Source organism: Protomyctophum parallelum, assembly GCF_964188405.1.
Source record: "Protomyctophum parallelum genome assembly, chromosome: 13".
In the NCBI taxonomy this organism is placed as follows: domain Eukaryota; kingdom Metazoa; phylum Chordata; class Actinopteri; order Myctophiformes; family Myctophidae; genus Protomyctophum; species Protomyctophum parallelum.
Window position 1 is genome coordinate 43,087,816 of NC_139708.1, and position 72,089 is coordinate 43,159,904.

General features: G+C 43.4%; 2 protein-coding genes across 2 annotated transcripts in view; one reads left to right on the forward strand and one right to left on the reverse strand.

The window, feature by feature from the left end:
• Window positions 1-6,632: 6,632 nt before the first annotated feature.
• csnk1da (casein kinase 1, delta a) lies at window positions 6,633-43,425 on the reverse strand. The gene is made up of 9 exons (XM_083780825.1): window positions 42,921-43,425; window positions 27,551-27,661; window positions 20,010-20,158; window positions 18,302-18,530; window positions 16,946-17,116; window positions 16,517-16,665; window positions 15,745-15,928; window positions 14,924-15,036; window positions 6,633-8,726 (listed from the first exon to the last, which is right to left on the reverse strand). The coding sequence occupies exons 1-9, from the start codon at window positions 42,994-42,996 to the stop codon at window positions 8,676-8,678; spliced, it is 1,233 nt and encodes a 410-aa protein (XP_083636951.1). The 5' UTR covers window positions 42,997-43,425; the 3' UTR covers window positions 6,633-8,675.
• A 9,693-nt stretch (window positions 43,426-53,118) lies between these two features.
• The window catches only part of engase (endo-beta-N-acetylglucosaminidase), a 23,044-nt gene continuing 4,073 nt past the window's right edge, over window positions 53,119-72,089 (forward strand). Inside the window, exons 1-12 of the mRNA XM_083779153.1 lie at window positions 53,119-53,249; window positions 54,425-54,507; window positions 55,689-55,890; window positions 56,952-57,100; window positions 57,856-58,010; window positions 58,520-58,668; window positions 61,281-61,452; window positions 62,845-62,951; window positions 64,884-64,995; window positions 65,907-66,091; window positions 68,193-68,343; window positions 71,709-71,780. Coding sequence (XP_083635279.1) covers window positions 53,182-53,249; window positions 54,425-54,507; window positions 55,689-55,890; window positions 56,952-57,100; window positions 57,856-58,010; window positions 58,520-58,668; window positions 61,281-61,452; window positions 62,845-62,951; window positions 64,884-64,995; window positions 65,907-66,091; window positions 68,193-68,343; window positions 71,709-71,780 — 1,605 coding nt within the window. The 5' untranslated portion in view covers window positions 53,119-53,181. The remainder of the gene's footprint in view (window positions 53,250-54,424; window positions 54,508-55,688; window positions 55,891-56,951; window positions 57,101-57,855; window positions 58,011-58,519; window positions 58,669-61,280; window positions 61,453-62,844; window positions 62,952-64,883; window positions 64,996-65,906; window positions 66,092-68,192; window positions 68,344-71,708; window positions 71,781-72,089) is intronic.

A 72,089-nucleotide genomic window follows, 5' to 3' on the forward strand; every position in this document is an offset into this window, starting at 1 on the left:
TGCAAATTGTTAAGCGTGAGCTAAAAAATAGGATTGGGTTCATATTGATTTCCGGAAGCCACTGGCCGATTAATGACCAGGATGGTATAATAATGTTACAGAATTATGGCGCCACAGAGACTGAAGGCCACACCAGAAAGAGAGTGAAACGGAATTAATTTTATAAATGGACCTGTATAGTTAGCACTTTGACTGAATTTTATAGCCTAGGATGTGTGTGTGTGTGTGTGTGTGTGTGTGTGTGTGTGTGTGTGTGTGTGTGTGTGTGTGTGTGTGTGTGTGTGTGTGTGTGTGTGCGTGTGTGCGTGTGCGCGTGCGTGCGTGCGTGCCACAGAATGAGATAAAAATGATCAAGTATCCTTACAAATTACACATTATTATTTTGTGTTGCAAGGACAAGGATGATGGAGTGGTTCCCATGACTTTTGGGTCGGGAACCATAATGAAAAGAGCTACAAGCTCACAATACATCGCATCGTGACACGCTGTGAGCTTGTAGATCTGCTATTATATATATTCTTTATTAAGCGTTTTTGTTTTCATGGCATTTCTTAAATTTATTTTATTTTATTCATGAAATTATTTGGAATATTGTTAGATTTCTTTCTTTTCTAATTGATGAAATATAGATTTGTTTTTGTAAGCCTTTTGAAATACAAAAAAATTGATTTACTTGTACATCATTGTACTGTGATTTCACCAACGTAAACATTATTAGCCACAGCAGGTTGCCAGGTTCAACGTTCATCCAGAAGGACAGAAAACCGCAGGTGTTTTAAATTCTGAATCCAGTGTTATTCTGTGTGCTTCTATTATGTTAGTGTGTGTGTGTGTACATTTTGCTGGTAGGACAGTAAATTAAAGCTCATTTGGATGGGGGGGGACTCAGATAAACATTCCATGAATCCTAATGAGTTTAACTATATAGTCCAAACTGTGTACATGATGTGTGACATGTGTAGGACAGAGTTGGTCATGTTCACCAATACATTCCTGGCTGTTATGGGCCACGCCACAACGATATATATACTGTAAACGTTGTTGTCGGGGCGGAAACCTAGCTCCTATCATTATATATCTCAATATTCAAACCTTTTGTGTTTTTATTCGTAAATTGATGTCATCAAAAGTAGCAGAATGATCCACAAGCGCACACACGTTTTTTTGAGCTTGTAGATGACTGCTATACTTTTGATGCTCTTGAATTTGAATCCTGAAATGCAACAGCTTTGTATGAGCCCCGTTTCCACCCGGCAGAGACCATTTCGCAAGTCATTCCGTTTTCGTATAGACATTTTTTAAATACCGGTACGTTTTTTTTAAATTAGAAATGTACAGCAGAGAGATGATGGGAGCTGAGAGGGAAGAGAGAGAGAGGGGATCATTTGTGATAAGCCTGATTCCATGCACGCCATGCAGGAACCTGGGTGCCGTCGTCAGGGACAAGGACAATCCATAATGTAGGCCTATGCTCTTGTTCCTTGCCAATTAAGTGTCAGCCAGCATACAAGGAACATAGCCTGGCTCTGTGCCCAGAATCATTTCAGTAAGAGCAACATTGTTGAACTGAATGCCAGTAGAGAAAGAGAGACAGTATAATTTAAGCGACGCTCCCCAGAACAGCGTTCTGGTCTGAACTATACAGGCCATCCATGCTGCACCTTGAAGACGTTTTGTTGTTGTGTGGTTCAGCGATGCTTTGCTTTGGGTTGCAGGATGAGTGTTACCATATATGAGAGTAAATAAATGGTTATTGTTCACAGGCCGGAGTCTTGCATTTTGTCTACAACTCTACATCATTCAGGAACTGGTGCAAAGTAACTAAGTACATTTAGTTAAGTACTGGTACAGTACTAAAGTACAGTCTTGAGGTATTTGTACTTTACTTGAGTATTTCCAACTTCCAATACTTTCACTTCTACTCCACTACATCTCAGATCCAAAGAAATATTGTACTTTTACTCCACTACAATTATTTGACAACTTTAGTTACTATACTGGTAGTTACTTTGTAGACTTTAATTATTACAAAACATACATGAAACACTTCAGCCCAAACAAATCGAACTACACTATTTGATGTTTCTTAATCATTTCATCCAAAACGTTTAGAACAGTTATGTAACATATTAAGAGGATTAAATTAGTTTCATTTGTGTTTTGACTTAGGCAATTGTAAACCTGACTTCACAGTCTTGACATAGGCCATTGAACAGCATGATATTTTCAATATAAAGGATCTACCAGTAGGATAAGAAGAGATTTTACCAGAGGTGGCCAGTGTCATTAAAGGAATCATTGGTGCGGTTTGGGCCAGATTTAAGATACATAAACACAACATAATTTTCCTCAAAGAATTATATGTGGTAGTGATTTATGATTTTATATATATATATATATATATATATATATATATGTGTGTGTGTGTGTGTGTGTGTGTGTGTGTGTGTGTGTGTGTGTGTGTGTGTGTGTGTGTGTGTGTGTGTGTGTGTGTGTGTGAGAGTGAGTGTGTATACACTGTGTGTGTGTGTGTGTGTGTGTGTGTGTGTGTGTGTGTGTGTGTGTGTGTATCACACCCACACAGTATATATATATTTTTTATTATCATGGACAAAATTGATTAGTCTGATTAAAGTCTATCAAGTCCAATGGATTTTCATAAGTTGTGCGTGTGCGCGTGTGTGGTGTGACTGGTGTCATGTATGTTGTGTCGTGGTTGGTGTGTGTGTGTGTGTGTGTGTGTGTGTGTGTGTGTGTGTGTGTGTGTGTGTGTGTGTGTGAGGTGTTCGAGGTCGGCTGTACCTTTGACTATAATGAAGAAGCCTTTCTAACCAAAGTGCTGAAATATCAGCAGCTAGTGCAGACCATCTCACAGCTAGGCTACAGATGTAGTATTTTTTTAATCTTTGGCAGCCTACAGTAGGTCAGGTTGGTTGTGAGGGGCTTACAAATGGCCGTTAGCGAGGTAGGCCCTACTGCTCAGTTTCAGCCAATTTGGAGGAGGCGTTGTTTCCTTTATCCATGATTTATGATGCCCTCCGACATGTCAGCTGTAGGCCTACTGTATGTAACGATGCTTTGCCGTCCATGCACGTTGTAACTGGCTGCTCTCCTATTGTCAAACTGCACTGGCAGTGTTTATGTCCTTTGTACAGTAACAAGGTATTCCTGTACTTCTCATTATGTGGACATAAATAAACATTTAAAGTGTGTGTGTGTGTGTGTGTGTGTGTGTGTGTGTGCGCGCGCGCTAAATGCAGCCCACTTCCTTGCTATCACTAGATTACCATCTATCACACTCGCAACCGACATTAACAGTACACAGGTGTCATTTCCTGTACGTGTCCTGAACTTGAACTTCACAGAAATTCCATAGCTCTAATATACCACTTAAAAGGGCAAGAACACTTTGGTAGAGGTGTGTGTAGATTTACCTTGCCATGATATGATGATGGTGTAACTCCAAATGTGGGCAAGAAATTAAATTGATCATTTAAAACATGCTCGTCATTGACTAAAATTGCATAATAAGACAAGAGGCTCAAGAGGAGCTCTTTTAGCCCAAAATGTCCAAATGCAAACAAAGCTGATTCTGACACTCACCAAACCCACTCACTGTTTGCAAATACCATGTCTCCCAGCACCACCTAGTGGATAAAACCCGTCATTGCGCTTTTATGCGTTTCTTTGGGACATCTGAGAGAGACCATCGTCTGTCTATAAATCTAAATCTAGAAAAGGACCAAGTCTCCGTACGTAATCCATGTCACTCGAGAACCGTCCGCCCCACCGACTTCAAGTGCAGGAGTGCAGTGCCCAGCCTTGAGTCGGTGGGATATACACCGTTGTCCAGAACCAGCACAAAAGCCCCTGCCCAAACTCTGGACAGGGCCCGATTTAGATCACACCTGATCAAACCTAGATCTCCATACAATATATGGAGCTGGCCTGTTCTGACGTCACAATATGTTCTGACATCTGCATAGACTCCATATTTGGGCAATTGCCTGACAAAGAACTCCATATATGGGCATCAAAGGGACAGAGACATAACTGGGTGGCGCATGCATTTCCAACTTGCATCGTTTCAAGTAGGCCACTGCTCCAGTAAACCCTCCCCGTGCAGCGATTTTCAGCAAGTGCCACTTATATGTAGGCCCTTCTGTAATATCTGATGGAATGGCTTTTTGGTCAACTATTCTTTGAGGGGCTTTTGTCCTTTTGTCCCCATACTTTTTTAGCTAGTCAATTTGCCATTGACAACGAAAGGAGAAATTAGGTAAAATGTCTGCTAAATCTTGTCCCCCCACGTCTCAATTTGCCATTGACAATGAAAGGGGAAATTAGGTAAAATGTCTGCTAAATCTTGTCCCCCCACGTCTCAATTTGCCATTGACAATGAAAGGGGAAATTAGGTAAAATGTCTGCTAAATCTTGTCCCCCCACGTCTCAATTTGCCATTGACAATGAAAGGGTAAATTAGGTAAAATGTCTGCTAAATCTTGTCCCCCCACGTCTCAATTTGCCATTGACAATGAAAGGGGAAATTAGGTCAAATGTCCACCAAATAGGACGTAAATTTAACCAACCAATCACATACAATCTTAAAAGAGTCCCTCACTTTACACAGGTGTGATTTTTATGATGTTATATTCAATAATTCCATGTTTATTCACAGGCACTTCTGGGGCATAAGTATATATTCGGTCACAGACAGAAAGGTTTGGGAGGCCTTGACGATTACGTAACGGACAGCACACAAAACTTTAACAGACAGTGGGTCAATATATATATAGTATTAACATATCAAATGAATATGAAAAGACCCAGCTGTGTTTATTTATAATTTATTTACACAAAATACACAAATACAGTGGCATTACAAATGAAGTCTTACGGTAAAATGTGGAGTGAAGGGAGGGACATGTAATCCGAGAAGAGTCCGCGGTGAAGAAGAGATGCATTGTGGGAGTCGTGACCGTCTCCACTGCACGGATAAAATTCCAGAAAAGAAAAGAAAATTAAAAAAAAAGAAATGAGAGAAATAAGTTAAGCTTTTCTTTTCTGTTTTTTTTTTTTTTTTTACAACAAAAAGAAAAAAGGAAGGAAAAAAAAGGGAAGAACCACAATGAAGTATTTAAGCATTCACGTCGACCTCTACATACATGATGAAATCATCCCACACACACATCAAGAGGATGACGCGATCATTATGAATGGATGGTATTACACACATCCAAGAAGATAAAATGCAACATTTTGGCCAAAAGGAGGCACCTCGTATTTACACAAGAAGAGTAAAAAGTACAAAAAAAGAAAAGAAAAATCACCACTAAAACCCTTTGATTCCCCCCCTCCCCTCCCTACAGCACTGGTTCCCAAACACTGGGTCGGGACCCATTTGTGGGTCGCGGAGACATTTCTATGGGGCCCTTTATTTATTTTTGTTTCCTACATTTTGTTTTTAATTGGTATTATTTCAAAACTCTTTTCTCCCCAGTAATTCCATGAAGAATTCAATCAAAGAAAAACCTATGAAATTCCATAAATTAGAAGACAAATTAGAAGCCAATCTACATTTTGTGAGATCCCGGGCCAAAAAAAACCACAAAAAAAACACGTCCAATTTCTTTTTGGCTCTTGGGCTGTTTGGGAACCAGTACTCTACAGAACCAGGCCTATACAATACATGTACAGTAAACAAAAAAAACATTCTACCACACTGAGTGACACGCCTAGCAAATATATGTCCTGAAATCTCCACTCGGGAGGAAGCGCGAAGCCTCTGTAAGTCTTTTTTTTCCCCCTCCTTTTTGGTGACAGACAGGTACAGTGGTGTCCCAGTTTTAAGGACTGACGTCCGGACAAGTGTTTGGTGGTGGTGGCGATATAAAAAGGAGGACAGGACAGGGAGGGGAAGGGGCTGTGCTGTGTCCTGTGCATTGCCCGTAGCACCAGTTATTAAGTCCGTAGGGTTTAGTGAGAGCTACCCAACCCCACCTGTTCCCATCAAGGACTTCCTTTTCAATGTTTTAAAGTTAAAACACCTAGGTTATGCGTCATTGCATAAAATAAAAAATAAAAAACGCGGACAAAAAGACAATCCAAAATGCATCCGAGACTGCAAACAGGCTTCATGATGGCCTTAGTGGTTAGGATGGTACGGGGTGGGGACAGTCCTGTATCCGGGGAGGGAGGCCGGCCGCAGGTTCAAACCTTTGAAAGAGAGGTTCCTGTCGAAGTTATCCCGGAGACAGTTGATCCGCTCGCTACCTGCTCATTCACCGTTGGCTAGCGATGTTAAGCCGGATGCGAAGAATGACTCTCTGAACAGGCGTGCAGAGAGCGTCCGATGAGTTGAAGTGTAGTTAGGGAGACGGGAGGGAGAGAGGGAGTTTCTCAACAACTGAAGTGTAGTTAGGGAGGTGGGAGGGAGAGAGGGAGTTCCTCAACAACTGATAATACAAAAATTAAAAAGTCCTCTGCTTCAGTTCACGAGCTCCATCTTTGTTTGTTTTTCCTTCTTCTATACACTAAGGCAGACCTACAATGCCATTTTACACACAACACACACGCACACAAAAATAATACTAAAAAACAGGCTAAACCCCCCCCCCCCCCCCCGCCCCCAAGTCCTATAATTCGTACAAAGTCTACGTTCCAGGCTTTTAATTCACAGATCCCCCCCCCCCCCCTCCCATCGGCACATGACCTGAAGAGAGAGACGACGCGACTACTGCTACTGTGTTTCCATTCGGATGTCAAACACTAAAATGAGCAAGGAGTTTTGCGCGCAAGACAGACATTTAAAACAAGATGCCACCAAGGTGTGTTCCACCAATATGTCGACGACACACACTACTGAGGCATCGAATATGTAGGCTATCAAGAGATCGCCAGAGCCACTGAAATTAGATCTCAAGTAACACACAGCACATTGGGAAGTGTCATGCCAGATCCTCATATCACCATAAAACACGATTCAGAGTTTTTTTTTTTTTATAAAATAATAATAATCTGCAAAATAGCCTTTTAACTTTGAGTGGGTGGACAAAAGTGGTGGCACTTAGGGTTTGTCGCCATCTTGAATGCCAATCGGAATAGCGCCAATGCTAGCGAGCTAATCCTTGCTCCAGAAAACAATATTCCAATTGAGATCACTGCAAAAATCAGAAATGACCTCCGAACATCGCCGATCTGATCAACATCACGGACAGCGCCGTATTTTCAGAGAAAACAGCGTGGAGACCGTGGCTAATACAGAAGCTTATGTGGTTGCGTGCGCAACAACAATACTGGAGGCCCTAGACACCGTGCATAGCAACCGGAGCTTTTCAATAAATGGAGAAAAAAAAGCTAGGCATTCTTATATCGATATAAAGCGCATTAAGACGAGCGTACTCGTCAAGAGCACCTCGCGTATTTATTTGATAGGACGAGTATACTCGTCTAAAGCATCAAATGTGTTAATTATAAAAAAGGAAAGCTAAATTAAAATTAAAACGAAACGCAAAACATTTAGCCGTTTTCATCCCGTTCCTCTTTTTCCGAGTCAATACTTTACAAATTCACATAAAACATGGGAAACACAGTTAAGTAATGCAGTGGGGAAAGCACAGTCCAGCCGTCCTCGCTCGCCAGAAACAGGAGGCAAAAGCCCTACCTGACTAAATGTTTTAGAAACACACGACATCCCACTTAAAAACACCAGGAACCGTCCTCCTTGTAAACACAAAGCATAAACCGCACCTTTCCAAACAAAGCCCATTTTATAAAATTTAAAATTTAAAACAGCCAACTGGGGAATTCATGGAGTGAGTACTGTAGGTCTTGGCTCTGCGCATCGCCCCATAGCTCTCTTTAAAAACAATGATGACAAAAGTAAATCATGCTCACATCGTACTAGCTTTCAAGACAATAGAAGTGACATTCTCCAATAAAAAAATAATAAGTCCAACACAGACATCAAGTAAGTCAAGAGAATGCGGGTAGGTACAGACAGGGTGTTAAGTTGTTGAAATCACAAAAATAAAACAAGAACGAAACAACCCCCCGGCCGCCACCCCGGAAAAAAAGAAGGTAAGACATGAGAGAGAGAGAGAAGGAGAACAGGAATTAATGGCTCTTTGCTGGCTGGTGCCGTTCAACGTTTATTCTTTCTGGTTTATGGTCGGTCAGGTGTGTGTGTGTGTGTGTGTGTGTGTGTGGGTGTGTGTGTGTGTGTGTGTGTGGGGGGGGGGGGTTGAGGAGGAATAGGGGATGGGGGGGCAGTGTGTGCTGGTGGTGGTGGTTGAGTGAGTCAACCCCCCTTCCACCCCCTTCCTTCCCCATCATCGCGAGACCCGCTCTTCCTCTATCAAAGGGAACGAGGGCGTGGACAAAAACTCTTGTGCAGGAGTGAGTGTGTGTGTGTGTGTGTGCGCGCGCCTTTGTTGTTGGCGTAGCCCACCGTTACGACGATGTTGAGCCTTGGCTCAGCCGACGGCAGCAGGTTGCTTTTCCAATTAAAATGATTAGCCGGCACCAGTGTGGATGCTTGTGCAGTTGGTGGTTTCAGACCCGAGTCCTCTCTGTGTGTGTGTGTGTGTGTGTGTGTGTGTGTGTGTGTGTGTGTGTGTGTTATGTGGTGCAGGCTGCGGTGTGTGGAGCCCCTCGGTTGATAATGGACAGGAGGCTCATCGCGGAGCTGCAGACTGGAGGCCGCTGGGCGTGACGCGAGACAAACCCTGAAGGACAGAGACAGACGGATGACACAAATTAAATTGAATGATTCTTAAAAAAAAAAAGAAGAAGCCATACTACATAATCTCTAGGAGTTGTCGCTAATATAATAGAACGGCCAACAAATAGTGAAGAGCTCAAACTAGCAGTGTTGTTTATGGCAGCGAAATGTTGATTTTAGTTTTAGACATATAGGCCCTCATTTATCAACGCGGTGTACACCCACATTTGGGTGTACACCTTGTGTACACCTGGTGTACACCTTGTGTACACCAGGTGTACACCCATAACCCCGTTGATAAATGAGGGCCATAGTCTCTTGAATAGCTTTCATTTAGTTTTAGTTACATTTTAGTCACATGGAATGTTTTAGTGTTAGTCTAGTTTTAGTCGACTAAATCTACAGTTGATTTAGTTGACTAAAATGTATTTTGGCGGGCCTTGATGCCGTCGTAATGGCCGATTTTACACTTGCTGAAAATAGATCTACAAGCTCGCAACGCGTCACAGTGTGACGCGTTGTGAGCTTGTAGATCTGCTATTTTCAGCATGCAACCAAGTGTAAAATGACTCGTACTGGATCTCTTGTCCACTAGTCCCTTCCTAACATTTTAGTCTAGTTTTAATTTGTTGACAACATTGTCAATACATTTTAAAGATATTTTTTTTTGCGGCTTACGCCTTTTATTGTTTGTTTTTTTTGAAGGGACAGACAGTAGGCTGACAGGAAACGGGAGAGAGATGGGGGGATGACATGCAGTAAAGGCCGTGTCGGGTCCGGGAGTCGAACCCGCGGCACACTGCGACTGTCAATACATTTTGCTTAGTTTTAGTCACCGTAGCTTAGTTTTCATTTAGTTTTCGTCAGTGAAAAAAAGGAAGTCGACGAACATCTTTCGTCTTAAGTTTTAGTCGACGAAAACAACAGTGCATACTAGTGCCACCACAGGGTGAGAGTGGTTAAGGACGCTGTGCCAAAATGCAAGAGGAATGTGGTTCAGGTTCAAACGACACTCGACAATCTACTGAATCAACTCCGTCCTGGAATCCGTTTACGGTTTAGCCTTAGACAGCTACAACGCACGGACAGATGGAGACCCGCCCCCGTCATAATAACAGTCACCACAGGGGGGGGGGGGGGGGGGGGGTACTCAGCTCATTGTACCCCTGGCCTGCAGTGGCATGGCTGGGTATGCAAAACAGGCCTCAATTATTCAAACGTTATTCATGAGCCGAGCCCTCGTCGGGCCGGGGCGTCGCCGCAGACAAAAGAGCGATGGTTTGTTTGTGTGCGGCGGAGTTCCGAGCCCCGGCTAGCAGGACGACAGCGACTCGTATGAGGATGGAGGCAAACGGCAACGCAGCAAAGATAACATTACCCCCTTTCAGATTCTACAAAATGACAGTTTTCTGAAAAAGCTACAGTATGCTTCTATAGCAGTGGTGCTCAAACTATTTCATGTCAAGGACCCCCAGAATGATATATGCATTCGGAAAATATTTAGAAGCAAAGATTTTAGTTCAAAACGTTTGCTGTGAATGAATCAATATATATATATATATATATATATATATATATTCAAAGATTTGCGGCACATTTTCACGATTGTTCAAAAATAGCAGACCTACAAGCTCGTAGTGGAGGCACTCGGTGCTGCGCTATGAGCTTGTAGATCTGCTATTTCTGAATACCTAAAGTTTGGAATAATGGTTAAAGTGGTCAAAAGCTAAGGTGACAAGGAAACGTTCCATGTCTTAATGGGTTAAGCACAAGAACCACACCATTTACTATTCTGGGCATGTCGTCATCCGCCAAGACATGTGGTGTAGCGGGAAAAAGAAGGGGATTGCAGTCAGTGTTGATTTCGTCGACTAAAACCAAGACAAAAAATGTTCCGTCGACTACCTTTTTTCACTGACGAAAACTCAAACGGAAACTAAATTAAATCTAAGCTATGATGACTAAAACCAAGATACTGTATACTAGGGATGCACCGAAAGGGAAATTCTTGGCCGAAACCGAATACCGAATATAGGAAACAGTTGGCCGAAAACCGAATACCGAATAGCCGAATACAGCTTTGTTGTAAAGCTACCTGATTATGGCAAAAGACATGATTATGGATTTTCATAATCGATTCATCGGGCGATTATTTAAACGATTAATCGGATTATGGCACCTTTTTTGCAATTACCTTAAAAAAAAATGCTTCAAGTTATTGTAGGCATGTTGTAACTAACAATAAAGACAATAAAAATGAATACTAATATTTTACCCCCTTTTTAATACAATTTGATTTCATTGCCATTCCTTGTACTTGTAATGATACTGTAATCTGTAATGTTGACTGTGTATAGCTGACTGTCTTTCTTCCCATTTCTATCTCTGGGACCCCAATTTATTTTTATTTCTATTGTAAAAATCAAACAGCACTGAACAACTGATCATTGTTAAGCAAAACGTTCACGGACGTTCTGCTTCTGCTTTTGCCCTGCCTGTGCCCACTTCAATGCGCTGCTGAGATTACACACAGGTGGAACAAATTTGAGGAGCTAACGAGCAAGCTACTGCTAGTGTTCGTCGTAGCCTGCCTGCAAACTCACAGATTCAGACATTGGGGAGCATTTTTTGTCATACGACAAAAGAATAGACAGTGGCGGTGCTCACAAATACCATGTTTTGGGACCTGTTGATGAGCTCGCAGAGCGCATCGCAGCCACAGCACAGAGCAACTTGACGCTGTGTGTGTGTGTGTGTGTGTGGGGGAGACTGAAGTTGGGAGAGAGAGAGAGGTAGATGCGGAGCGCTCTGGTTACGTTCAAGACAATCGCGTGTTGTGTTTATACCGACCCGGTGTTTTGACTATTCAGTGATATATTTTCGGCCTATTTGAGCCGAAACCGAATAGGCCGAAAATACATTTTTAGCCATTTTCGGCCGAATATTTTCGAGGGCCGAATTTTCGGTGCATCCCTACTGTATACTGACAATTTCGTCAACAAATAAAAACTGGACTAGAATGTTGGGAAGGGACTAGCGGACAAGAGATCCAGTAGGAGTCATTTTACACTTGGTGGCATGCTGAAAATAGATCTGCGATTTTCAGCAAGTGTAAAATTAGGCCTTTCGACGGCATCAAGGCCCGCCAAAATACATTTTAGTCGACTGTAGATTTAGTCGACTACAATCTTATGATATTTAGTCGACTAAAACTAGACTAACACGAAAACATTCCGGGTGACTAAAATTGAATTAAAACCATTCAAGAGACCGACTAAAACTAAAATCTAAATGTGCTGTCAAAAAAATTGCAGTGCGGGGACCCCACGTGTTCATATAGATTATGTACACACAAAATGTACATATTTCTACCACTTATTTTTTTTAATGTTTCATTCTTGTTCCTTCCTTCTGTTCAGATCATTGTTTAGGTGTACATTCGTCACTTCCGGCATAACGAATCTGTACTATACTGTGTATCTGCTTTTGAATAGTCGTCGCAGTCAGGCAGAAACCCTCGTATCTCCAAACTCTAAAGAAATGTCTTCTAAACGGAAAAACCCATGTTTCTGTGTCAGTGGTGCTCAACCTTTTTATGTCAAGGACCCCCAGAATTATATGTATGTGGCCGCCGACCCCCATCTGAAAATATGTAGTTCCAGGGACCCCACACCCAGAAGCAAAGATTTGAGTTAAAATCGTTAAAGAATGTATACATATATATTCAAAGATTTGTGCCACATTTTGCGTAACAAAATAGTCTACGTTTTGGTTCTGAGAGGCTACTGTAAATGGTGGTCCGTGGCTCAAATACCCAATAAATAATGGGCCTTGATATGAAAAGGGTTGAAAACCACTTTGCAATTTGATCTGGCTTTGTCTGAGATGGGGGGGAAAGGGGCAGATACAACTTAGTCCACATGGTGGCACTGTTTCCATATTGTAAATGTAAGCTACCTTCCCTTGGCACAATGGCCATATCTTGACACAATGACAAAGAAGATCATGTCTGTCAAAGTTCTGTCAGACACCTTACTTAACCACTTCAGCCACTAAGATATTTACTAACAATAAAAAAACAAAATAAACTAAAACTACAATTTCTAAAATACCGTCTCACTTTTCAGGAATTCAAATTAAAAAACAGAAAAAGTAGCAATAGTCTGGCAGCCAACAGGCTTCTTTTTTTATTGAGAAATATTTTTTTTAGTAAACAATTATTATATTATAAAATATTGTCATGATTTCTTTTAATAATGTGTCAAACTAGGGGGTTTTCATGATCCTGAATCCATTCCAAGCATTAGTCTTTGTGCAAAACTAATGCTTGCAGTGGATTCAGAATCACGAATAAGCATGTGGATTCGTGAATGTATATAGAAAATATTTTAGGACCAAAAAAAAAACGATATACCAAATCTCCCATTCCATGCCCCCCCCCCCCCCCGGCTGCTGGACTACAGACGTACAAGCTCAAAACGCATATCCAGAGTGTGCTGTAGTATGATCGAGTAGGGTGTAAAAAAAAAAGAAAAGAAAAAAAAAATGCATTTAAGAGGTTTCTGCCCCGACAGCAACGCCACTGTATGCTATTTTAGTAAACAGCCAGATTCACCTCCTGCTACTGGGGGCATACTAGCGGTATTCTACCCTCCTCTCTCCACAGCCTGGAATAGACCCGGCTCTAAGAATAGACGTAACGTGAATGAGAAATCATATATGGGCCGTTCTCATAGCTCTGAGTGGGCAGCTTCCAGAACATTACACATGACACAGGCTGGATAGAGCTCATGGGGCGGGAACCCTTTTTGGTGTTTTAACTAAGCATTATGTTATGCTTTAGCTGTTGGAAAAATAGCAGATCTACAAGCTCATAGCGCGCCACCGAGTGGCACGCTACGATCTTATAGGTCTGCTATCTTTGAAAAATCGTAAAAATGCGGCACAAATCTTTGAATATATATTCTTTCAGAGCGAACGTTTTCTTCTTTTTTTTTTCGACGTCAGGCCTAAATGGGTTAACTCAAATCTTTGCTTCTGGGGGGGTCCCTGGAACAACATATTTTAATTAAGTATATTCTTGGGGGGTCCTTGACGTGAAAATGTTTGAGAACGACTGACATAGAAACATGCGTTCTTCAGAAAACTGGAAAGAAACTAGAAAACTAGAATCGTCCTCGGGTCTAAATGGGTTAATAAAGCGTCAATATATACATTGGCTATTAGAATAATACATGAAGATGGTCGTACGGAGGGGACTCCCTAGCACAAGATACATGAAGATGGTCGTACGGACTGGGGACTCCCTAGCACAAGATACATGAAGATGGTCGTACGGACTGGGGACTCCCTAGCACAAGATATTTTCAGAGGGGCATCCACGGTCAAATACATATGATTCGAGTTTGAGAACCACTGCGCAATGCCACAGCACGTCAGGAAGTATCCAAGACAAAAACATTACGAGAATAATCTCACTTCCCGTTTAGTGGAACAATGGGGAGAAGTGAGACTGAACGAGCACACAGGAGCCACTGTTTACAACCTCTGTCGATTTTAACGAGATAGAAATGATAAATTAAATAAACTATACTAAGTATTAGGCTTTTGGTGTAAGGTAGGTACTACCCCCAAATTGATATGTATTTGGCTCAAAATAGCTTAAATAGTATAGATCTACAAGCTTACAACATCAAGCTTACATGAAGTGACGTGTTGTAAGCCTGTAGATCTGCTATTTCCGCTATTTTTGAAAAAATGGTTTAACCAAATTCATACATACTTTAGCTATTTTTGAAAAACCCGTGAAAATGTGGCGGAAATCATTGAATATATATCCTTTCAACATTTTTAACTCAAATCTTTGCTTCTGGGGAGGTCCCTGGAACAACATATTTTGAGACTGGGGTTCGCGGCCAATTACATAGAATTCTGGGGCTCCTTGACATGAAAGAGTCTGAGAACCACTGACATAGAAAACAGAAGTTTATTCAGTAAACCGTCATGATTTAGAAGACATTTGAGCTTGTAGATCTGCTATTTTTCAATAGCTAAAGCATGACATGATGCTGACACCAAAATGGGTGCCCGGTCAGAATGGGTTAAAGTTCCGAGCATCGTGACTACGACGTGCTGTGCGGCCTCCTTTTCTTTTCAAAGGCCTACAGGCGTCACCTGGGTGACACAGGTGTGTTTAATTACCTGAGACGCGGAGATGCGCGAGTCCTGTCTCCCCGTCAGGTCAGACGAGGAGATGTTGACGGGAGCCCCGCGATGCAGACGCATGGCCACCTTCCTCTGCTCCCTCTCCAGGCCTGCATGGGGGGGAAACAAAGAGACACGCAGGCCGTGCACATTAAGGAAGAGAGAAGAGAAAGCGTGTTTTAAGCATTCCGTTCTGCTTTAGCTATTGAATAAATAGCAGATCTACAAGCTCATAGCACATGCGTGTAGGTCTGCTATTTCTTTTTTTTCTTTTTTTTATCGCGGAAATGTTGCGCAAATCTTTGAATATAAATTCTATCAGAGCGAACGTTTTCAACTCAAATCTTTGCTTCTGGTGGGGTCCATCCCTGGAACAACATATTTTCAGACGGGGGTCGGCGGCCAATTACAGATCATTTTTGGGGTCCTTGACATGAAATATTGAGAACCGCTGACATAGAAACATGACGTTTTTCAGAAAATTGTCATGATATAGAAAACTTTTTTTTTTATTTCGACGTCGGGCCTAAATGGGTTAACAAAATATACATTTATGTTGGGTGGACATGGACATTAACGGCCACTTCACAGTGAACATTTATTTCATCTACAAATTTGGTCTGACGGACAGCATAAGAGCGGATTTCTTTTTACTGTTTTACCATCAAGACACAGTACATTAAATAACAGAATGGTACCCTGGAATCATGACTCCGCTGGTAAACACAACGTTGGCATGCATTATGTTATCAATGTCACGTTTTTCGTGATACGTTTGCGTGCGCATGCGCGTGTGTGTGCGTGCGTGTGCTCCGTACCCGTGTGTGAGGAGGGGTTGAGCGGCGACGGGGCGGCTGCGTCCTGCGCCGCTCTGGGCCGCCCCGAGGCGGAGGGCCCGAGGCCCCGGCTGGCCCCCGCCGGGTTCCTACCGCCGTGTCTCAGACGCTCCTCTCTCTCCCTCCTCTCCGCGTCCTCCACCGCCCGGGTGGCGCCCTGGGCACCCTGCGCACAAACATTTAACATCTTTATTTGCATTCACATTTAACCCATTCTGACCTGAGATCAGATTCATACGAGGTTTCAACTGGTCTGATTAACCCATTCTGACCTGAGATCAGATTCTAAAAATGTCAGTCGTTCGATTTTTCAAAAATAGCAGACCTACAAGCTCGTAGCGTGCCGCTCGGTGGCGCGCTATGAGCTTATAGATCTGCTATTTTTCAATAGCTAAAGCATAACATGATGCTGACACCAAAATGGGTTCCCGTTCAGAACGGGTTAACATCTTTATTTGCATTCACATTTAAATGTGAAACTTGGAAAACTTAAAAAAGAAAAGTGCTTCGGGATACAGATAGCATCGCCTTCTCCATATATGGCGACTGCCAATTATTGCAGACACTGAACAGAAGTTTGCCGATGCCTTATAGCTCTCGGCTTGGGCATAACTGCAATCTGCAGGCCCCACAACACACACACAGACACACACACACACACACACACGCTTTTTTTTTTAGAAGATCCCCAAGATAGCATTCCGAAAAATAAATAAAAATAAAGTCCCTTTTGTTGGGACCGTCGTGGACTCACAAACTTGAGCATGTTCCAGTCGAAGACGTAGTCGTACGAGAAGCCTTGTCTGTGGAACAGGTTCCTGAACAGCTGCCGCAGGTACGAGTAGTCGGGCTTGTCGTCGAACCGCAGCGAGCGGCAGAAGTTCAGGTACGTGGCGAACTCCGCTGTGGTGGCGAGAGAGAGGGAGAGGTTGCTGAGTCATGTGTGTGTGTGTGTGTGTGTTGTATTGTGGTGACTCTGCTATAATTGGCAGCCGTCATATATGGCGGAGACACTGTTAACTTATACCCATAAGTGACATGCCTGTTGTATCATGAAAACACATTCAACACATTTAATGCACCTATAATGCATATCCTTTGTGTGGACATAAATACATGGTTAAAATGTGTGTGTGTGTGTGTGTGTGTGTGTGTGTGTGTGTGTGTGCGTGCGCACACATACATGGGTATCCCTTGCAGAGCACTTCGATGGGCGTGGACATCTTCTTCTCGCTGATGCGTTCGTACTTCTGCCTCTTGGTGGCGGCCTTGAGGCCCTGCCAGGGCAGGGAGCCCAGGTTGAAGTACATGAGCACGTAGCCCAGGGACTCCAGGTCATCTCGCCTGGACTGCTCTGTGGACGGCAAGACATGGAAAAGTCAAGATTTAACTTGTGTGGGGGAATGATGAGAGAGGGTCAACTCCTAACCGGGTGTCACCAGGCTTTCCACCACGGAGGAAAGCCTGGTATTCATACTAACCGTGTGATCCGGTTAAGAAAAGAAAAAGAGAGAAAAAAAAAAAGAATGTGTTCCGGTGGTTGTTTTTGTTCCCCCACATAAAGCAAATCAATTAGTTTAGTTTCACTAGTTGAGATTAGCTCAGAGTCTGAAGAGAAAATGGCCGGATGCCGGTATATCTTTTACACCAGAACATGTTACAAAACACATTGCTGTGTGCTTGGGTTGCGCACGCTTTTCCGACACACCAAAGGTCCGAAGCGCGGGGACATGCGATGGTCCGACATGCGCGTGTGTTTTCTCACCACTTGACAAGAAGCCAGGGCATGGCGGCAGGATAGTTTTATCTCCTTATTGGGCTAGCTAGCTGGCTACATAACGTAAACAGGTGCGCGTCACTTCCAGCCAGCCTAAAGGACAATGTGGCCAATGAATATGAAAAGCTACGCTATTTTAAGGTTTGTGAAATCTACTGGCGCGAGTGAACGGCATAGTTACACGGACGGCACCTCTGGCCAGCTGGATAGTACCTCCATAAACAGACCGTCTGTAATTGCATTCATAATCACACAGTTGTATGAGGAATGGAAAAATAACTGTATTTACACTTCATCCGAATGTGAGGCCCAAAGAAAAACATACAAAAAGAAAAAAAGAAAGAAAACGGCTTGTGCGAAACTCTACTTTAACACCAGGTAGAAAAGGGGGTCATGGCCATAGAGTATTAAAAGGATAGAGACTGATCTGGCGCGAAGCTCCGCCCCCTCCGCTATTCATGTCAGTGGAAGGTTGCTCAGTGGCGTTTTGAAGCACCCGGAAGGACCGTCTACTTCCGCCTTTTTTCCGCCGATTCAGCATTTGGGCACCAAATTTTGGTGCCCAAATGCGGAAGTGCAACCGAGCGCTCAATGTTAAAGCCCAGCTGCACGGGGTTTCCTCGTCATGAATCCACGGGTCCGCCTGCAGTCCTTCCTCTTACCACTAGGGCCCAGTGCTTCAACGTTGGGAGTGCCTCACTGGCCCCTTGGTCATGGCGCGCGTGCGTGCGTGCTTGTGTGTGTTTTTTTTTTGTGTGTTACCTATGCCCAGGTGTGTGTTGATGGAGGCGTAGCGGGCCGTTCCCGTGAGGTTCTTGTTCTCGCGGTAGGGGATGTGCTGGTGCGTGCGGGCGTCCCGGTACTTCTTGGCCAGGCCAAAGTCGATGATGTAGACGAGGTTGCCCTTCTTGCCCAGACCCATCAGGAAGTTGTCCGGCTTCACGTCTCTGTGGATGAAGTTCTTGGAGTGGATGTACTCGATGCGGCTGATCTGGACGGCCCCCGGGAACAAAACAGCGTTGCTATTAGCCAGTGGATCTTTCAACCTTTTTCATATCAAGGTGGCATTATATGCATATATATTCAGCATTTGAGCCACGGACCACCATTTGATGAGATTAGCCTCTCAGACCAAAAACTCAAGAATATTTTGTTGTCGTTTGGATTTAGTATTTTGTCCACAATTCCATGCTGTATTGATGTGGCGCCATAGGAGAGATAAGGTAAACGTTGATCAAAATGACTGAATTATTTTACATGCTCCAATTGTGTATAACGATAATTTAACTTGAGAGCGTATAATGAAACCAAATGGACCCGTCAGGGTCCATTTGGTTTCATTTTACACTCTCAAGAAAGAGTCAAGAGTTAAAGATCTAAGGGTCCATTATGTTAACAACTTTCCATAATTTAGCTGGGGACCACCTGGAACCGCCTCAAGGACCACTTGTGGTCCCCAGACCACTGTTTGAAAACCACTGCCATTAGCATTTGTTCAGCAGTTACTTTAAGCAACTATCGATCATTTCCTTAGCGATTATTCCATTATGAATGTATTGCTGTTCAAATCTATTCAATGTTTCATAACTCTAAGAATATGACCTCCACAGGGCAACAACAAAAAAAAAGCATCTAAAGAATCAGAGACGCATTTAAACTCAGACGACAGAATTTGAACACGTGAATTCTGAAGAAAAGAACATTGAAAACTAAACGGGTGCCGGTGGGATGGAAAACAAAAGAAAAACATGTTCTAGTCCACTGTGTGATGAAAGAGGCGATAGTTTAGACCAGCACAAAGCCCTGGAGTTAGGAAGCCACCCACCCTAGAACCCTGTTCGCTGCCACCGTGGGCAAGAATGCTCGCTCGGGGTGACGGGACAATGTTGGCTCTGTGTTCCGTTATGTAAAGTGTGTCGAGACAACGTGGGTTGTGATTTGGCACAACAATAACATTGAATGGGCTCTATGCACACACGCCATTTTGGAATAGAAGGGTGTTGAGAGAGGCGTTACCGCCGATACCAATTAAGGCTCGGCTCCACTCTGATCAAACGAGAGTCAAGGTGCTGCATGTTGGATCACTGGAAACACTCCAGTGACAAACCAGTGGGTCTCAAAGTGTCCTTGAGTGGGTTCTCAAGAGTGTACAAATGGAACCAAAATGCTTCCATTTCTACACTCTCAGAGGCATGGGGCTTGAAATTAAAAGGTTTGAGAACCACTGCACACTAAATGAAAGAGAGCCTAGATTGACCTATAGCTAAGCCCTTCCCCAAACTGCTCCCCGGACATCTACAAGCTCGTAGCGCGCCACCGAGTGGCGCGCTACGAGCTTGTAGGTCTGCTATTTTTGAAAAATCGAAGAACGACTGACGCAGAAACGTAGCTTTTTCAGAAAACTGTCGGGATGCGGAAGACATTTTTTTAATCTGATCTCAGGTCAGAATGGCCCTAAACAGGGTCGTACCATCTGGTCGGCCAACAGCAGCACCGTCTTGAGGCTGAACTTGCGGGAGCAGAAGTTGAACAGGTCCTCCAGGCTGGGCCCCAGCAGCTCCATCACCATCACGTTGTAGTCGCCCTCGGCGCCACACCACTTGATGGTCGGGATGCCCACTGGAAGGAAGGAAAGGTTCAGGTTCATTTATTAGTTTGTTTCCACCGAGGGGCGATTTGTTGTACAGCAAAGCATCATAACTGGCAGACAACATAAATCATGTGAAATACAGTAAAGGCATGAAAACAATGAAACAGAAGTTATCAGTGTAGCACTGGAATTCATCATCACTTGCAAGAACAGTTGTATATTAAAAATCACACATCCAGTACAAGTCATTTTACACGTGGTTGCATGCTGAAAATAGCAGATCTACAAGCTCACAACGTGTCGCAGCGTTAATGGAATCAAACCCACAAGCTCCGCCGCGAGCTCCGCGCAGTGGTGGGCAGGCACTTCAACCACTGCACCACCCGAGCACCATCATCATGAGACAAACCACTGCACCATCATGAGACAACCACTGCACCACCCGAGCACCATCATCATGAGACAAACGTGAATGAAAACGTTTGATCATTACAGATGGTGGACGGACGCCCCCCCCACACACACACAGGAAAATAATATAAAAAAAGGCCGGCAGCCACAACAAGACAGTTGTTTCAGTAGTAGCAGCACCTGTGGTAGCTGTGCTGCTGATTTACACGAACGGAGGAGGCCATCTGGCATTTCCTGTGCTCTACAGGCGCTGCATGTACTACACTACACACATCATTGTGCTGTCTGACTGTCTGTCTGTCTGTCTGTCTGTCTGTCTGTCTGTCTGTGCACTGCTGTGTGAACCTAAGGAAAACGCACAGCCAAATATATCTCCCCTAGCCTGGTTCAGTCTGCACACTCTGGCTATTCCTGCCCCGTTACACACACACACACACACACACACACACACACACACACACAGTTAATTATGCCCACACATGCACATGCAATCATGCATGCATTCACACACACACACACACACACACACACACACACACACACACACACACAGAGCACTGGCGCTGCTGGCACTTGCACAAATATACTCTGGAACAGACAAATTGTCCGCTCAGTCGGTGTATCGAGAAGAGAAATGGTTATTTATTTTTAGAGTCTGTGGGTCCGCGTAGAGACTGTGGGCCAAATACGGCTGCATGCGCAACCAAATGTGATCACAAGCGGCAACAAGGTGGCAGCTGTTCGATGCTATTTAACCCATTCTGACCTGAGATCAGATTCATACGAGGTTTCCACTAGACACACACTGGTCTGATTAACCCATTCTGACCTGAGATCAGAAAAATGTCAGTCGTTCTTCGATTTTTCAAAAAATAGCAGACCTACAAGCTCGTATCGCGCCACTCGGTGGCGCGATATGAGCTTGTAGATCTGCTATTTTTCAATAGATAAAGAATAACATGATGCTAACACCAAAATGGGTGCCCGGTCAGAATGGGTTAAAGGCGGCATTTGTTTTAAATTTGTATTATATTTCTTTGCATAATCATTCTCTGTTGTGCATGCCCAGTTTTCCATCATTGACCTCATATTACTGTATTTAACCCATCGAGACCTGAGACCAGGTTCTGCTAAATGTCTTCTACTGTACATCATGACAGTTTTCTGAAAAACCCATGTTTCTATAATATCAGTGGTACTCAAACTATTTCATGTCAAGGACCCCAAAGATTATATGTAATTGGCCGCCGATCCTTATCTGAACATATGTTGTTCCAGGGACCCCCCCCCCCCCCCAGAATAAAATAAGTTAAAAACGTTTGCTCTGAAACGAAGAATTATTATATATTCAAAGATGTGCGCACGTTTTCACGATTTTTCAAAAAATAGCAGATCTACAAGCTCATAGCTCGGCACAGGTAAAGTTTAAAATAATGGTTAAAGTGGGTAAATGCTATAACTAAGGTGACACAGATGCTAACCAGGGAAAAATACCTATTTTATACTTCAGCTGATAGAAGACCAGCCAAATTAATCTGCCATTTTCGAAACAGTTCGAAAATTCTAAAAGAAAAAAACATTTGAGGAAATCATCATACAATATTTTTTTTCCAATATTGCTCAAAACATGGATGCCAGGGGGTAGCCTTACATCAAGAAGGAATTCCAAGTGGACATGGGAGCCGACGGGCGGGATAACGCTGAAGACCTCACCACAGGGAATGGACAGAATTTGTGTTCTCACAGTTTTTATGGACCACAAATTAACAGTAAATGACTCCATGTCGCCTCGTTTTCGCTCAACTTCCATAGCTGCAGCCCCTGCGACTGCAATGCCATGATATCAAGCTACACCGCGTGTGTGCACACTGCACACGCACACAGTGTGTGTGTGTGCCACACACACACACAATCACACACACACACGCGCGCGCACACACAGTACACACGTCTAATCTATGAATAAACACTGAAAAGAGAGAGATATCACAATCGTGATATTTTTGTTTTAGTGACATAGGACGAATTGTGTTTTTTTTACCAGCGGCTTAGTTGTAAAGCTGCTGGTCAATGAAAGCCCATGCAAACTAGACGACAGATAAACAATGCTAGTCTGTCTAAACAGTCATGCGAGTGGCGCCACCAGCCATGATGCCTCTGAATTATTTAGGCTAACTAATTTCAGCGTAACAGCGCAGCGCAGCAAAACAGTGCGGAGACCTGCATGAGAGCAGAGAAGCACACGCGCTGATTTAATGGGTAACAGTAACACATTTGAGTCTCAGTCGAGTCAGTGTAACCGCGGACCCCCACGCAGACTACCGCGAGCATACCATGAAGCATACGGCATACAGCAAAGTGGAAAAATACACAAAAACAATTTTACGTTGTCTTGAATCACTGCAAGTAAGTTTAGGTATAACTGGGAGGCAGCATAGGCTATACAATGATGCAATCGCAACTCAGCGCTGCTAGTGCAGTGAGTGGGGCACACACACACACACACACACACACCAGGAAGTGGGAACAATTACAAACAACACAGGTCAACGTGATTATTAGCTGCCGTCAACTAGCGTTAAGTGGACGTACAGGACGAGGGCTGAATGATTGACGAGGCTGATTGGAAGGCTGTGATACAATGCAATAGTACTACTACAAATAATAATGACCTTTGTTTGTTTTTAAAATCGGGGGGGCCCTGGAGGCTTGAGGCCCGTTTTAAATGAAACATAATGATATTATATAAGGCCGCCACTGGGCTCCAGGCTGTTTTCTGGCCCCTCAATGTCGCAACTCTGTCTATACTGTATGTATGTATGGCTCTGGTTCAAACCATGTGACCTACAGTTAAAAAAGGTGGAATGAATTACCGAGTGCCTTGTGGTGACCCCGCCCCCTTGACACACTTTATTTTATGCGTGTGTGTGCTTTATTGATCCACTCACCCAGCATAGAGGCAATTCTTTAATTAGCGGAGTAATAGGACACACACACACACACACACACACACACACACACACACAGTCACACTCACAGTCACACACACACACACACAGTCACAGTCACACACACACACACGGCGGCTAATTTTATAAATGGCATTTTTACCGTGACATTTTTAACGCCCGAGTTATACGTAGGTGTAGTTATTCCTAAAATAGCCAATCTACAAGCTCTCAAGGCGTCAAGGGAAGGCAACTCACGCTGCACACCTGGAAATCTGCTATTTTCTGTGCATAATAATTAATAATGAGGCATAATGACTCATAAAGGCATAATAATATAGGCATTCCTATAGCACACACCCCTACCTCAATCCATCCTAGCCTACACCCCTACCTCAATCCATCCTAGCCTACACCCCTACCTCAATCCATCCTAGCCTACACCCCTACCTCAATCCATCCTAGCCTACACCCCTACCTCAATCCATCCTAGCCTACACCCCTACCTCAATCCATCCTAGCCTACACCCCTACCTCAATCCTTTCTTTACGAGTGTCGCTTCCCCTGAACATTTTCACCTGCACCGTCTAAAGCAGTGGAAATGTGTTTAGAGTTGCAGTTGCATTGGTCATTGCACGCAGTACCCCCCCCCCCCCCCCCCCCCCAGCCTGAATATAATAAGCCCATTGTGTGACCTGCTATCTCCTATAGTGTAGGTGTTAAGCAACGTGCGCTTGACGTCATTAACATAGCGTCCCCCCCACCCCCCCCAAAAAAGATAAAATCACCAATGCAACACTGGTTTAGTGTTCCGGAATCAAAACGCATTACTGTACATCACATACATTGTGGCACACTTGAATCTGCAGTGGAAAACGAGGCAAAAGGTATGAGTGAGCAAGCGTGTGCAATGTGTCTAATAATAATAATTGATTCTAAAGTGTTACAACCAGTCTCTTTAATCCTGTATAAAACATTCTAAAACAAATCACGGTGCGTGCGTTTGTGCCAAATCAAATGTTAATCTTTCGGGCCTGGGCCGTGGCTCAGCGGTCCAGGCACTGTGGCTGGTAATCCAGTCTGGCAGCGTGCCGCGGGTTCGACTCCCGATCCCGACGGCCTTTACTGCATGTCTTCCCCCCACCCCCCCATCTCTCTCCCCATTTCCTGTCAGCCTACTGTCTGTCCCTCCATAAAAAATATAAAATAAAGGCGAAAGCCAACAAAAAAAAAATCCAAAGAATCGTTGCCCTGCGTGAAGAAAGATGTTTCCATTCCAGTGCACGATATTGAGTGTTCCACTTTTGATACATACTGTATACCGCCGACCGGTATGTATTTCTATCAGCCAGTGAGGCTGTGCAGTGCACTTATAGTACCACGCGACTAACACAGGCAACTAACGCTAACTAGAAAAGCACTCCCATAGATGCACGTTCTCCGTAGGGGCTTGAAATATGACCCACATATAAGTGCTTAAAATAATGTTGACCTTGCACCGACTGTGACCTTGACCGCTCCATCGATTTGAAAACGACCGCTGCGACACAAAATGTGCTGCCCCGTCAGTAAAAAAAAAAAAGGGAAGTAAATGTCGGAACGGCTATACCGCCATGCAATAAAGGGAGAGAGTGACCTACATATCACTCTTTTTCCATACCCATCTCAAACAAGGGCTTAAGACAAAGCGGAACTCGGGTCATTTATTACCAGACATGTTGTACAATGCATTATTTTTTTTCTTCCTTTCTTCCCATTTCTTTTTTTTTTATATTGCATATATAGCGGCTGTGTCACCTGACCTCAGAAATCACATTTAATTTTCTGTCTGAAAAAAAAAAAAAAAAAGGCAGATCCTATTTGATTACCATTATATTTTTTGCACAGAGATCTCTCTCTCTCTCTCTCTCTCTCTCTCCCCCCCTCTCTCCCTCCCTCCCTCCCTCTCTCCCTCTCCCCCTCTCCCTCTCTCCCCCCCCCCTCCATGTGTGGGGGGGGGGGAAAGATGCTGCGTGTCGTTGCGATCACGTCAACGTCGTGGGTTTACTATTCACCGACTCTGGAATCTGTGTTTAATCCTGCTAGTGTTTCAGTAGTGCAGCGTTAACCCATTTTGGTCATCATGTCATGCTTTAGCTATTGAAAAATAGCAGATCTATAAGCGAGCTTGTAGGTCTGCTATTTTTGAAAAATCGAAGAACGACTGACATTTTTTTTAATCTGATCTCAGGTCAGAATGGGTTAATCAGACCAGTGTGTGTCTAGTGGAAACCTCGTATGAATCTGATCTCAGGTCAGAATGGGTTAATAATACAGCGTGTGGTGCGACAGCGCGCTCGAGCAAAAGGATCTGGGGCTATAGAATAAAGACACGAGGATTTGTCAGTGATGTCACGTCGCTGGAAATGCAACGAGGAGTCAAATGGAAGAAGAAGGCACTACTGGAGGCACTACTTATATGCGTAAGCTAAGAAAGTAACAGTGGAATATCTATATAATGAAACTATACATATATACTACTATGCTATACATATGTACTATGGCGTGCTATGACTATATACAATGCAATTATAGTGCTGTCTACATAACATGCTATAAGTCTGTATCAAATGCTATCCAAGTCTACGGAAGTGCTATCTAAGGGGGTAGGGTAAGTGCTATGGGCCATGATGGAGTCTGAAAAGGTGGGTTTTCAGACTACGGCGGAAGATTGGGAGTGATGCTGCAGTTCTGACTGCAATGGGAAGTGCATTCCACAGTTTTGGAGCCAGAAGGGAGAAGAGTCTGGGACGTGTGGAGCGTTGTCCCGGCGTTTTTAGTGAGGGTACTTCCAGCTTCCCTGCGTTGGCTGATCTGAGTGCGCGGGAGGGTTTGTAGGGTTCAATCATACTTGCAAGATATGGGGGAGCCAAACCTTTGGTTGCTTTGAATGCCAGCATCAGAGTTTTATATTCTGTGTGGGCAGCGACCGGGAGCCAGTGGAGGGAGCGGAGCAGGGGGGAGACATGTGAGAATTTTGGCTGGTTGAAGACCAAGCGAGCTGCGGCATTTTGGATCAGCTGGAGAGGCTTAAGGGCGCATGCTGGTAGGCCAGTAAGGAGGGAGTTACAATAGTCGAGTTTTGACAAGACTGTTGTCTGGATTAGGAGCTGGGCTGATTCCTGGGTGAGGAACGGTCTAATTCGTCGTATGTTATAGAGTGTGAACCTACAGGATCGAGTGACAGCTGTGATGCGAGTTTTGAACGAGAGCTGACTTATGACGCAGATATCAACTCTGAGGTGCTCCGGTGCTTCATTCCGTTCCATTCTGTAGCCGAGGCAGCCCGATCTCACCCAGTGAAATAGCACGGATTGGCAATTCCGTACATACAAGAAAAAACCCCAAAAATCCATACATATTGCACGACTGCCGTTTTGAGGCGTGGCTTCCACTAGTATTTGTATGTACGGAATTGACAAGCCGTGCTATTTCACAGTGTTCTGTGTGAGTTCGGGCTTGACATTATTTACGATTCCGTGCCATCGGGTTTACAACTCGGACGGAGCCGAGTGGGCTCTGCTGAACTTGGCAACGTTCGACATGGGTGGCGTTTCTCGTGGCACCAGTTCGGTAGAGACAGCGCCCCTCCGACACGCTCTATGGGGAGGATTTCAGTGTAATATATGGAGGGTTATGTACTGTACGGAATTTGCCAATCCGTGTTTGGGTGAGACCAGGTTGGCAGAGGTGTCTCACTCCTGTGATGCATCGGAGCTGCCTGCTAACTGATTGGTCGACTATAGTGGTACTCCCTTTCTTAACTCATTTTGACCTGAGATCAGGTTCTAAAAATGTCTTCTACATCCTGACAGTTTTCTGAAAAAGCTACAAGCTTGTAGGTCTGCTATTTTTGAAAAATCGTGAAAATATTGATTTCAGAAAACTGAATTTCGAGGTCAGGCCTAAATGGGTTAAATGACATGTCAATGCAAAAAATAGAAGAGAGGGGGGGGGGGGGGGGGGGGGGGGGAAATAAGAAAAGGAAATCATGCCGGGGCCTTATTATTATATCCTCATACCTCCGCCTTGCATCATCTTGTAGATTTTGCTCTCGATGTGGAGCTGCGGGTGCTTCGTCTTCACACATTCCAACTTGATGGCCACCTCCTCTCCCACCGAGATATCGGTACCTAAGACATGAAAACATTAGACATCAATACATTACACATCACACACGACACACACCGACGCCCGCAGTCAACCTGCAGAGTACGGTCGGCGAAGGCAGAGGAAACACGAGCTCGGGACACTTTCGCAGCGAACCTGGAATGTGAACACGAGAACACGTTTTATTTATAACTTCATTTAAAAACGAGTCTCAAATTAACAGCACACCCCCGCCGCCTTTGGCAGGATCATCCACAGATGTTCAGGAGGGTTGGCGTGCTCACACACACACACACACACACACACACACACACACACACAGGTTTGCTTCATCAAACTGTACAGTGGCAAATCCACAATTAGCAGGGCCTTCATGAATAGGGAGGGGAGGGGAGGGGAGGGGAGGGACACCCCCGTCCAGGGACGTCACGAGTGTGTGAGAGAGGCAGGGGCAGAAATTTCCTTAAAGGGCACTTTTGGCCCAATATAACAAAAATGGCAGATCTACAAGCTCATAGCGTGACGCGTTGAGAGCTTGTAGATCAGCTATTTTCGGGGCATGAGTCGCGCGACCCCGCACTGTTTATGTACTGAAGATGCGGTGTACGACATAGATTTCAAATCACAATTCTTTCAACGCAAAAATGCTGCGTTCAAGTTCAGGAGAGTTTGGAAAATAATGCAATTCTCTTGAATGCTGCCTTCGGGCATTTGGATTTCTTTCACCATAGTAAATGCTGCATTCAATGGTCAGGAGAGGGCAGTTGTTTTACAGAGGAGAAAAAGACACGTGCCTGACCCCGTCAGTCAGTGGGTTGCGCCTATAGGACCGTCACAAATCTCACAATCATGACATTGTGTAGTCGATTACTTGCCATAGAATAATTAGGTTCAACGACGATTTCATGATTTGAGATTCTGGCATTGAAACAATGAAACGTATACTGTAAATAAAAAATAAATAAAAAAATCTGTTCTGCCAACATTTCAGAGGGCATTTGACAACAATGTAAAACATGCATACCGTCTCTATCGCGTGGGGGTCTGGAAGAAAATTATATATATATAAATTCCCAGCTTGTGGATCTGCTATAGTTTTGTGTGACACGGTAGTATGATCAATTAGGTAGGGCATTCATTTACGGAGAAAGAAAACCCAGAAAATGTAAAAAAAAAAAAAAAAAATGGAAATGCTGCTGTTTCTATACAGATGAAAGCAAGCGATTCTATCGATTGTGCAAAAATAATTGTGAATGATCATTATCTCAAATAAGCGTGATCCGTCCGATTAGGTAATAATTGTGACGGGCCTATAGTTCCGTGCCGACAAAGGAAAAGGGTCACCGCGGGAACAACAGGCCAGGCAGCTGTGTTGCTGGTGATAACAGCATGGACGGTAACAGCATGGCTGGTGATAACAGCATGGACGGCCTACTGCCAGTCCACCTCTCTCTGGATGCTGAGGTGATCTTTGTCATCCTCCTCTTTCCTCAATACAATACTAATCTCCCATTCCCAAATCCGGTTTTCATCAGAACAGAAACCGACCCTGCCAATTCTCTCCCCATCCCTGGCCATCGCTACAGAGAAATCCGTGTTCCTCCCCCTGCTCGTCTTCCCGATTGCCATAGAAAATAGAAATAATAATTTCTGAAATAAATATTTTCACGAATCTTCTAAAATAGCTCGTAGCGTGCCACTCGGTGAGCTTGTAGATCTGCCATTTTTCAATAACTAAATTATAACATAATGTTTAAAACACCAAAAGGGGTTCCCGCCCATTTTTTCACAATGACATTATTTTTTCAGAAAGGAAGCCATTGAGGGTTAAAATGGGTCTTAATGCTTCCGACTCGAGTAGAATTATTAATGTTCTGTTCTGGATATAGCAGCCAAAGTGTCACAGCCAGATTTTGGGAGACCAGTAGCTTTGTTGTTGCGAGGAAAGCGGTAAAATTAGACTTTCGTGGTCGTTTTTGTCTCAGATTTAGTCCAACGGAGGGACACAGTATAACTCTATGGGGACACAAAACCGACACAAAAGTAGGACCCGGAAGTATCTCTGGAGGGTGCGCTTACTTACGTCACGGCTAAAATACTGAATAGACTACATAACATACACACACAAAGGAATTGTAGGGGAGACAGACACTACTGCACAACACACTAATTATGGCCATCAGACAAGTATGATTATGGTCGCTCGCTGTCAGGCAGAAATGCATATTTTTCTTTCATAAATCAATGCCCTAATTTATACTTGGTGTGGTATGACAGTCAGTGTCACCACGCAACACTAGGCACAAATAGCCAATCTTGTACATCAGCTATTTTGGCTATTTCTTTTAACTTGATAGTTTTGTTTGCCTGATAATCAGAGTCGTCTTATATTCGGGACAATACGGTAATAAGAGCTTAAGTTGTGACTAATAATAAACACAGTCAGAGTCACAGAGACTATATGTAGATTATGTACTGCAATCAAATCAACAACACGAGCTAATAAAACATACTGTTAACAGAAAACCAATTGTAATCTCGCAAAGCCTGCCATTGTCCTGGTGTTTAACACATGTAGGCCTGACGTCGAAATTAAAAACAGTCTTCTAAATCCTGACAGTTTTCTGAAATACCTATGTTTCTATGCCAGTGATTCAAGGACCACAAAATAATACATGCATTTTGCCACCGTCCCCGATCTGAAAATATGTTGTTCCAGGGACCCCCCAGAAGCAAAGTTTAGAGTAAAAAAAACGTTCGCTCTGAAAGAAAATATAAATCAAAGATTTGCACCACATTCAAGATTTTTCAAAAACTAGCACACCTACAAGCTCATAGCGCGCTCTTAGATCTGCTATTTTTCCAATAGCTAAATTATAACAATGTTTAAAACACCAAAAGGGGTTCCATCTGGCCTCTCTCTGGTTGCTGGGCTCAAACTAAAACTGGACGCGTCGGTTGCCCAGGTCTACTCTCCTGGTCAAATTTACAACAACCTCAGCACTCTAGTCTTGGACCCATAGCAGCCCTGCAGCAGCCTGCTAGTCCACTAGAGTTCTGCTATGAATGTACAATGTGGTCGATTGTTACATTTTCACCACAAAATTCATTCCCCCCCCCCCCCCCCCCGGTAATACCACCACCACGTCTGCCTAGTTCACATTCTTGTTTGACTTCATTTCCTGATTTCAAGTAATTCCCTCATACCTCTCACCGTCAAATACCGAGCCGTGCCAAAAGATGTCTTCTCGTTGTGGATGGAGGCGTTTATTTTCGGCAAAAACTAATATTCAAATTGGAAAGCTACATAAAAGGGGAATAAATACAGCTCTATAGGACAGACCTTTAACCCATTCTGACCTGAGATCAGATTCTAAAAATGTCTATTACATCCTGACAGTTTCATTATTAAACAGCTGTGGAGCCTAGAATTTCATTGGGGGGGTTATAAAGGGTTAAAAGCTATAGGCTAAAAGCACGTCATTGATTTCTCCATGTGTAACCTTTAACTCACAACCCTGGCTCACTACAGATCATTGATTCTTGCGTGTCCAACTAATAAATGCCCCCCGCCCCCCACGAATGTCATTATCTAACCATCATTCACAGCCAAGGGAGGGAGGGAGGGAGGGAGGGGGGGGCGGGCCCTCGAGCATAGAAAACACTATTTCCGCGCTTCCATTTGTAAGCTGTCATCATACTAACTATACAGTGGCTAGGCTGGCTGGCTACCCAGGTATGTAGGCCACTGTATTGTATCTCAAGTTAAATGATGCGAGGTCTTCTCCACACACACACACACACACACACACACACACACACACACACACACACACACACACACACACACACACACACACACACACACACACACACACACACACACACACACACACACACACACACACACACACACACACACACACACACACACACACAGAGTAAGACTTAAGTGCCGTGGGTCTAAGCCCAAACCACACCAACGGGTCGGGACAAAAAGGTGTTTAAGGTCAACCAATGCAACTCAATGAGTTGCATTGGTGTGGTTTACCTATTTGACCCGAGGACGATTCTACAAAGGTCTTCTAAATCATGACAGTTTTCTGAAAAAACCCATGTTTCTGTGTCAGTGGTTCTCGAACTATTTCATGTCAAGGACCCCCAGATTTTGGCCGCGGACCCCCCCCCCCCCCATCTGAAAAGCTGACACCCCCAGAAGAAAAATACCAGATCTACAAGCTCGCAGCGCAGGATCTGCTATTTTCCAATAGCTAAAGTATAAAATAATGCTTAAATCCCGCCCCAAAACAGGTTAAGAACCATTTTGTCCCAACCCGACCCTTTGGTGTGGTTTAGGCTCGTTTGTACACAGGCCAGAGATGGACAAAGTTTCAATACAATTAAATTAAAAAACAAGCTAGTCAATTATTAAATTCATTTTTAAAAAGAGTAATCAATTGGATAATTGCTAAGAGCATTATCAAATAAACTCTGTTCTCTTCAACAGTCTAGGGCGGGGCTGCATAATGAAGAGGATATGCGCATGCATAACTTTAGTGGCAAAACAAGTGGCAAGGTGTTGTATTAAACAGCATCGCTTAACGCCGTTTAACTACAATCAGATAGGACTTTTCTGTTTTGTTCGGGCTGTCGAGGCCAGAAAGTAGCTTTTTGCCACTCAGTAGGCGTTCCTGCATAACTTCTGGGTATGATAATGTTGTCACGCGCATATCCTCTCTATTGAGAATTGTGTGATTGTTTTTTACCCAATTAGGTAACGGTGAAACCTAATTGTTTTGACATTTTTAATGTGTCAGCTGCTGCACTTCGCCGGCTCCTCGTCTCCTCACCTGCTCCCAAGTCCCCGACTCGATAATCGCATTGCTATAAAGCATGTTTTTGTGAGAAAGCAAAACTGCCGGTTTGTATCCAACGTGGAAAGGCCATAGTAATACGATGTTGAAAGATCAGTTCAACCATGTCTTTTTTTTTTACAGCCAAACTAAAAAGGACATGTTTTAAACTTTTCAGGGGAAGCATGACGACTGTGTTAAGACTGTTGGTGTTAAGTCTCTGTTCGTTTTTGGCCTCGGATCAGGACCGTGTGTTGTGTTGTAGTTTGAAAGCAGAGTGTACGCATACTTCTTACGGGAATGTGTTGGTTTTGTGTGTGTGTGCGTGTGTGTGTGTGTGTGTGTGTGTGTGTGTGTGTGTTCTCTCGTTGTGGCAGGGCTGGCTAGACATGCTCAGGCAGATAGTCCTCTCTCACATATAAGTCGAACCAGGAAGCTGTTAAACCGCAGTTTAGTACGTATGCAAATATTTTGCATCACTGCATGCACGCACACACAAACACGGAACAGTCCAAGAGTCTGAATCAATCCACTGATGACAATTAGGACCCACCAATAAGACTTAATGGGGATATAGCGGCCATCTTTTTGATGACATTAGTAGAGAAAATTAATTATGCAGTCTTTATATATGTATGTGTTTTCATATATGACCTTTTTGAGTGGCTGGGTCTGAGCAGGAAAACAGTATGGCTGTTTTTCACCATCTGTGCGCAACCTAACACGCACACAAACGCACATATTAACTGTATATATTAGGGCCGGGACTTTAACGCGTTAATCGAGATGAATTAACTACAGAAAAGTTTATCGCGATTAACTACAGATAAATTAATCGCACCTTTTTGTTTCCCCCATAATAAAGTTGTTTTTATTTGTTTTCTCATGCCCAGCCATGTAAAGCACATTTGAGTATTCATATACACACTGAAGACACTTTATATAGGCACTTGCTGCCTATATATATCACCTGCCTATATATCACCTTTGGGATAAAACACATTTTTCTATGGAGTTGTGTGCACTGGAAATAATAAAAAGTCCCCCCATTCTGTGTTGCCTAGAACTGGAGGTCTGGAAAAAAAAACAGTAACATTATGAAGTACATTTTTGTGATGTCACTGAGATGTACCGGTACTTCATAATGTTACTGATTTTTTTTCAGACCTCCAGTTCTAGGCAACACAGAATGGGGGGGGGGGGACTTTCTTATTATAGCCACACAACAACTCTAAGGTATATTAATGAGAGTAAAATGTTGAAAATTAGTGGAATCCCGTAGTCACTATTCACTGGGATACCAAAAACATTTGAAAAAAAAGGTTTTAACTGTTCTCGGGTTAAATATTGATATGCGATTAAAATGCGATTAATCAAGATTAATTAACTACAAAGCCTCTGATTAATTAGATTTTTTTTTTAATCGAGTCCCAGCTCTAGTATATATATATGATGATTTTGGGTGTGCACACCCACTGTCACAGTACAGTGACAGTACAGTACAGGGACCCCCACACGGTAACTCTTGTCATTTCTCAACCGTTTCGGACGCGGGGTGGCTCGGCACCCTGGGTGCGTTCCCGTGGGTCTGGAACTTCCGGTTTCTTCATTCATTAAATGACATAAATGTTTATTTCACAGTACAGAAAGTCAGGAAAATAGGAGATAGTACTAGTAGAGATTCAACCCAGCAGGATATCATGATTCACACGAAGTCCCTTTGAGCTATGAAGAGTGCAAGTTCTGTCCATCAACTTCCACAAAGCTGAACCAACAACAAGGCCTTAAAGTAAGCTCCTACGCATTGTCGTGTGACATGCGTGTTCACTTTGTTTTCAGTCTCCCTCTCGTAATGCTACAGATCCAAGTAGGGACCTGTTGGGGAGTTACGCAACATCAGAGACAACTGCTAAAAAACAAAACGGCTCCCTTAAGCCGTCCGCAAAAAACAAAACAGTTCACTGGGTTCCCTTTTTTTTGGAAACGATCTGGTGTAAGGCTGTTCCTCTTCTGCCTTTAAGCTAAGGTTCTTAAGAACAAAGAAGCAGATCCAGCCAGTGGAACTATACTTTTTATATCTATACAAAAGACAATGTTTTGATCCCCTCCGGATCTTCCGTCACATAAGTGCACAGTGCAGATGAATTACTCTTGCCACCGTTCTACTATAGGCTATCATGGTTCGATGGGTGTCCTTCTCCTCCCCCACCCCCCGTTAAGGGCCCTCCTCGCTGGAGGATTGTTTGGACGACTGAAGTCAGTGTAATCATCTCCTCCAGAGTCGAAGGAACATGGATCTGCTCACAGAGAGTGCATAGCTAGCTAGCACGCCACGTTATGTAACCAGGAGGAGGGGAGACTGAGTGAGAGGCAGAGGTTTCTCCAACTAAACCACTTAAGCCCCTATAGTGTATACTTCATTGACTGGTGTCCTGTCCCTCACACTGCTCTAGAAAGCTAGTCCACCCTACTTTTGCTCCTCCACAGCAAATCTCTTCGCAGACAATAGACAACATGCAAGATCATAATGTGTCCCCGTGAGCTTGTATATCTGTGATTATTTCAGAATGTTTTCTGCCACATGATGACAAGGAAATCTATGCACATAAAACGACATTTGAAGAATTTAGTCTATTAGTTGTAAGCTAACTATAGGCAATGTTTTGCTAATTATACACCAAGGCAGCTAAGTTATTAGGTCATTTTACTTTGAATGGAATACTCGATTGCCATGAACGCAAATCAGACCAGTTGTTAAAATCCTCCAGTTGGATGTCGAAACAAAAGCATGATTGATTACCGTCTTTAGTTCTCTAGATCGTGTTAATATGTTGCTGATCTTACAGGGAACAGGCGGCTCATCACAGACTGTGATGCTTCACGACTGCGGCCATATGCAAAATAGACACAACGGTGATTAATAAACATTCAATGTGGATTGAATAATTGGAAAGGTTTTGTAATTATGGAAGGCATCAGGGTGCTGCATTGCATCACATGGGATGGGAGACTGACTCAGCAGGCTGGAACAAGACCATGTGCTGGCCCTGGTTGAAATGTGCCTCCCAGTTTGGGCCTGCACTTCTCACATCTCTCCTCCCTTCTCCACTTATAGGCTCCAATAAAGCAGCCATGTCTTCGACCACATGTGCCCTAGCGTCCCTATTCTGGGTGTGAACAATAGACAAATAATATAGACATTAACCCATTCTGACCTGAGATCAGATTCTAAAAATGTCTTCTACATCCTGACAGTTTTCCATTCTGACCTGAGATCAGATTCTAAAAATGTCTTCTACGTCAGTCGTTCTTCGATTTTTCAAAAATAGCAGACCTACAAGCTCGTAGCGCGCCACTCGGCTTGTATGTTCAATAGCTAAAGTATAACATAATGCTTTAAAACACCAAAAAGGCCCAAAACGGGTTAAGTGGTTATTATAAGTGGTTAACGAGCGAAGTGAGAACAGAAGCCGAGGAGCATGAGCGCAAACCAAAAAGAAATGCTAGCGAGCGATATCCCCTGCTGCGACGCCAACACTGAAGAAGGTGGTGGGGCTGCAACAAGCAGGTCTGCGAGCAGACGCATTCCATTCCAGAGAGGCGCTACTCGTCAGAGCTCTGGTGTGGTACTAATGCCTCTCTCAGCGAGGCAGCCCTTAGCGAGGCAGCCCTCTCAGCGAGGCAGCCCTGTGGTGCAGGCCAGCTGGTCACCTTTTATTGGCACACTGCGCCAACAGCCAGGCCAGGCCGAGCCGTTCGTTCCAGCCATGGGATGCCAAGTCAAATAGAACGTGGTGTGGTGTGAGGGCCATCCCATCACCAGGATCTCGTCTGTGTGCTTCTCTGTTCTCATACCGTATGGTGGGAAGAAGACCACAGAATGTGCACTTCCTTCCTTCCCGACTGGTAAAATACCGTTTCATCACGTCAGATAGATAGCACGTCGTAAAACCACAACTCGCGACAGCTAGCAGCGCACATGGGTCACGCATGCAATGGATCTGGATTCCTCGCTCACAGAGTCCCAATGTGCCGTCGTCAAAGTATAAGCTGGACAAACGTTTCAATATATTAAAAAGTCAATTCTAATAATCACAATTTTATGTATTGATAGATAGCCTGTTGTGAAGCCTTCGCTGGGGGGGGGGGGGGGGGGGGGACCCCCGAAAAAACAAACATCATTCTATCTGGACAAACAAAGAGATTGTACTAGGTTGTGCTGCTGCCAGTGCTACACCATGCAAACCCCCTAGTAAGCAAGTCTTATACAGCAGCGAACCAAATTCACTATTGGCATTTGGTACCGCTTTTGGCCCCAAAAACACAGGGCATAAATCACTCAGCGGCCGGCGTCCCAATTCAAATGATTAGTATTATTTTAGTAAATGGTCATTTGAACAACAGCCCCAATTTACAAAACAGGATTCAATCCACCCATCCCACCGCCAGAATCAGAATAGGGCCGACATGGTGTCTGGTTGCTAGGGCCGAGCTTAATACCAGCACTCCAGTCCCAGATTACTCTGCAAAGGTTTTCTAGGCTCATTATCCCACCCTCAATGTCTTCGTATATATTGTACAGTTTAATATAAAACGCATTATCCAGGCACATCTCAGACACCTCTTCTGTCCATTAGGACCACTCTACGCAACGCCATCAAACTACTACATCATTCTACAGGGCACAGGTTTCCGTTTTACAGCCCGCGGCCGCCGTGAGCTTCAAGTCTCCAAAATGCAATAGAGAAAGAGCCGGGGTATACCTGCCCAGCCTTGGATATGGATGGATACATAGTCATAACTTACATATTGCATAATATCAGAACTCACAGACATGGAGAAAGTATAGCCAAAGTATATTGAAGAAATTGCAGTTGCAGGACTGCTTAAAAATACAACTTTACTCGGTGTTCTTCTAAAAGCACCGGTTCCCAAATACTGGGTCAGAAGTAAGGGCCGATTCATACTCCTATTTTACCGCTGTTTCGGCGCTGTAGATTTCGGCTCGTCAGAAGTTTTCAGTAGCACCGAAGAGCCGACTTTAGGACGGTACCACCCCCCCCCTCCCCTCAAATGACGTCACATTGTAGGCTCTACAGAGCCGACCCGACTTTTATTCGGCTCTAAAATAGGAGTATGAATCGGCCCTAAGGAGGGCCCATTTTGTCTAGAGGCTAGAAGTTTTTTTCATGAATTAAAAACAAATTATTAAATGATTTTCAGTACATGCATTAAGAAATAAAAGAAACCCCAAAGAAATTCACATGAATTAGAAAACAATTGTCTAAGAGAAATAGTGAAAATAGCCAATCTACAGGCTCGCAACGCCGCACCTGTAGATCAGCTATTTTCACACCTTACATATTGACACCTCTTGGGTGTCAAGCTTGGGTCCTGTGCAAACATCTAATCTCTCTTTTGGGTCCCGACTCTCGACCTGAAACGTTTGGGGACCACCGGTCTAAAGCATTACACATGTTTAGCTCCAAGAATACCTAAGCCTTAGCTAGCTTAAAACCTATTTCGGGCGGGAACCCCTTTTGGTGTTTTAACTAAGCATTATGTTATACTTAGCTATTGAAAAATAGCAGACCTACAAGCTCATAGCGCGCCACCGAGTGGCGCGCTACGAGCTTGTAGGTCTGCTATTTTTGAAAATTCGTAAAAATGTGGCACAAATCTTTGAATATATATTCTTTCAGAGCGAACGTTTTTTCAGGCCTAAATGGCTTAATCACATCTCTAACTAAGGTGCAGAGCTTCTTCAGCACTCTCTGTGCGGTCTCAGTAACATAGTAGTATCCAATAAACTACTAAAGCATCAACGGTTTCTCTTTAGACACTAGTTACACTGGTTTCAACAACTTCAGATTTGTTTTTGCCTGACCTCAAATCGTAAGAATGTTATTTAGATAGCATGTTGTTTGGACAAGAGACTAGGTTTGATGTTTAACCGGTGGTATCACAGTTCCATTCAAGTGCTGCATTGTTTTCTTTGCACTCCACTACTGTTGTTTACTCTGTCGTCTGTTGACTGGGGTTCACTTCATTTATACCATTTACGCATTCTAAGATGTTGCTCTCTGGATAAGGTTGTCAGCTAAATGCCTAAATTGTAATTGTATTGGTAAATTGTAACTTTCCTGACCTACACTAATACAAGCGTAGTTCAATCCCAACACATTATTGAAAATGTAACCAGACAGTATACCACATTCAAATCTCAGCATATGCAGTGATTTAAACCCTATGTTACTTTAGTTCTCATGACAACACCACCAGTATGCAAGAGGGGGGGGGGGGGAGGAGAGACATAGTATCCAAGTCCAGGATAATAGTCCAGCAAGTCCAGGCAAATAAGGCCTAAATACTGGGACAAGCGTAGGAAAGACGCATTGCTGCTAGTCACACTAAAATTGAGGAACTTGGTCCAATCAGTGAGCGAGGCCAGTCCAAGCAATGACCTCAGCACCTTCTGTTACCAGTAACCACACACACACACACACACACATCCTAGATGCTCACAATCATTATCGTTTAACGGATTGGGTAATTAATTATAACACACAGTGGGTTGTGCTAGTGTTACCGTCCCCTTCACAGATCACTCAAGGCAGTGGGATGGGGGGAGGGGGAGGGGAGGCAGCAATAAGACAGTGTTGAGAATAATGTGACCATTGATCATATTGATCATACAATTTTGAGAGTGGGAAACCCCATCCAGTCATTGTGTATACTATTGATTTAATCACTTGAAACCCAAGTGTCCTTCTGGCCATGTAGGCGAAAACAAGAAGATCTACAATCTCACAACAGTGGAGAGTGAGCTTGCCGATCCGCTTGTTGCTACACGTGGTGAGCTTGTAGGTCTGCTGCTCTCCTCTGCAAAGAGATTTACAGTGGAAAGGGAAAGTTTACGAAGGGCTCAGGACAGACCCTTGGGGGGGGGGGGGGGGGGGGGGGACCCCGTTCCGCTTGTTGCTACATGTGGTGAGCTTGTATATCGGCTATTTTCCGCAACGAGATTTACGGTAGAGGGAAAGTTTGAAAAGGGCCCATCGTAGACCCCGTTACGCTTGTTGCTACATGTGGTGAGCTTGTAGATCGGCAATTCTCTGCCAAGAGATCTGAGGAGTCGAGGGGAAAGTTAAAGAGGGGTCAAGGAGGATAGATATGGGGGGGGCGTTCGGCAAAGCATATAGGGCTTAAGTGGTTAAGAACAAAATGGCCACGGCGTGATTAATATGGTCAACTGCTTATGGAGCAGGGTGTTCTGGAAGAAAGGGTAACAAAAACCCCGTGCCCCGGAGTCGCCGAGCAACAGCCAATAGTGACATCACATCAATCCCACTCAGACAAAGGGGGGGAGGGGGGGAGGTGCAAGAACACACACAATAAAATGCTTACATAAGCAAATCTCAACTCATACCAAGGGGACGGTTGTAAAAAAGCTCCTCGTGGGTTTGAAAAACTCGGGCACGAGGCCAAGGACTGTAGTAACTGTACTGTACTGTACACACACATGGAAAGAGAGAACACGTGAATGTCAGCCCTCCAGATGCAGCATATGGGACCAGTGTGTCTACTCTCCTCTGAACAGAACAGAACACAGTCACACACTGCTGTTGCAAAGCCCATAAAGAGACAGTCGGTTTGTAGGTTTGCTTCAAAAGTTAAACTAGAGTTACTTACTAGTGTGTTAGTGAGTGAGTGAGTGAGTGAGTGTGTGTGTGTGTGTGTGTCACAGTGTGTGTGTGTGTGTGTGTGTCCGGCAGTTAGTGTAGGCCGCCTAACAGATTCTGAAACGTTACCGTGGTCTTCCAAAATTACACGTTTTAGCTCGTCAAGTAAAGTTTCTGTATTCATTGGGATATTACAAGAAAGTGAAATGCTTACTACCGTAAGTAAAAGTGAAATGCTTACCAGCACCTAATAAAAATGTGTTGCTGCGTGACGTTCATTGTTTGATAGCCTTGGTCAAAAGCAGGGTGGTTGGGGCGAGGTTACAGCACCGGTGAGGTGAGGGAAAACATCTTCGAATCGACACCGCATACAGACGATTACATTACTCTCATGTATAAATCGTCTAGCCTCTAGCCCAATGACAGAAATAATTCCACTGACTGTGTGATGCTTTGCTTCATCTGAAAGCATGCTGGAGGGCACAAAACTAATGTTTTTCACACACACACACCACAATCTCAAAAGAAAAGTATAGACCCAACTTCCATCCGTTACTGTGTACTTTAAGACAAATGCAAAATGAACAATATTGAATGGCACTTTTAATAGCTATATATCCATGTCATCCCACGAATAGGTGTTCAAAGTAGGACGACAAATGTGATATGTGACACATATTGTCCTACTTGGTAACAATACCAGTGTGTCATGCATAGAGGAGTCTACTGCCCTACAAGGCTATAAGCTATCTGCCAGCTCCGTTTATCAGATGCCAACCTGCCAAGTTAGTACCCGGTGATTCAATAATGCGTAGTAGAGTATATCCAATGGCTTAAAGTACCTTATTATGACGATACTTGATACACTTTGCACAACTGCTTGAAGGCAAAAGGTGTTTGGGAGACTTTTAAAAGCAGTTACAGTAAGGAATAGAGGTAGCTGCCATTACCCTCCCAAGAAGAGAAAGGCCCATCCACAATCAGACCTGCGACAAAGGTTTCAAGATATTATCATATTACTGTGCCGGTTATAATTTATTCTTATTGTTACATCTTGTGTACAGTCAGGTAGAGCAAAACTTATTTTGGTTTGGCTTCCTTCAGACAATGGAGCAGCAACATAGAATGGATGGGTATAATGTCCTAGAAAGCCCTATATCGGGAAGATTAACGCTTCTATATGGAACAAGTTACTACGTTATACATTTATAACGTCAAGGCATGACGTGGGCATTTCCTGCTCATGCTGAGACAGAGAAAAGAAATGAAGAGGTGGCTGACCGGCAGCATTGGGGATGTTCCAGTTCTATAATGGGCGGATGTAGAATACACACATGGACATGCTGGGTGCTGGGCTAAAGAAACTCCAGTAGATATTGGATGGAGCCCGCACACCACAGGTACAAGAAAGACGTTCTTTATTGAAACATCTGACAACGTTTCGATCCATTTGATCTTCATCAGGTCATCCAGTCCTATAATGGCTCATGGGGAGTCTTGGGGACACAGCCATGGAGCCTCAGAACTATCCTTTTAAGGCCTAATTCATACTCCTGTTTTAGGTGACAAAAGGTGACCAGTCTGACCACCGAAAACTACAAGAAGTTGACAACAACACACCGCGGTGGCTCACACAAACACATCTGTATGAATAGACCTTCAGCAGATGTGTTCATAATATATCGTCAACTATAGGATTATACTACAAAACGTGGTACCAACTAACTACATCACAGGCCACACATGAATTCTGGAGATATTAAGTCCCATCCAATGTCAACTACCAGTATGGTTACAGAGTTATGCTGCTGCAGCTGGGACAGAGATCCATTTTAGCCGATTCCAGACATAGAGGACGCAATCAGGACATCAATGACTAGATGCCCAATGGAAAATGACAAATATCATGCCTCGTCTTAGATTGACAATGGTAGCATTTCTTCAATTGCCATCAAACCTCAAGTCTGTTCCTCAACTATCCATGTCCACTGTTCACCCATCACCACCAATGCATAGAAAAGGGACAAACAAAGCACTAATGTTTCTGATATTATGTGAACGTGTCTCCCAAATCAGGAGGAAAGAAAACTGCACCCTTCATTCAAACAAGTAGCTGCAGATTACTGTACTACTGCATATTAATTTATTCAGCACTTAAGTTCTGAGGGTACTCCTGGTCAGAAAATAAATAAACCGAATAGTCATTTCTACATAATGACCCACATTATTGTCTCAATTTTACCAAACAGCAAACTATGTGAGACAGAAGTGTTGTCCATGTCCTAGTAACGTTAATTAGACAGACTAGTTATTGTTAAACCACCCACACTGAGACATGTTGTGACATGTTGTGTTTTTTCAGCATGACAATGGAATGGATCATCATTCTCACATAAAGCACTTAGTAAAGCTCCATGCAAATGAACAGCACATCTATCTGAAAATTGGTATTCATACAGCATCTGCTATTTATTTATTTTTAAATGGCAGAGTGCATACACACAGACTCATTGTCAGCAGCACACACACACAGTACACAGGTTAATAAGACTGCTATTAAAAGGTAAAGGCACAAAACGTGCTAGCTAACAGCAGCCAGTGATTCAGTGAACAGCTGACTGACTGTCAGCTTGTCCTGTGGACCAACAGACACACAGCAAATGCAGCTAAGGTAGTTAGCATGCTAGCATTGGAGACCTTTTGCACTCTTTGTGCCGTTGTGATGTTGGCTTTAAAAAAATACTCACCAAGGTAAATATCTCCAAACGATCCACTTCCAATCTTCCTGCCCAGTCTATATCGGTTTCCCACTCGCAATTCCATGGTTAGACAATTTATGTGGTTATTTTAGCTAGCAATAAATGTCGCTAGCTCCAATAAATGCACAAAACTGTTCAGGTGGAAAAATAAAAGATAAAACTAATTGCTCGAAATGTGTGAATAAGTCACACCAAAGGTCTCTGAGAACGCAGTATTCTTCCCTTTATGTCGGTCTTGGGTGCGATCATCAGCACCCCCACCGGCGCCAGTCCAAAAAAATCCAGTAAATTTGAAATCTTTCACCACTCGTTTTAAAACGTTCCGAGGGTCGTAGTAACACAATACCAAGCTTGTCGTAAAGGTGAAAGTGTCTATTTTATGCTCTTGGCATTTGCAATAACATCGCTGTTAGATTTCCGACGGATGAAGGTGGATTTCAGAGGTTAACTCTTGTTATGTTTCGCAGATCATCAGAACAGCCTTCCTTGTTGTTTCTCTCTACTGTAATGAAGAAAGTGCCTGACTGTGTGTTTCGCGTCGCCAACGTCACACCTTAGAGCTGACCAATGGTAGACTCAGTAGGAGGAGAGTGGGCGGGGCTATAGCCGTGAAGAGCTTGTAGATTTATTAGAAAGCGTGTATGCATTTTGGTTTGTCCGTTGTTCTCCTCAAAGACCATTATTAAAGTTGATATTGTATGGTCTAAATAAACGAAATGTTTTTTGTTAAAAGGTTAAGGCGCTATATTCTGACTGACAGACAGTAATATGGACTGTGTTTGTTCAGTAACAGCAGGGGTCTCTTCCTACTTCCTGTTTATCCGCAGCGGCAGCTTTTTATTTAAACAGAAAGATATATATTTAGGTCAGGATACCAATTTGACCCAATCAGAATAGAGATCTTACACAGGATACAGATTGAGGCTGATGAATGGGTACTCTCTAGTCTCTCCTGATTGGCTGAAATTGGCAACCCACCTGAAAATGAGAGAGTTGGAGTCTGAATGGAGTCCTGTTACTGAACAAACAGTATAGCAATAGCAATATCGAACACAACAAATAGGCCTACCCTAATTTTTTTGTAACTTAAATTAATTAATTAATTAATCAATTAAAGTTACTTGACTTTTTTTCTTCTCAAATCTCTCTTTCTGTCACCATTTCTATTATATGAATGCATTTCCCCCCCTAAAACATCATGACTATGTTGTTACTTAAGGCAGGGGTTCTTAATCTTTTCAGCCCCCCCCCCCCCCCCCCAAAAAAAAAGATAATAATATTTGAACTGGCGACACGCCAAAATAATCATATTTGAACTGGCGACCCCCACATTGAACTGGGGACCCCCACCCTGATAAGCACTTGTAGTTGTAGGAGTTGAAGCATTACATTTGGTTTGACTCAGTTCCACAGATTAAATTGAAAATAGCTGAGCGGCTATTTTCACAATTTTGTCCTCTTTCTTATATCATTTTACATTTTTGGCCAATGTTTGACAAGTTTGTGTGTAGTCAAGTTTGTTGATTACTTTTGATGCAGTAACAGTCTTTTTTCTTTCTTTCTTTTTTGTAGGTATTAATACATGTATGTATTGTCACTTCACTGTCATCTGGGGACCCCCCCACTGTTGAGAACCCCTGATTTAAGGGCCTAATCCTCTTTGTCCCTTATACTCCCAAGTGGGACATATAGCCTAAAGGCTTCCGGGATCTACTGCATGCTGTGCCTCTCCTAATGTAAGGTTCCTCTCCTTTAAAGCTCAGCTGTCACGGTTCGTCGGCAGGCTGTTGTGGGCCGATTGATGAGCGCAGTGGTTCTCAAAGTCCCAGGGGTCCTTTATGGGGGTCCCCAGCAAAATAAGGAACAGTTTAACCATGCATAAATGTTTTTTAGCCTATTTCACAAATGGCAAAAAATAGCAGATCACGAATTGCGGCGTGTTATGTGAGTTTGTAGAACCAAAATAGGGACGCCAGGTTGGAAGGGTCACAGGTCAAGTGGACACCATGGGCCTCTGCGCTTGTAGATCTGCTATTTTCACTAGTCTGGCTCCCGGCCGGCCCGGGTAAACGTCTAATTTGTCGTTTGGGTCTCGACCCCAAAAGTTTGGGAACCACTCCGTATAGTATACTAGGATCTTCAAATCTATTCATCCATATGGGGGGGTCCTTGACATGAAAACGTTTGGGAATCTGAACTAGCCTATGTGGTCTGTGGGCCTATTTACAGGGCTTAGAAACCCTGTGTGTCAGGCATGCTTTTCATGACATGTTTACCAGTTTCCAGTTACCGAACGTTGCTGTGGTGCCTCCTCTTCAATAGAGCACCCAAACCAACACCCACCCAACCACTGATCCATCGACACCTCACCCCATACTCTTGACAACCCATCAATACCTCCCCGAGTCCCTGGGGTGTCTGTCTGTCTGTCTGTCAGCTCTGTCTGTCTGTCTGTCTGTCTGTCTGTCTGTCTGTCTGTCTGTCTGTCTGTCTGTCTGTCTGTCTGTCTGTCTGTCTGTCTGTCTGTCTGTCTGTCTGTCTGTCTGTCTGTCTGTCTGTCTGTCTGTCTGTCTGTCTGTCTGTCTGTCTGTCTGTCTAATATCTGTCTGTCTGGTGGGGGAAAGTGGGTGTCAGAAACCGAGGTGTCGGTTGGGATGGCAGGTGACTGAGAAAGGGGACCCTGCAGGAAACTCTCCTTTCAGCTGTCAGGGGTGGGGTCTGAAAACCTCCATATCTATAATCAAATTACACATTTTATGAATGTAATTTGTAATCTACCCATCCCTGGTGGTGGTGGCGGTGGTAGTAGTAGTAGTAGTAGTAGTAGGCTAGTAGTTGTTGTAGTAGGGGTTTCACAGAATAATTTAACATTTGATTATTCAAATATCAAAACCCCTATTCGACACTGTACAACTACAATGTACATCAAAGTCGAAAATTTGCTGATATATTGCTGATATTTTTTGTTTTATTTATAAAGCAGTGGCCGTATTTATTTATTATTATTTATATAGCACATTTTACAACGCAAGATTAAAAAATGCTGTACAGAAAAGAAGGGAAGAAAATACACTAGCATGTCAGAAAAACACATCAAAACGGAGAGACATCACTGAAAAATACAAGACGCAATTTCACTGTCAGCAGACAGTGAAACAAAAACACAGACCATAGAAAGTTTCTATGGTCTGTGTTTTGGCATTTAACTCTGGCTGAGGGTTTCTATTAGAAACCCTCAGCCAGAGTTAAATGCCAAGGTGTAAAGGTGGGTTACTTTTAAGGCGAGATTTATAAGACCTCGGTGGACGGGGCCAGTTTGACGTGGGAGAGCGCATTCAATAACGTGGGGGCTACGACAGAAAAGAGAGCAGCTGTGGGGGGGCACTAAAGCACTCATGCCAGAAATATAAAAGGGCACAAAGAAAACATGACTCAACGCTTGTAGGCAACCTTCCCCGTATTTCTTCACTAAGTCCAATCCAGAAGAACACAGTTTGCCGGCCACTGCTACAGAGCTGACAATGAGGTTATATCTTCCCTCCTTCTCTGGAGTCCTGCCTCAAAGCAGACCAGAGGTAGAAAACTGTCGTTTCCTGATGTCATCGCTAGGGACACAGGCATCAGTAAGCAGGAACTGGTGCCGGCAATGACCGGAAAGTCTGGCGTGGCATTGTGAAATCCATGATCTCGACCGCGGTCGAAAAATGATGATGAGGCCAATTGCATTTTAATGAGAAATGCAGAGATTTGCTCTTTTTTATTGGATGAAAAGAATATGATAGGCCTATATTACCCACAAATTCACAAAGTCCTATTCGAATACTTTCGAAGTAAAAGTCTTTCAAATTCGAATACTATAAAAAAAATCACACCCGAGTGAACTGAGTGGTGCAACTCCCTTCTCTCTCACCCCCCCCCCCCCCCCCCCCCCCCCCCTCCTCTCTCTCTCTCTCTCTCTCTCATTAGCAGGCAACAGTACAGCACTATCTCTCTCTCTGTTTCTGGCACAACAGCGCCCCTACTGGTACTAATAGTCATACTCGGACACATAGGTGAACAACACGGACATTGCTGTTCCTTGGAGTGGTTGCACCACTCAAAAATAAATATTTGATTCACTGTGTAGTAGTAGTAGTAGTAGCGATGGATCATGGTGGTGGTGGTGCAGAAATAGTACGTCTCTTCTTTCTCACGAGTAAAAACGTAGTGTTAAGTCCTTCTCATCCTCACACACTGCTGATGCATGAGTGTTCTATCTATGGGGTCCATGAGAGGACCGCTTGGGATTGTCACACCTGGGGCAAACCTTTGAACACAAAGTGCATGCGACTGTCCAAATGACCATCAGTTAGTTACGCAAGGGCTCCGGTTACTCACTAATCAGTTATCATGATACCTTTAGGTCCACTCACTGACTATATCAGCTGTTTGCTATACAACAAAGCCAGCCTTTGCTGATGTCAGCCTCTGAATATAATCCTAGTATACCGTTGGAGTTAGGTGAGGTTACATAACCTAATACACGTCGAGGTACAGAACAAAAGCCTTCTTGCTATGCATGACTACTCTGCATTTGTAAGCACCCTAGTTACAAGACAAGGTCACAGGAAACACACTTAGGTGGTGACCAAACAAACAGGAGGCGTGCCAAAAGCAAGCTGGTCACTTGGTTTAAGCAGCCTAAATGCTTGCATTTGTATGAGAATAAAATATCATTTGGAGTAAATGTTTCATGCTTCTCTAAACTGATAAAGCAAAAAGGAGCTGTACAATGCTATAGTATAGCAATGTGGCTCTTTCACAGAGGAATTCCACCAATAATGGAAGCAGAGACAGAACCCAGAACCCAGAATTTATATGGGGAAACCATGGCCGGTGGGGAGAGTTACAGTAGGAACATTTTTGGTACATTCCTGTGGGTAACTTTGCGACTGATGACAACAATGTTAGTATTTGAATGGATTCTGGATGGTGTTGCAGTGCAAATAGCAGCTTGCCATCCGGCCAAATGTGTATTCGTTGGTTGTCGCCACCTACGTATTTGTTCCCTGGAAGACATATTGACAGCCCTGTATGTCAATATTGCATTACACCCATCCTGTTCAGCCTGTTTTAGGTTGTAAACAGTGTCTGCAGGCCCCAAACCAAGGAATATTGTGTTATCTGTCATTTTGCGTCCATTGGCATTTGTCTATTGTGAGCAGCTGAACTCTGGGCTGCCTCTGCTGTCGGTGTGTGAATGCCTAAATGAGAGGCCTAGCTGTAAAGCATTTCTTCACAAAAATGCTGTTATTACAGTATATGAACGCGGACCATTAACCATCTGCCACTGGGTCGCAAACAGAGATTTACAGTAGGCTGGGTCCCTCCAGCCTACCCTCAAGGGTAACAAGGGAATTCAACCACTTTAAGTTTAAACCCTAGATACACAGTGCATCATTAACTACTATCCCCCCTCCTCTTTCCCCCTAAAAAAATAGACTGAATTGTTTACATATTTTCTCTGAATATTTGCATAATTATGACATGGCCAGAAGCTATAGGAATGATAGGGTTAAAGTAGCTGTCAGTCCAGGCTGACAGGCATGAGCTTCTTATGTTTTCATTTTATTATATATATATATTATACCACTGGGGAGAGACAGGAAAGAAAGGGAAGATTACATGCAATGCAACAGCATAGGTCTGGAGCTAAACTGTATATGAGGACATCTATCTATATGGATATACGTAGCGGCAGGATTTGAACCTGTGATGTTCTGGTTTTACGTGACAGTCATGTTGTATAAAACACCTCGCCTATACTATTTCCTCTGCTGAGGTGCATGTCGGGGCGTGCATGCAGTCGTGTGACGTCCGTCCGGGTGACGCAGAGAGGGAAAGTATTCGGCCTCAGGCCCTTTTTGGGGCGCTGTTCTGATATATACAACATGCTGAGGTGGAATTCACCTCAGCATGTCTGACGTCACACTGAGGGCAGGGTTTTATTGTGTCGTGAGTCCATGGGTGCGATGTGTCATCAATGTGGAAGAACATGGAAGTATTTCAGGTTCTATAGCTGTAGCTGCTCTAAGGCGTCATAATCTCTAAAAAGATAAGGTGGTATAGTGCTCTGCCTGAACTTATCTGATCTGCGTGTGTGTGTGTGTGTGTGTGTGTGTGTGTGTGTGTGTGTGTGTGTGTGTGTGTGTGTGTGTGTGTGTGTGTGTGTGTGTGTGTGTGTGTGTGTGTGTGTGTGTGTGTGTGTGTGTGTGTGTGTGTGTGTGTGTGTGCGTGTGCGTGTGCGTGTGTGTGTGTGTGTGCGTGTGTGTGTGTGCGCGTGTGCGTGCATGTGTGAGTCATGTTCACATGGCACTCTGTCAAATGGTTCACTGCTAAACAAAATAGCTGCTCTCCTTTGTGTCTTCAGGGATATAGAACCAGCTCTACGTCCAGAGGAGTAGGAAGATGGTCCATGACACACACAGGATCTTCAACAGGGTTCATTGGGGGTCATCCCTATGTTCCCCAGGTTCTATGTTCCCCACTTATCTTATAGGTTTAGGGTTAGCGTTAGGTTTCTGGTTTAAGGACTTCAGTGTTTTGTACTATACAATTGTATGTATTAAGAACAAAGAATGTTTGTTTTTGCCATCTTTGTTGAAGAGTCTGACTCTGAGCAATTATGTTTTAGTTTATTTTATGCCAGTGTTAATTATTTTGTTGGCTAAGTAGCCTAGGCAGGCCTAAAGTTCAAAGACTGAGCTTAAATCAGAATTTGCTACTAAAAGTAAAACTAAGACTAAGTTGCTAAAATACTTTTAGTCTTATTAGAATTATTAAAATTACTAGGTTAAGTGTCTGGTTTCGGTTTCGGTTTATTCTAAGTGGGGAACAAAGAACCTTTTTTGCATGGTGGGGAACATAGAACCTGGGGAACATAGGTACGCTCCCGTTCATTGCCATGCTGCATGGCTTGTGGTGGACATTTTTGTCAAAATAAAATCTTTGTACAAAATGAGCGGACAATAATATTCCCAGAAACCCATGAAGAGCTGGACCTGAATGCCCTGTTGGTCATTCAGGTCATTATATACACTCTCAGGGTTAAGGGGTTATGGGGGCCTTGGCCGGTAGTCCGAGTCTGGCAGTGTGCCGCGGGTTTGACTCCCGATCCCGACGGCCCTCACTGCAGGTCACCCTCCCATCTCTCTCCCCATTTCTTGTCAGCCTACTGTCTGTCCCTCTATAAAAAATATAAACAGTTTCTATATCATCAGGTGAAATGAACTGAAAACAGTGTTACTACAGTTTTACAGAAATATGGTCTGTACAGAGGCTATTTTCTCACGTTTTATGTTTCTACACACACACACACACACACACACACACACACACACACACACACACACACACACACACACACACACATTTATACGGCTCACGTCTCCACCACTTTTCCCCTGCAGCCATTATTACTGTATGGGAGTATATCTGTATGCTATTTATACAGTACAGCACTGTATGTATAGGCTACATGCAGCACTGTATGTATACAGTATGTGTATACATTATTTATTCGCTACAGATCCCTGTGTTCTGCTCAGTAGCTGCCCACCGAGCATGTTTCTTTTCCATGTGAATTTCAAAAACAGCGGGGGGAAAAAGCAGGTTTGGAACTTAAGATTTACAAGTTGCGCATAGTGTGAGCTTGTAAATCGGTTATCTTTTCCATTTCCGTTATAAGAATAAAATGTGACTTAAGTGGTTTAAACAAATGCCTGGTATGTGCACTCTACTTGTGTGCAAATAAGCGAAACAAACAAACCAATGATAGTTTGCTGTACTTTGACAAGGCCTTCTGTTGGTTTAATTAAATTGCGGCTATCCTGGTGGCGCAGCCAGTTGCCACAATAGACAAAGACTCAACTGTGGGGATTCTCAGTATAAATTGGGTTCATGACCTGCTGTATCACATGTCATCCTATCTCTCCGCCCTCTCGTTCCATTGTGACGATAATTAAAAAATTATCATTTGAAAGAGAATGCCTGTGTGTGTCAAGTTGTTGATGGCTTAATCCTCCACCCAAACAGCCAGCAACAGACTCAAACCTCAACACAAAGAGAGAGAGAGCCTTGGGAGTGGTGAATGAAAACACCGATTGCTTGATATAATTTATGGCAGATACTGAATGCTTTGAGAGTGTATAGTGTCCAAGCCCTATGCTTGAACACTGTGGTTGGCTGACGGCAAGGAGGATGTTCAGACGTGTGCTCAAAACTGAAAGTCCAAACTTGTCCATTGAGTTCACAAACAAAGATAATTATTAGCTGATCTGTCACCTCAGCATGGTCTGGTCTTGCCCACGGCCTGTGGTGACGTCATCAAATGAGTACTATCATAATTATGGCTCTTACAGAGAGGGTAAAACATTCTGTATTGTGTAGGTTTAATCAATGTTTAATTCACTAAGTTGTACTTTGTCTTATGACAAATGCCGATCTATAAGGTCAAAATATTTTACATTGTGACACGTTGTGAGCTTGTAGATTTGCTGTTTGTCGTGATCATATAGGCTAATGATTGTTTTGTGAGGGTAAAACATTTTGTATTGTGTAGGTTTAAGGAATGTTTAATTTGCATTAATTTATACTTTAATTTTAGTTCAAAGACCAGAGTTATGTATAGATTCTAAGATGTTCACCCCCGCTCCCCCGAAAAAGAGAAGAAGTATAGGTCTGCTATTTTTGAAGAGTATAACGCATACATGGATGGTTAAAGATTCTTGACATGTCAGTGGAATAGAAAGTAAAATCTGCATGGTGAAAGATAGAAGGAGATATTACACATTCCAGTACGTGTGTTTTTTATTGTTCAACACGTAACACTGAAATACAAAACATTCACTCCAATCAGTGCAATGTGTGTTAGTAGATCATCAACTCTCTGACCTTGCATAGCCTATATATTTTTTAAACAATATATTTATTGCATTTTTCTTTTTTTGTACAAACAGACAATACAACAGAACAATACATAATACTCGACCTTGCATATTGAAGAAGATCAAGATCAAGATCAGTGGTTCCAAAAGGGGGGTCCGGGGACCCCCAGGGGTCCTTGAGGGAGTTCCAGGGGGTCCCCAGCTAAATGATATAGAACTTGGAACCAAATGGAGCCTTATGGGTCTGTATACTATAAGTGTATAACTCAGAGAGTGTAGAAATGGATTTGTACACTCTCAGAGTTACAGAAACATTTATTTTACAATATAAATTGGGGGTCCCAGAGATAGAAATGGCATTAAGGGATCCGTTGACTAATGCATGTCAAACTGGGGGTCCTTGAAATTAAACGGGTTGAGAATCACTGCTAGGGCCGTAGAAATCTTCTCTTATGGGGGTCCCTGGCATATCTTTTCAAATGGGGGTCGTTGACCCTAAGCCATTCCAGCCTGTCAAAGTGGACAGGGGTGAGGTGGGTTCGGGGGATGAGGCCAAGTTTGTTTTGGGAAGTCTGGAGCCTTGTTTTAAGGGCCTTTGAGGTGCTGTGGTACCAAGAGGTGCATGCATAGTCGAAGAAACCTATAGTATCACATAGTATCATGATGCAATGAATGAAATCAAGCCCTTAATAATAACGGTCATGATTTAATAAATATCAATCTTTTTATTAGCTATTAATTCAAATATCTTCTTACATTTGATGGACTAAAAACATTTGATGGGCTTAAATACTGTATTATTACTGTACTGTATTACTGTATTATATTTCAATGCATTTAACAAAGGGCGTTTTATTTATTTACATTTTCCCATAAGTAGCTTGCGCCATCTGTTGTCAAAACTGTGCAATTTATCCTCAGTGCTGAAACGAACCCGCGCACGCGCACACGCATACACACGCACAGTCGCGCGCGCACACACACACACACACACACACACACACACACACACACACGCACGCACGCACACACACACACACACGCACACACACACACACACACACACACACACACACACACACACGCACACACACACACGCGCGCGCACACACACGCACGCGTAACGCGCTACTAGACACTCCCAACGTGATTGTCCATTGGTTGAATTCTCCCCAAGTGGGCGTCACAATTATCCTGCAGCCAATCAGTGTACAATACACGTGGACGTGACCACAAACAGGAAGAGTTGAGTGTAGTTCACATTACATACATTCATGTAGGATTGTTCTTGTAACTTGTAACATTGTAACAAAGCTGCTGCTGTAATGGACGGAGTGGACGCTTCACCAACAGCAGGGGCTGCAGCGGACACAGCCGAGACAAGCAGGTTACTGTATTACTGTATTATTATTGTAAATAATACCCAGGCAGGCCTCTTTGAATAGTTCGCATGATGCATGCAGGAGTTCAGCAGAGCAGGATGTGATTCTCTCTAAAGCTGCTGACATAGTTATTAAACATTTATTCTGCTGCACTAAAATTCTCATTGTTCATTTAAAGGTGGTGCAAGTGGCGTTTCTTTGTTGAATTGTGTGTTCAATAGCTCTATATTCCGATTGTAATCATTGCTATCTGGGATTGGGAATGTTCCAGTTACAGGGGTTTCCCTCTCTCACCAGCTCTTTAGAAAACATAAAATACATTTTCAGGTCGGGATACCAACTTGATCCAATCAGAGAACACAGGATAAACAATTAAGTGACATTGTAAGTGAAATGACAACATGATGATGTATTATCCTCATCATTATAAGTAAATGACAAAAAGTAAATAACTTAAAAAAAAATCACTAATACCAGCTTTAACATCAAGAGTGTTTGATTGATTTATTAAGAGTTTGCAGAATTACAGTAAATTTCAATCACAACTGTGAGTTAACTGTGAGTGGGCGACCCAATAAAGCATTATTGACTTAACACTTGTTTGGCTTGTTCAATTTATCAAAACATTTAGAGACGTACAGATAGACACTTCTATATAGCCAGTGTACAAATGGTCCGTTTGGTTCCACTGTTATTTTCCACCGGTTGGTTCCCAATGGGGACCGGTTCAGTTCTTTTTGGTTCTTAGTCCATGAGCCAGAGCTCCAAAATTGGAACGTTAATTATGAATTGAGTGTGCAAAACCATACCTATATTAGATTGTTATCACCATGACACGTCCCCAATTGAGTACTTACACGAAGACAATGATTTATTGTATTACAAATTTTACATTTTTAAATATGCAAATGAGGCACTATCTAGGAACATAATAGCAAAATACGTAAAAGCTACTACTGTGGAAGGGTTATCATGTATTAATTTACTTGTATTGATCCTATAAACAATTTAATATAGGTCTAGCTTTTCCCAACAATTTCAGAGCTCTGGCTCATGGACTAAGAACCACAAAAGAACTGAACCGGTTCCCATTGGGAACCAACCGGTGGAAAATAGTTATACTGAGCATGTTACTGTGTTTAGACTTGTACACGCAGTCATCTCCGTTGTTTGTTCCTCTGCCCAGGCTGGAGTCTTGTTTGGATCAGCCCATGGATCCCAGTAGCGTTCATCATGAAGTCATCAAGTACACACCATCGTCTCTGCCAGGTCAGGCTGACTTTATGGTCACTGTGTATGTATTACACGACACATACAGTATAATTATATATTCATGTGTATATAATTAGAATTCACTAGTATGTATCAGTCGGTTACTTTTATATTTACAACCTTATAATTAAGCCATTCTGGGCGGAAACCCCCTTTTGGTGTTTTAAGTTATGTTATAATTTAGCTATTGAAAAATAGCAGATCTACAAGCTCATAGCGATGTTATAATTTAGCTATTGAAAAATAGCAGATCTACAAGCTCATAGCGCGGCACCGAGTGCCGCGCTACGAGCTTGTAGGTGTGCTATTTTTTTTAAATCGTGAAAATGTGGTGCTAATCTTTGAATGTATTGCTTTCACAGCAAACGTTTTTAACTCATGTCTTTGTTTTGTGGGGGGTCCCTGGAACAACATATTTGTGGCCAAATGCAGATCACTTTTGGGGTCCTTGACATTAAATATTGAGCACCACTGATACAGAAACATGAGGCTTTTCAGAAAACTGTCAGGATTTAGAAGGCCTTTTTAAAATTTCGACGTAATAAGGCCTAAATGGGTTAAAACTCTGCAATTACACGCCCATCCTGAAATTGCATACTTCATGTTTCCAGTTAATGCTGTAATGCTGTAATAACTATGAAGCATATAGTGCTGTTTTGACCACTTACTATACTGGGCCCCTTCCTGTTTTTTTTTGTGCTGTACACTAATAGCTGAATGTTCACCTCAGCATAAGGACACTAGGGTTCATGTGGTTAATTAAATAGTTTAATTGCAATTTTCTAGGTTATTAGGTAGCAGTCTACATTAATTATTATAATTTTCTTGATGCGAATGTGTGTTTTACAGCCTTAGGATTGGTGTGGTGGATTGAGGTTAGGACAGTCTGTTGCATGACATCAAATCACAAAGTGAGACCATTAACTATGCTGAATTAGGGCTGCAACTATCGATTATTCTATTACTTTTTCGATTAATGACAAAATTCAAATACAAACAAATTGATTGACCACTTAAGCCCTATTTTTACACAATTCAATTACTGATGATATATATTTTTAATAAGCGTTTAATATCGTTTAATAACGATAATGATTAGTTTGACTAACTGTTGCGCCCTCTAGTCTATGCTGAATGTGACCACCTGCGCTTGACTTTCTGTTGATTGCGCTTCCCAGCCAAGCAATACGACGCAGACACCACAGAGCCAATCAGCAGTGGCCTTCAGACCATGGAGGAGCTGTTGTCATGGCAGCGGAGCGAGGCCAACCCCTTCGACGTGGCGACCGTCCTGCTGGCCGACCGGGAGCCTTCGCTAGCCGCCTCCCCCCTCCGCACTCTAGTGTCACATGACATGATGGGTGGTTACCTGGACGACAGGTATGGGCTCATTTAGCTTTGGGCTGTTACTGCGGCTAACGAGGACATTCTTAGTAATAGTTACAGTGAGGGGGCGTCCGCTGGCCTAGCGGTCCAGGCGCATGCTACACATGTTCGAGTCCCATTCTTGACGACCTTTGACCTGTGTCTCCCTCCCTCTTTCCTGTCCCAACTATGAATAAAAGCAGAAAAGCCAAAAACCAAAACATTTTTACAATGAGGGGAAATCTTACTCCCTACTTACTTAAATTAAAAAACGATTTTAATTTAAGTAAACAGTTTTCAAAAGTGTGTGCGATACGCAGCCTCTAAAAGGGGGAATTTCACAGTTGTGTATCAAAACAAGCCTCAGTTCCCATTGTCATCTTCATCATATTAAATCACATGCACTCGACAGATGAAGGCAGACACAATTAAATGAGACACACTTAGCTACTGTCTGTCGTCCGTTGCAGGATAATGCACCATGGGCATGAAAACATCGAATGAGATTATTATTCCCTCAGATCTTTTGTTTTGCCCTTCTGTATCTCAGAATGTAGAAAGTTAAATGTATAGAAGATTCGCAATTTTGATGAGTAAATGTATGTATATCTTTAATGTCACTATTGTGAGCAGAGTCAAACTGAATGTCACCAGCAGTAGAACTAATTGCACTGCTGATTAATGTGAATGTAATGCACAATCTATCTATTTAACCCATTCAGGGCGGGAAGCCGGGAACCCCTTTTGGCGTTTTAAGCATTATGTTAGACTTTAGCTATTGAAAAATAGCAGATCTGCAAGCCCATAGCCCTACGAGCTTGTATGTCTGCTATTTTTGAAAAATCGAGAAAATGTGGCACAAATCTTTGAATAATATATTCTTTCAGAGTGAATGTTTTTAACTCAAAACTTTGCTTCTGGGGCTGGGGGGGTGCCTGGAACAACATATTTTCAGGTTTGAGCACCACTGACATAGAAGCATGAGTTTTTCAGAAAACTCAACTACGAGAACATGTGGCACAAATCATTGAATATATATTCTTTCAGAGCGAACGTTTTTCTTATCCTGTGTCAAGGTTCCCCCAGGGGACCCACTCGGAGGCCCCGTACGTATTCTACCACTGGCAATACATCGACATCTTCAATTACTTCACGCACGTCATGGTGACCATTCCTCCCGCTGTGTGGACCAACGCTGCACACAAACATGGAGTCATCGTCCTGGGTGAGCCACAACGTGATCCAAAAGCTCTGTGTGGACTTTCTACAGTACGAGAAATTAGTCCTTGAGATACCTAAATCCAGGTTTTTCAGCCTAGATGGACTTTCATTCCGGATTTGGATCGGCATTGTAATTGGTTGAGGTTTCGGCAAGGATTATCTGTAACCAGATAGTGGTGATTGGTCAGCTGTGTGTTCATGTCTTTGGATGTATGCAAATGTAACGCATGCTCTCAGTTGTAGCTAGAATAATAAGGGCAATTTAGTAGACTTTTATCTACAGTGAGGTACAAGGGCGTGCATCTAAATCTGTGTAAAGTTTACACAGACACTGTGAGACACACCACTACAGTATCTGGCACAGCTTCCAACCAATGTCCTTTTGACTGAAAAGTCCTTTGTCCTTTTCCGCTAAAGATGTGAAAGGAAGAAATAAGACTTTTGTGGTGTCATGAGCACCATGTAAATAATAATATTCAATCTACAGTTGAACCCAGCCTAATGCATATTAAACAAGCTGCTTCAGTACTGCCCGTTACTGTGCTTTGAAAACATATCCCATCCCGTGACCGCGATTGCAAATTAATTTAGTCCCAAGCCAGTCAGTGTGCTCTCGGGTTAGGATTGGTTTGATCAGCGGCGGCATGACAAATCGATGCCGTCCGTGATTGATTGATTGATTGGTCAGCAAGCTTGAAAAAGAAAAAAAAAAAACCCTGATGCCTGTGACTGATTGGTTGGTTTTCCCATCCCATGCAGGGACCTTCATCACGGAGTGGACGGACGGGGCCAAAGTGTGCGAGGCCTTCCTAAAGGACGAGGAGTCGTATCGGGCCGTGGCCGATAAACTGGTCCAGGTCAGCCACTGTTACGGCTTCGACGGCTGGCTGGTTAACATAGAGAACACCCTGAGTGTGAGTAAGCTGATAAACTGGTCCAGGTCATCAATGTTCTCCCCGTGTCCCCTAGTCCAACCAGGACTAGGGGAAGTTCCCCCCTGTCAGGTGTAAAGGCGCGACTCGGACACTCGTGCATGAAGGAAGCATGAGTTCAAGTCCGTTGCTCTCCCCATCTTGGTGGAGGGTGTGTAGAGCCCGGGATCACATTAGATAATTGACACAGGGGTGAAAAATGGGTTACAAAATCGTGGGATAAAAAAAAAGGTCCAGATCAGCCAAATGTACGGCTTCGACGGCTGGCTGGTTAACATAGAGAACACCCTCAGTGTAAGTTCCTCCATGGATTAAAGTTCTCAGTCGCCACGACTAATAATATATATATATATTCTTTTTTTACATAATAGGTAAACAACTAGTCGACTAGTAAACTAGGCAACTAGTCAACTAGTAAAAATGACTAGAAGTGACTGCCCTAAATCACGCACACACTAATGAGGCTCTCTGCTGCCCCCCCCTACCTCCAGGAGGTGGCGGTGAGGAACATGCCTCTGTTCCTGCGCTACCTGACAGACCAGCTGCACGAGAGGCTCCCTGGCAGCCAGGTGCTGTGGTACGACAGTGTGCTGCAGGACGGACATCTCAAATGGCAGAATGAACTCAACCAGAACAACAGGTGAGTGGCTGGGTGGGCGGGGAGACGAGGAGTGCACTAGTGGGCAAAGACCTGAGGCAAATGTCTTCTAAATCCCCCCAGAAGCAAAGCTTTGAGTTAAAAATGTTCGCTTAAAAAAATAATATAGATTTGCACACATTTTCACGTTTTTTCCAAAAATAGCAACGGTTTAGGCAGAGATAAAAGAACATTTCAACGTCGATGAGTGACTTTCTATTAAGTGGATTAGTCGTCTAACATCAGTGATGTAAATAGGTTTTCAATGTAATGAGTCCCAGGATGCAGGGAAGGTCTTTTAGATGAGTCCCAGGGACATTTTATGAGTCCCACTTCAACGACGTTAGGAGTCATACAGTATTTTGCCATTTTTACAAATTACAGCATTTAACTCGGATAACTCCCATTTCATTTTATATGGTTATAATGTGGTTATATTCATGTAGAAAACAGAAGAAGAAATGATTATAACTAAAGCTAGCAAAATGAACTAGAATTAAAAAACAGTACAGTAGTGCAGTAGTTTTGGGGTGCAAAATGCACCCCATTTTAAGTTCACAAGTCTGTCTGTACGTCCGTCCGGCCGTCCATCCGGGGCTAGTCTCGCGAACCGCTGGACCAATCGGTGCGTGTGCCGATTGCGTGTGCGTGTGTGCGCCTCCCTGTTCCTCTTTATCGTGTCCTTAAAGGCCCTCGTCTGCAAGTTGAAAACAATGCATGTTATTCCAGTCTGGTCTCGCAAGGAACATGTTTGTTCAAAACAGAAAGTCTTTTTAATTTATGAGTGATGTTTTGGAGCCGTTTGTCTCATTCACCCGGTAGGGTTTATTGTTGTCTGTCGATGAAACGGTATAAAAACCTGTCCGTCTGCCTTTATTCATCTGCCTGGAAGATTTAACTGCCAGGCTCATACGGAGCCAGGCAGAGATGAGAGCCCCGTGGACATTTTCATGGATTCTACAAATGCAGTCAGTGGTTCTCAAAGCATTTTCATGTCGAGTACCCTCAAAAATATATAATTGGCCCCCATCTGAAAACATGTTGTTCCAAGGGACCCCCCAGAGGCAAAGATTTGACTTAAAACGTTCGCTCTGAAAGAATATTATATTCAAAGATTTGCACCACATTTTCAAAAATAGCTAAAGCATAACATAATGCTTAGAACACCAAAAGGGGTTCCAACCCAGAATGGGTTAAAGAGGACTGATGCGATCTCTAAACATGGAAATTAATTTGAAGTTGAAGTACGATAAATCTTAGTTTGCCCTGGAAGAGAAGTCGGCTCATTGAAAGAACCTTGGCTCGATCCAGTGTTGTTTTTGGCAGCAAACTTTGATTTTAGTTTTAGTCAGAGTCTCTTGAATAGTTTTCATTTAGTTTTAGTCACATTTTAGTCACCTGGAATGTCTTAGTGTTTAGTCTAGTTTTAGTCGACAAAATATCATAAGATTTTAGTCAACTAAATCTACAGTTGATTTACTCGAACAAAATGTATTTTGATGCCGTCGTAATGACAGTTTTTTTTCACTTGTGGGCTTGTAGATCGGCTATTCTTTAGCATGCAACTAATTGTAAAATGATTTATAGTGGATCTCTTGTCCACTAGTCCCTTCCTAATATTTTAGTTTAGTTGACGAAATTGTCAGTATATTTAGTCTTAGTTTTAGTCATCATAACTTAGTGTTCATTTAGTTTCCATTACATTTTCGTCAGTGAAAAAAGGTAGTCGACGAACTTTGTTTCGTCTTAGTTTTAGTCGACGAAAACAACACTGGCTCGATCTAGAACCGGATCCGTTCTTTATTTTTTGTCATGATGGTTTATATCACATCTGCGTCTTCTAACCTGAATAGTGACACGCCCACTTTGGTTCCCACTTCAGGGAAAGAAGAAGTCTTTTTTTGGTTCCATTTCCGAACCAATTAATTTGGTTCAAAATTCGACCGGGAAAAAAGAAAAAGGGCCCATGAGTTTTTGAGGGGAGCTATAGCCCCTCCTATATATATATATAGGTTTAATGTTTGTTTGTTAAACCCATTTAGACCTGAGGACTATTCTTAAAAAATGTCATCTAAATCCTGACAGTTTTCTGAAAAACCTATGTCAGTGGTTCTCAACCTTTTTCATGTCAAGGACCCCCAGAATTATCTGTATTTGGCTGCCCACCCCCATCTGAAAATATGTAGTTCCAGGGACCCCCACTCCAGAAGCAAACGAGTTAAAAACGTTTGCTCTGAAATAATATATATTCAAAGATTTGTGCCACATTTTCACGAATCTTCTAAAATAGCAGACCTACAAGCTCATAGCGCGGCACCGATGAGCTTGTAGATCTGCTATTTTTCAATAGCTAAAGTATGACATAATGCTATAAACACCAAGAGGGGTTCCCCGCCCAAAATGGGTTAATAAACGCCATTGACAATGAAGGGAAAACGCACCGTTAGTTTTACATTACATCATCACATTACATCACCTAATCAACATGAGTTAGACTATATTAGTGCCCCTCACTTCAGTACTAACTCTTACTTTATATACATGTTTGATGCAGAAACTGATGCAGAAACTGTTCAAGAAAAAATATAGACTCTCTCTCTCTCTCTCTCTCTCAGGGTGTTTTTCGACGCGTGTGACGGTCTGTTCACCAACTACAACTGGACAGAGCAGAGTCTGGAGGCCATGGAGGCCTTCGACGGAGCCCAGGGCCGCCAGGCCGACATCTACGTCGGGGTGGACGTGTTCGCCAGGGGCGAGGTGGTGGGAGGCATGTTTGACACCAACAGGGTAGGCGTGTGTGTGTGTGTGTGTGTGTGTGTGTGTGTGCGTGCCGTGCGTATGTGTGCGTGACGTGTGCGCGGCAGGAGTGGGCAACCATGTATTCAAAATCTACTGGTGGATCCCCCCCCGAGGCGCTTTTTTTTGGTTGATCGGGGGAGCATTTTGAAGACACAGACGAAAACATGCATTCGTGTCATCTGACGTCCAGTTTGGAATGTGAAACTCAAACCAATCATATTATCGGGGGAATTGACACAGGAATGCACCTTACAGCAGAAGTATCAGCGATGCGGGTAGCCGGGTACTAGCATCAACCACAGCCAACCTTAACAAGTCGAGACAAGACTACACTATTGAGAATGTTTACTAAGTCCACCCAGAACATGAAGAAAAAATATGGATATATTTTGCCATGTCGCGTGGAAAATATATATTTGTCTCATCATCAAACCTTCAGCCGAAAGAAGGAACTGAAATCTGAACCCGACCTCTATCTATACAGTTTATGTGCCAACCACACATGAAACTGGACCAGGTGCTGCCATCAGTATTTTAACGGCACCATAGCTTATTTCTTTCCATTGTTGTTTTCATATATCGCAGTGGCTTAGTTCGAACCCTTGGTTTTGCGACGGTGGCCTGGATGGCTGGCGTAGCCGTCTGGGGCACCTAAGGCCCCCCATCTCTCTCCCCATTTCCTGTCAGTCAGTACTGTGTGTATCGATAAAAGGCCCTCCCTCCCTCCCCACAAAAAATAAAATTATAATTTGCGGTGGTGAACAGGTTCTGCGCCACACAAATGCAGATAATATTTTTCCGATTTTCAGAAATGTCACATATTTTAATGCTCTGTGAGCTTGTTGTAGACTTGGCTATTTTTGCCATCTGCCGTACAGCAGGGTATGTAGGGTTTGCCAAGGTGCGTGTGCGCGTGCACGCGTGCGTGTGCGTTCTATACATGAAACGGCTACATCAGCACAGTTGACCGTCCTCCACAGTTCCTGTTCCTTCTTTAATGTGTCCTTAAAGGCCCTTCAAAGTGGAGTCATCCTTCCACTCCAGTCTGGCATGTGTTTATGAGTGATGTTGTGGGTGGGTGGGTGGGTGGGGGTGGTGGGGGGACGGACGGGGGGTTGACTTTGGTCAACTTTGGTTGTGCTATAACGTGCTATATAAATAAAGGTTGATTTGATTTTAATTAGCGGCTATATGACCCTCTATATTTTTGCAGTTTTTGTAAACGTCATATATCTATCTGTTGAAATGACAATGTCTAATCTAAGCCTAGACCACTAAGAAACGTTTTAGACCAGATATATAAGCCTGTTTTATAGACGGCCATTACAATGTGTTTTTAGACATTCTAAAGGTGATCATTTCCTCTCGTCCGTTCCGCAGGCGTTGGAGCTCATACGGAAACACAACTTCTCCACGGCCATCTTTGCTCCAGGCTGGGTCTACGAGCACAACCACGATAAGACTGTGTTTCGTGACAACCAGGATAAGTGAGCATGTCCACACTCCTGTCTCCACACAGTCACACTGGACATTAACATTACATGCAGTGGCGTGCACAGACATTTAGAGGGGCAGGTGCTCAAGTGAAAAAAAGGGCACCTTGTGCAGCACATTTTGGGGCGGGAACCCATTTTGGTGCTTTAGCTATTGAAAAATAGCAGATCTACAAGCTCGTAGCGCGCCACCGAGTGGCGCGCTACGAGCTTGTAGGTCTGCTATTTTATTTATTTATCGAAGAACCACTGACATAGAAACATAGCTTTAGATTGTGGGGGGCCTAAATAATATAGTAGAAGCGTTTTTTTTTATCAAGATTTGATCAATGTCACCGCATGGTCCACACACTACAAATTAAGAAAAAAAAGATTTTTTTTTTTTTTTTTTTTTTAAGAGCAAAATTGCCAAAAGGGCAGGGGGTGCTCTAGCACCCCCTAGTGTCTATCTGTGCACGCCACTGATTACATGTAGTGGTATTTAGACGTGGCATGCAGTGGTCTTGATAGCAATACGCTGGAGCCTAGCTTTGTGAGCGCCGGAGGTTGTCCGTTCTAAAGAGAAATGAGCATTTCAGGCGTTGACACACTAAGGGTTGTGCTCGTTTGAGTGTCTGTAAACACAACACGAGATATCTGTCTAAACACCTTAACGGGGGCCGGAGCTTCTGGTCTGTTGACTGTGCCGTTTTCACTGTTGCTACACTTAAAAAATATAAAAAGTATGAACCGATAGTCGTATTCATAGCTAGGCATAAACATTGAGGCGTGACATTTTTAAACGGTAATTCAAATTTGACCTATAATATTTTACAATGGACGATTTACTTTTCGGCAAGTGGGCATGACCTTAGTGTCAACCCCCCACATGCATTTGAATGCCCAGCAGACTTAGAATATTAGAAGCACTTTAACCTCATTCCCTGTACCTTCACTCTTGATTTCACTCAACAAACACCCAGATTTACAGAAGGTACCGTATCCATTGACTTTGTAGAGAATACTACTTAAAATGATTCTAAATGACTGTAGTGGCCTTTATCCAAAGTGGTTTACATACAGCAGACGCACGTCCTAAAGTATGCAAGGCACCAACCTCCTCATCTGGAGCGGTTTCTTGTTAAAAAAGGACAATTTGACAGGAGGAACCGTGTGCTCCCCAGATGGTTCTACCCCACCGAGCTACAGCCCACTAGCCCACCACTTCCTCCTTTTAGTGTTCCAAATGTGCATTATTATGGTCTACAGAACTGCACACATTATTAGTGACGCACGATATAATCGGTAGCATATCGAAATCGGCCATAGAAATGCCACATCGGTCTCAAAATAATCCAGATTATCTTCACAGATATTGACTGACACAATAACAATGTGACCATCAATGGCTCTGTCGCTTATGTTTTGTGTGTGTGTTGTAATGTTTGAAGGCAGCATAATCCGTATAACATCAGAATCGTTATCGGTACCGGTTATCGCAGTCAGACTAAAACATGGGGACTAATCTGTTTAGATCAGAGGTTTTCAACCGTTTTCATATCAAGGCCCATTATTTATTCGGCTTTTGAGCCACAGATCACCATTTGATGAGATTTAGCCTCTCAGATTTAGAATATTTTGTTGTTGTTGGTTAAGATTGAACAAACGATCAAAATAACAATTATTCTATATTCTCTAATTGTGTAGACGTCTTGAAAATGTACAAGTGATGCAGAATGCAGAGCAATAATGTAACTCTTGAGGGTGTAAAATGAAACCAAATAGACCCGTTTCCTTTAGAGTTTAGAGTTAAAGATCTATAAGGGTCCATTTGGTTACCATCATTTAGCTGGGGACCATCTGGAACCCCATCAGGGAGCACTGGTTGAGAAGAACATCCCACGCTACAGTGCTGCACTGTGTTGTGATGTCACGTCCTGTCTGCAGGTTCTGGGCTCTGCTGTCCGACTTCCTGTTCGTCCACCGGCCGGCCTCACCTCTGCCCTTCATCTCCTCTTTCTGCCAGGGCTTCGGCAAGGCCCTCTACTGGTTGGGACAGGTACTGCAGGGCCATGTCGGGCAATTTACAGCATGTTTACATTAGCCTGGTTAATAAACCAGACCGAATCAGCCGTTGGCAAAAAAAATTGCCTACCGGCGGATTTCGGTCTGGAGAGGCTCAATTTTACGCCCATTTCCTACACACGAGAATGTGTGCGCCCAATAGGGACACGGTATGCAATATGGGCGGGCTTTGGTACAGTGACGTTCAATGCTTGAGACCTTTGACTGACAGTAGCTCTGACCAATTGCGTCAAAGAGAAAATTTCCCTGGAAATGAAATCCAAGCTGAGCCTCCCCAGACTAATATCCCGCGGATCCGTGCGATATTAGTCTGGTTTATTAACCAGGCTATGTTTACATTACATAATTCATGCATTTACAATAGCCAAGTATATCGTGTTGAATATAGTGCTGATGAGTGGTTAAAGCATGTTTTGCAATAATAATCTAATCTAAAAAAGTAACTAAAATGTTCAAATGGTTGTAGTGGAGTGAAAGTAGAATGTTTGGCTCTGAGACGTAGTGGAGTAGAAGTAAGAAAGATATGTCAATGCTCCAGTAGGCCCGGGGGCGGCTAGTCTAGCGGTCCGGCCACCTGGGCTGCTAAGCCAGCCTGCCGGTGTGTCGTGGGTTCGACTCCCGATCCCGACGCTGCGTATCGTCCCCCCCCCAGTAAAGTAAAAAAAATTGCTCAAATCTGGTGTAGTACAGTACTTAATGTTACTTTCCATCACTAGAGAGAGATGCCATTTGATGATCCTTTCCTAAGTATACCTCCATGATGATCAATCGTTGCTTGTGTGCGTGTGTGCGTGTGCATGTGTGACTGCGTGCGTGTGCATGTGTGACTGCGTGTGCGTGTTTGTGTGTGTGTGTGTGTGTGTGTGTGTGTGCGTGCGTGCGCAGCAGGAGGCGGGGCGGAGCTGGTTCAACCTCAGTGCTCAGGAGCCCCAGCCTCTCTACTACAGCCAGCAGCTGGACGGAGGCGGCTGGCTGAAGAGCCGAGGCTGCCCAGAGGACGCCTGGAACGGAGGCTGCGCTCTGCTGCTGGAGGGGGTCCTGCCGGCCAGCATCGACAAGATATGTGCCAGGTGTGTGTGTGTGTGTGTGTGTGTGCGCGTGCGTGCAAATGTGTCCGCGGCAAAGACTTTGCCTTGTCCGGTCAAATTTACATTCTGTTTTACACGTCTCCAGGTTTTCTTCAGAATATGTACGACTACGACACTTACTAGTGGTGTGTGTGTGTGTGTGTGTGTGTGTGTGCGTGTGTGTGCCATGTGTGTGCGTGCACCATGTGTGTGTGAGCTTGTTATTTCATTAATTTTCTTGTAACCACCGCACTCTGACTTCTGGTGCACAGCACTATCCACTCTGTTCAACATCACGAAAACAAAGGTATACCGGGTCGAACACAGTGGCAAGAGTGTATTCCTACTAGAGATGTCCCGATACTGTATCGGTATCGGAAAAGTGTCGGATCGGCCCTTATTTGGTCATATCGGTTCATATCGGTATCGGCAAATATGCCAGTCTAACCACAGATCCGACACAGGGGGTAAGGGGGTGTGTTGGGGCATGTGGAGTTTGCTTTGGAGTTGCCCAAACTGCAAGTGCACATTTGAATGAGGAGTCTGCTAGTATAAACATAACACGAGATATATATATATAGCTAGATAGCTATAAACACGACATGAGATATATAGCTAGATAGCTATAAACACAACATGAGATATATAGCTAGATAGCTATAAACACAACATGAGATGTATAGCTAGATAGCTATAAACACAACATGAGATATATAGCTAGATAGCTATAAACACTCTCCCCGGTCGGTGGACTTCAAAATAAGATCTTTTTTCTTTTTGTATTATTATAAATATTATTCTCTGGTATCTGTATCGGCTAACACAGAAATTGTGGTATCGGGATCGGATCAGAAACAAACAAAGTGTATCGGGACGGCCCTAATTTCTACATAATAACTGAATGACGTTTGGGCTATCCAGCCTTCATCAGTGTGGTGTGCTTGTTATTTCAAAAAAATAAATCACCACACAAGCCTGGTCGTGCCATAGTCGGTGAACATTCAGAGAAAACAGGCAGACCTTGGATCTACAAGCCCACAACGCTGTGATCTTGTAGTTTGGCTGAATGAGATTGGATGAAAGAGATTTGGTGTAGAGGGAAAATGGGAGGGGGCCAAGTATAGACCCCTGGGGGTCTATACGATGATTTGCAATCGTACTATTTTCAGGTGTGTGCAAGTGAGATTATTTAGGTAGTCATCGCATGTATCGATAGAATAAACGATACGTGACGGTTAAAAAAATGAAATAGAGGAGAGATGCGTTTTAAACATCAACCTGCCTTTATTTCAATCAGCTCGATGGGTAGTGTGATGTCAAAGGCGTTATCAGTGAATGGTAAATGGTGCATTCATATAGCGCCTTCATCCCACTCGCTTTACATAGATTTGCGCATTACATTCACCCATTCACCATGCAAGGCACCACATCAGGAGCAATTAGGGCTTCAGCATCTTGCTCAAGGACACTTCGACACTAATTCTGGGGGAGCCCACAGGGATCGAGCTGGTGACCTCACGGTTCCCATCCAGCTGCTCTACCGGCCACTCTACCCCTGAGCTAGTGCCCCCCGCCAATGAAATGAAATGAATGGAGTAGAAGACGAAGTGCCACCTGATCGTATCTGTTGGGGTGAATCATGATTGAATCACACAGGCGACTAAAACTAAGATATATTGACAATTTCGTCAACAAAACTACATTAAAATGCTAGGAAGGGACAAGTGGACAAGAGATCCAGTATAAGTCATTTTACACTTGGTTGCATGCTGAAAAGTGAGCTTGTAGATCGGCTATTTTCAGCAAGTGTAAAAACGGCATCAAGGCCTGCCAAAATACATTTTAGCCGACTAAATCAACTGTAGATTTAGTCGACTGAAATCTCATGACATTTAGTCGACTAAAACTAGACTAACACTAACACATTCCAGGTGACTAAAATGTGACTAAAACTAAATGAAAACTATTCAAAAGACTAAAACAGTGTTCATTGCTTGGTCCAGGGAAAATGCTTGCGGCGATTCCAACATAATTCAGACCTTTGTCCTTTACTTTTAGTTTGTATAATTTCAGGACGACATCTCTCTCTCTCTTTGTGTCTCAGGCTGTTCTCTCTCAACGTGCTGCTAGCTTCCAGCTCCATGGTGTCTCTCGTCTACAAGCTGTCCCCGGGCATCACCGTCTCTCTGGAGCTGAAGACCACCGACGCCAGTCTGTGCACACACAAGGCAGTGCAGGACATCCCCAGTACGTTGGTGATTTGGAAAGCCCCTTGGTCCGCCCCGGTAACAAGATGTGCACATGCACGGTGCACGCACTGCAGTGGGACACACACACACACACACGACAGGCCAACAGCACACACCAAGGCCCGCCCCCGCTCGATCACGATTGGCGGAAGGCCCCTCTCTATCCTGATTGGATGAAGGCTGGGCCACCTATAGCCAAAAACGAAACCTAAGGTTTCCCCCTAGGCGTTATCTGGGGACAGGGAGGAACTCCTTATATGGTCAGCACACTCTATAGTAGGGAGGATTATCACAACAAAACAAAAAATATAAGTGATATTTGAATTAAGTGAAATCACTGAATATACCTTTTAAACACACAAGGCAGTGCAGGACATCGCCAGTGCATTTGGTTTACCATGTGCTCACATGCTGGATGAATGGCCCGGTTCACATACTGTATACAGTTTACGAAGCCTGACGAGATTGAATAAAATGACCATTACAAGCTGCCAGGGACAGGATATAAATAAAGCAATAGAGTCATTACATTTACTGTGTTTACAGTGTTACTATATGACATTAACCCATTTTGGGCGGGAACCCCTTTTAGTGTTTTAAGCATTATATTATACTTTAGCTATTGAAAAATAGCAGATCTAGGCTATGAACTTGTAGGTCTGCTATTTTGAACTTGTAGGTCTGCTATTTTATCTCAAATCTTTGAATATATATTGTTACTAGAGTGAACATATTTTTGGGGTCCTTGACATGAAATATTGAGAACCAAAAAACCAAAAGAGGTTTTTCAGAAAACTGTAATTTTTTTAAGTTTCAACGTCATGTCTAAATGGGTTAAGGACACGTAATCACTTGTCCATTATCAACATCGGTCACATCGGTTCGCACTTGAACCCTGGCATCCGTATTTGGGGAGAACATTAGCCCTAAAAGCTCACAATGTGTCGCAAGGCGGCCCATTGTGAGCTTGTAGATCTGATATCTTTGTTGAAGATAATTTGAGTAAGACGGAAAAAGCGGTCCAAGTACAGAGCCAACTCGGGTCCAGTTTTGTGGTTAACATAAATGAAACCTCCCCCAAATGTTCTTTATTTTTGTCCATTATTCAATACCAGAACATGTACCGGAAAATGTTCATCAACGTTTGCTGTACAGTACCTCACTGCATCGTTAAAAGCCTTCTTCAAGCTAACATTTTAATTATACAAAAGTAGCACCTGACTACTATATTGACGTGGCCAAAATAGGGACTGCATGCTTAATACAGATTTTGCATGGAGGTGATACTCTTCACTGTTCAGTATTATTGATGTGATGAGCATACACCATGTGCATATGCGCTGCAATCCAGATTGTGTTAAGCAAGTACATTTTTTGTGTGTGTGTGTGTGTGTGTGCGTGTGCGTGTGCGTGTGCGTGTGCGTGTGCGTGTGCGTGTGCGTGTGCGTGTGCGTGTGCGTGTGCGTGCGCGTGCGTGTGCGTGCAGCCACCAGTATGTCTCCTGGAGTTCTGGATACCAACCACCACTTGGTTAAACAGCTCTCTCAAAGGTGTGGTCAGTGGAATCCAGACAGCTGGACTGTCAGGTGAGGCACTGATTTTATCCGACCTCCACTGGAGAACACCCAGGTCAACACTGGACCACAAATAATATTGCATATCTGACAGAGATCCTGTCCATAGCAAACATCAACACATGACTTGTTTTTGGCAGCAAATTTTGATTTAGGTTTTAGTCGTGGTCTCTTCAATAGTTTTCATTTAGTTTTAGTCACATTTTAGTTTTAGTCGACTAAATCTACAGTTGATTTAGTCGACTAAAATGTATTTTGGCGGGCCTTGATGCCTTCGTAATGACCGATTTTACACTTGCTGAAAATAGCCGATCTACAAGCTCACAACGCGTTGCAGCGCGACACGTTATGAGCTTGTAGATCGGTTCATTTTAGCATGCAACCAAGTGCAAAATGACTTGGGGCCGATTCATACTCCTATTTTACCGCTGTAGTGCCGAAATGATTTCGGCTCGTCAGTAGCACCGAAGAGCCGACTTTAGGACGGTACCCGCCCCCCCCCCGAACCTCAAATGACGTCACATTGTAGGCTCTACAGAGCCGAACCGACTTTTATTCGGCTCTAAAATAGGAGTATCAATCGTGCCTTATACTGGATCTCTTGTCCACTAGTCCCTTCCTAACATTTTAGTCTAGTTTGTATTTGTTGATGAAATTGTCAATATATTTAGTCTTACTTTTATCGTAGCTTTGTTTTTATTTTGTTTCCATTTAGTTTTCGTCAGTAGTCGACGAACATTTTTCGTCATAGTTTTAGTCGACGAAATCAACTGATCAGAACTAGTGGTTCTCAACTGGTTTTACACAGGTCATGAAGTCATGATCCACACAGCACTGTATAGTAAACAAAGCAGTTCCCTGTCTCCTTGTAGACTTGTTTCTTTCGGCTATTGTGGTTGCTCGCGACTCCCACCATCACGGTCCCACGGTCATCTAGATTTTAAATCCTAAACATCAAACATGTCTGGTATTATCGGGGTGCGCCCGATGCATCTGTGAGCAGAAAGGGAGGTTTAAGTTTGGATCTGTGGACCCGCGGGCCCCTCACACTACAGATTAATTTAGGCAGATAATCGGTTCACACCAGCCTCGAATCGGGAACGGCCCGCGATAGACAGGAGAGGCAAAGATCAGCCCCATATTCCCCGTTTCCAGACCTAAGCGGAAAACGGTTTTGCCCTTCAGTTGCCGAGTGGGAGAGTTCATGGTGAGGTCACTTCATATCATAATGTTTAGTATACTGTACATTGATTGATTGAAATAACAGTTTGCAGAATTACATTACATTTCAAGCACAACTCAATACAAAGACAGTTCATTCTGAGTGGACGACCCAATAAAGCACTACACTTGTTTACAAGAGGGTCCACCTTGTTCAATTCATCAAAACATTTAGAGACGTACAAATAGACACTTCTATATATAGCCAATGAACAGAACAGGAATTCATCATAGAGGAGGTAAAAAGGGAAAAGAAACGTATACAGTGAGGGGAAAAAGGGGTGGGGGGATGGGATTCCGGGCCTGTTTCGAATTGCAGCCGTCCGTAGGTGCCCTTTGAGAGCGGTTTTGAAGGAGTCGAGGGATTTGCATGTCTTAATGACTGTTGGTAGGGCGTTCCACATTTTGGTGGCATAGGAGCGAAAATAATTTAGTCCCTTGTTTGTGCCAAAACTGGGTTTGCACATGGTTTGTTGCACTCCCTCTGGTGTTGTGGGTGTGGACTTCGTTTACATTAAGGAAGTATTTAGACAGGTACATGGGTATCTTGGTGGTGTATCGAATCTTGTGGATCAGACCCATTGCAAGATGCTGTACGTGTACTCTGTCGCAGTGGGTCCCTTCAGCTGCCGAGTGGGAGAGTTCATGGTTGAGATAGACAAATAACGGTTTAAGTCCACGCTAATTATCCATAATGTATAAATGATGGATAAGGGGTCAGGACAACGAGGCCTTTTCGTGGAGGGGTCAGAATAAAATGTGGACTTTAAAACTGTTATTTGTCTATAGTACTCACTTGATATCATAATGATATTATGATATAGTACTTTATTGTCAGACCCAGCAGCCATGTATGCAAAACACATACTGTATACACACATTTGACATGGCACAAAAAAACAAAACAATATTACATGCATAAAGACATGAAGCATTATGTTATGGTTTAGCTATTGA

What these genes read in the sequence shown, in the direction of transcription:
- csnk1da (XM_083780825.1), bottom strand. Translation starts at nt 42,996, where the DNA reads ATGGAATTGCGAGTGGGAAACCGATATAGACTGGGCAGGAAGATTGGA. An exon ending in CAACACACACCTGGGCATAG is followed by an intron (nt 17,117 to 18,301) that starts GTAACACACAAA and finishes TGCCGTCCACAG; the next exon opens with AGCAGTCCAGGCGAGATGAC. An exon ending in GCTCTGCAAGGGATACCCAT is followed by an intron (nt 16,666 to 16,945) that starts GTATGTGTGCGC and finishes TCGCCACCACAG; the next exon opens with CGGAGTTCGCCACGTACCTG.